Genomic DNA, 65,169 nt, shown 5'->3' with positions numbered 1-65,169 from the left:
ATATCATTTAAATCTTTTGAAAGAATAACTTTCACAATTCCACTTTCAAATCATTTCACCATTCACCATAGACACAAAGAAACACACACACACTGGGAGATCCTATAACCGACATAAACTATGTGAGCTACATGGAGTCCAACGTACAACCCACGTTGGGGAGCTATCGATATAAAATCCATACAAACTAGTGATCATTACATAAATCAGCCTCAGGCTCACTCCTACGGGGGCACGTAGTTCTAGGGAAGTAAGGTCGCTTTATCCCTCCTACTCGGTACTAAAGATTTCTTTCGAACTTAGCTCAGATCATTTCAAAGACAATCCACAACAAAACAATTTCAGTAATATATAAATATACATCGGGAGCCATCATGCTTCCCATCTATCAAAATCAACCACGTTGTGGATTTCTTTCACACTCGAGTTCAAAACAACTCCATTAAGACCAAAAGGTCAAATCATTCAAAATATCTCAAATATTCAACATCAACGTGCTTATAACACACACTTTCTTACAAAAACACAATTTTCAATGGGGATTCACGACCCAAATATTAAAATCATGATAAATATCATTCAAGATTCATGCTTTATATCTCCACACATGTAAATTCATCTTTCAAAATCATAAACATCTAGATTTCATAATAATCATCATAAGATATGGGTTCATGCTTCAAATTCATAAAAGTCAAATAAAAATCATGCCTTTTTAAAGAAAATTACTTTTGGGCAAAAGAATGAAAGAGAGGTCTTGTTGAAAACCTCCACATACCTTGAATGATGAACTTTAGATCGATACTCATTTTTGAGATGTTAATCATGCTTTTGAATGATGGTTCTTGAAGTTCTTGAACTAGGAACTTGGAATCTTGAATAAATTTGCAGAATTAATGGTGAACTTTGGAGGTTCTTGAAGTTGGATGTAGGAGCTTAGGGTTTTCTTTTTGAAGGAATTTGATGAAATATAACATATAATGCCTCTAATAGGCTTTAATATAGGGTTTGGATGAATTTTGGGTGAGGGAGAATGACCAAAATGCCCCTAAAAATTAAATAATTCTCGAATCTGTCCTTTAGTAGACTGTTTTGATAGTCTGAAGTAGATCAACCATAACATTTTACTTTGATATCCACATTGGATGAAACCAATTTCATTAGAAAGAGGATTCTCATATCTTTTCGTTGATATATAGTATCTCACCCAGATCATTGTGTACGAGGAGTTATGATCATTTGAAGTTGACCCAAAAATTTGCTTTTGATAGGCTGAAGTAGATCGGCCATAACTTTTTGTTCCGATAGACAAATTGGATGAAACTAGTTTTATTAGAAAGAGGACTTGCAGAGCTTTTCGTTGATATACAGTAGATCACCCAGATCATTATGTATAAGGAGTTATGTTCATTTAAAGTTGGAGCAAAAATATGCCAGGCCTCAGTACTTTTTTTCCTGCACGTTTTACTGTTCACTACTATTCACGATTCGATCGGAATGTCCATAACTCGTCGCTCTGGTGTCCATTTTGGATGACCCACATATCGTTGGAAATATTATTCGATACTCTACGCAATGGTGGGTCATAATCTAAGACATTCTGTATGAAAAATTTATAATTCATTCTAGAAGATAGAACCAACACGTTTACGCACAAAATTTCAACGAAAAATTTCCCGGGATATTACATATAAATGGTACGATAAATAATTTTGACACTACCTAATACATCTAATTAAACACAGGATAAATAATCATAAACTTTATTACTGAATTATTATAATTATACCTTACACCAAACGACTCTTTAATAAATATAATACTAAAATAACGATCTTAAAAAATAACATTGAATTTTGTAATAAATTTATAAAAAGTATTAATTTGCTTATAAAGTTAATAAACTTAAATAAAATACTATAAATATCCATGTTAAAAAAATATTCATTGCAGATAATATAAAAAGATATTACATAAATATAAAATTAAAATTACAAGGACAAAATGGACATTGCATGGGACAAAGGGGGGAGTTTGATTATTGTTGATAGTTCGGGGGAGGTTGATTTTTAAGACAAATTTCGGAAGAAAACAATTTTCACCCATTAGAAATATTATAAAATATATTAATATAGAACTATAGTCTATTTTTTTGAGATAATACATCAAAACACCCCTAAACTTGTAGCCAAAACTTACTTTAGACCCTAAACTTATATGGCAATTATTTACTCCCCTTAACAACTTTGAACTGAATTTATTTCACCCCTCTAAATCTTATCCAAAGTCAAGACTAAGTAGTGTTGGACACGCGCGTTTTTGATTCGTCCACGTCATTTAATGAATCCATTTACTAAAACCCGACCCTTCCCTTACTAAAACCCGACCCAACCCTAATAAAGCCAACCCAATCATTAAAAACCGACCCAACCCTAACAAATACCCCTAATTTCCTCACTTAACGACATTTCTCTCACTTCAGCTGCCAAAAATCGCAAATTTAGGTTAATTTTCAACTCCATTTCACCCAAAATCATATGATCTACAACTTGATTAGGGTTCTAATAGGTTCATTTTAGGGCTTTTCGTAAATTATTTAAGTTGTTTAAGTTGTTGTATTTGGATTTAGGGTTTTTCTATGTTGTAAAAATTGATTTTGTTGTAAAGATCGTACTTTTTTTTATTTTTTTTTCAGATCACCTATGAATTTTGCATATATTATATTGAGGTTTCATCATGGAGGAACGTTATAGCAAAAGCCTCGTATAAAGTACCATGGAGGTATTGTTACAGATTGTTTGGTGTCGATATTGACAGGTTTTCATACTATGAGTTTGTTGGGTATGTTAAAGAAATTGGTTTTAATGTTGAATTGTGCATTGTCTATATGAGACCTCCTAAACGTAATTACCTAGTAAAAGTGACTTGTGATAGGGATATTTTAGGTATTGTACCTCAACTTAAAAATGGAGATATTGTTCAACTATATATGTCACATTTAGTAGATGAATCCCACATGGTCCCTAAAGCACCTTCTATTGAATATATTTCCCATGTGGGTAGGGAATCTTCTACTTCTTTTGAAAAAGAGTCTAATCAAGACTGTGGGGTAAGTGAAAAATTAGGGTTTGAAGATGGCTTTGTAGAGGCTGCAACACCTCAAGAGCCTTTTGTGAGTGAAAATTTAAATAGTGATGCTGCTGTTACTAGTGTTGGAGAGTGTATGTATTTGGTTTTGTTGGTTTTAATGGTGAGGAGTTAGGTGGTGTAGAGAAAAATTTGGGTAGTGGTGTTGCTACAACTGTTATGTAGAACTTGAGTAGTGCACCCTCTGCTAGTACTGTTGAAAAGAGTAGTGGTAGTGGTGTTGCTGCTACTGTTGAACAGAACTTCAATAGTGATGGTGGTGGGGTTGCTGCTAGTGGAGAGCATATTTGGGTAGTGATTATTGTACTGCTCCTCATGATGAGCAAAACTTGGGTTGAACTAGCTTTGTTACTGCATCAGATGTGCCAATAATTCTATCTGATTGGGTAAGTGAATCTGATGATACTGTAAATTAAGATTATGAAGACTTTTTTTATGAAGGTAAAGATGAATATGGTAGTGATGTTCATGATGAAGTTAGAGTTTTGAGGGAAGCAAAGAGAGCTGCCAAAAAGAAGAGATCTGAAGAAAAAAAGGAAGTAAAAGAAGCCTAGAACTGAAAGGGTTAGTTTAGGTAAAAAAGGAGTTGACTTAGAATATGATGAGTTTTTATCCAACAAAAAAACTACTTTAGAGGGAAAAATAGCCGGAGATGAGCCATATTTTGATTCTGATGTAGATGTTAGCTTTGAAATAGATAGTGATGATGGCAATGATAGAGATGATGAAGTAGAACAATCTGGAAAAAGAGAAAGAAAAAAAATAAGAACAAAAAGAAATCATAAGAGAATTGTCTTTGATCCTACTTGTAAAAAAATAGTTTGGACGCTTGGTCTTTGTTTTGAAAATGTTCAGGAATTTAGAAAAGCCATTACTATGTATGCTGTGCAAGAACATGTAGAATTAGACAAGTATGTGAATGAACCAAAAAGGGTGAGAGTAAAATGTATTGATGGTTGTCCATGGTGGTTGTTTGAAAACCATGATTCTAGAACTGGAGATTTTCAGGTGAAGAAGTATAATCCAGTCCACATATGTAATGCCACAACTAAAAACAAACTTGTGAATTCAAAGTACTTGGTAGAGAGATACAGAGACAGGATTATATCTGATCCTGGTATTAGAGTTTTTCAGTTTCAAAACTTGGTAAAAAAAAAATTGGAGGTATATATTGGGAGGACAGTGGTAAGAAAAGCTAGGAATATTGTGTTGCAGCAGATCATGGGTGACCATGTACAGGAGTTTAAAAGGATTCTGGATTACAAAGATGAGCTTTTAAAGACCAATCCAGGTAGCACATGTGTGGTGAAGCTTAGTGAAGAAACCTTTGAAGAGGGAAAAAAATAATTTATATTATTTTATATATGCTTTGATGCTTTGAAGAAAGCATTCAAAGCTGGTGCTAGGAGATGTGTTGGATTTGATCGTTGCTTTTTGAAAGGTGTTTGTAAAGGACAACTACTTGTGGCTATTTGTAAAGATGGGAATAATCAGATGCTACCATTAGCCTAGGCAGTGGTTGAAATTGAAAACACATTCAATTGGAGATGGTTTATAAGACTTGTGAAAAATGATCTTGAGCTGGGAGATGGGTCTGAAGTAACTACTATAACTGATATGCAGAAGGTAAAGCATTTGTTATTAATTATCTTTATTTTTTTCTTTTAACTATATTTTCTTTTTCTTTATTTATTATTTCTTGAAGGGTCTTGACAATGCAATTACAGAATTGCTGCCAAATGCAGAACAAAGAATGTGTGCAACACATATTCTAGCTAACTAGTCCAAAGTTTGGAAGGGTATTGAAAGGAGATTGTTTTTGGAATTGTGCCAAATCCACATATGAGCAAGAATTGAGAAGAAATTTGGATCATATGGAGCTTTGAGGTGATAAAATTTGTGAAGATCTTTTGTGGTATAACATAGAAAGGTGGTCCAAAGTGTACTTCAAGTATCATTGTTGTTGTGACAGTGTTGACAACAACGTGGCTGAAAGTTTTAATTCATGGATATTGGGGCCCAGACACAAGAATATCATCACAATGCTTGAAGAAATAAGGGTCAAGGTGATGAGAAGAATATAACAACTGAGAGAGTTTGTTGATACTTGGTTAACGATATTTCTCCAATGGCACTAAAAGTATTACAAGAAAACACAACAAAATTAATGAAGTGTACCCTTGAGTGGAATGGTGAGTTTGGTTTTGAAGTTAAGGATAGCTGTGATAATACTTTTATAGTGAATTTGAGAGATAAAAGTTGTACTTATAGGTCTTGGATGTTGAAAGGTATACCTTGTTGTCATGCTGTAGCTGCACTACATTATAGGAGATTGGATCCAATTCATTATGTTGCACATTGGTATACCAAGGAAACCTACCTCAAAACTTATAGTTACTACATCCAACCTGTTGCTAATATACAAATGTGGTCAAAATCAACTAACCTTTCTGTTTTACCTCCAATAATAAAAAAACTGCCAGGCAGACCTGGCAAATCTAGAAAAAAGGAGCAAAGTGAAAAAAAGACTGGAAAGTTGTCTAAACATGGTGTTGAGATGAGCTGCAGCATATGTCATGCCAAGGGTCATAATAAGAAGGGTTGTTCTTTGGCTACAAGTTCAACAAAATCCAGTGTAGGTTCCTCTGCAGCAGCAGACACAAAAAAAGGAAGAGGAAGACCAAAAGGGTCTACAAAGGTAACAATTGACTTGTCATTTACTACTACTTCATTTGTCAGTTATTTTCTTATATTTTTTGTTATATATTGTAAGTTGTTACTGCTGGTAGAGGAAGGGGAGCTGCTGCTGCTAATGTTGGTAGAGGAAGGGGAACTGCTATGGCTGATGCTGGTAGAGGAAGGGGAACTGATGTTACTGCTGCTGGTAGAGGGAAGGGAGTTGATGTTGTTGTTGCTGGTAGATGAAGGGAAGTTGTTGCTGCTGGTAGAGGGAAAAGAGTTGATGTTGTTGCTGCTGGTAGAGGAAGGGGAGTTGTTGCTGCTGGTAGAGGGAAGGGAGTTGATGTTATTGTCGCTGGTAGAGGAAGATGAGTTGTTGCTGGTAGAGGAAGGGTAGTTGTTGTTGTTGGTAGAGGAAAGGGATTTGCTACTATTGCTACTATAGATGGTGTTGAAAGAGAAAGAGGACTTGATGCCGATGTTACTGTAGGTAGTATTGGTAGAGGAAGATGAGTTACACCTACTGCTAGTGTTGGAAGAGGTAAAGGGGCACCTTTTAAAAGACCTAGGATGGTTGGAATGGGAATGTTTCAAACAGAAAGTGGTTATAAAATTCTCAATGTAAGTTAAATTTGATGAAATTTTTCTAGTTTAAAGTCTATCTTTTAAAAGGCTTAAAATAAATTTGTTCTACTTTATTTTTATAGCCTGGAATGCCTATGAACTCCTCCATAGTGACTGGACATCTTGGACATCACAAACCCAAATCCGGTGTGAAATGGAAAGGAAAGAAAGCTATGACACATTAAGATCTCGAAGTAATGAGAGCACAGAAAAGGATAAGGACAAGGTCAAATGCTGCTGAAGTGAATCATCTAAGCCAAACAAGTTCATCAACCTTTTAGTAGAAGCAGTCTAATTTTTGTTTTAGTGTATTGATGTTGTTAACTGAAACAATAGTGACTTCCACTTAGGCAATTTCTATTTTGATTAGCGACTTCAATTATACAGCTGTGACTGCACTAATTTTATGTGTAATTGCAAGATGTAAATGTGACTGCACTTCTGGCTATATATTTTTGTTAGAAATATGAGCAACACTTCTGGCTATATATTTTTGTTAGAAATATGAGCAGCTGTGACTGCATTATGTTGAAAAATGTTTGTTTGAAGCATTTATGATCCTGTGTTTGCACAATTCTCATTTGACTATAAGCAGTTGTGGTTAATGATAGTTTTTGCAGTCTTGCTTAACTAGTTGTGACTATAAGTAGTTGCGGTTAACTTCATTACAAAAGAAGTTGCACCATTACAAAAAAAATAAATGCTTATAATACAATCAATTCAACTACTTTTCTTCATATATATCAAGACAACCAACAGCTGAATACATTACAAAAGAAGCTTAAAAGAAGCTGCACTACAAAATACAACAACCAAGTGCTCAAGAGACAGTCACCAGCCAAAGTAGATTACAAAATAAGCTTAAAGAAGCAGCACCAATCACAAAATAAACTAGATATCTTCTAACAAGAACAACCATCTTAAGGTAACCTCATTGAACCTTTCTTTATATGTATCGTTCAAAGCCAATAGCTTATAGCTATTAGTAGTGGAGAACAACAAAACACAACAAATTTAGCAATTCTTCTCCCTTTCTTTGATCTTCTCAACCTCTTCTTCCAACTTCTCCAATTTCATATCAACGCAATTATCATCTTTGGATTCTTTAGGCTTGTCTACTTCATGAGAAGTTTCCTCAACAAATTTATTCAAGTCAACTTTTTCAACTTCATTAATTGATGCATGATTGTCAATATATTGACAAGACTTAACTAAATTCTCAAGCTCACCTAATTTCTCTATTAGTTTTGGAATCACATATTTGGACCTCGGATCAATATCTTCTCTATCCCTCCAACACCAAAAGTTGCAAGATCTTGGACCCTTCAATGGTGAAAAATAAAGAATAAATTAGTCTTTAATCAAGTCTATCGGAATACTAAAAGCAAAAAGATTGATATCTACCCCATATAAGGACATGCCCAAAATCTTTTGCCGGGATTCCTCGAAGTCCAAGATGTCTTCATATGCAACAAAAATCCATGATTACAACGAACTTCTTTGTACAAAACATTATCATTTTCTTCCATACAAAGTTTAGTCAAATTAACCAACCTCATTGCATGCCAGAAAAATAGATTACGGTTCTTCAAGAGCACTTACATTTGAAATGGAAGAGAAACCAAACTCAAAATTATGCTTAAATTTCGGAGAGGAAGCAGATTTTGAAAAATTGAGCAAGAAGAAAAGTAAATTAGGGTTTTTGAGGATGATATTGGGTTGGGTGATTTGGGATTTATACCCGTTAAGAAAATTTAAAAGAATATTTTTGTTTAAAAAAAATGTAAAAGGCAAAGACAAGACTTCGACGCGCCCAACAACACGCGATCTCACTTTGGCTTCTAAGGGGTGAAATAAATTCAGTTCAAAATTGCTAAGGGGGATAAATAATTGCCATACAAGTTTAGGGTCTAAAGTAAGTTTTGACTACAAGTTTAAGGGTGTTTCAATGTATTATCTTTTTTTTTTTAGCTTTGTTTGTTTAAACCCGCATCCACCCCGACCCGCCTGTTGCAACATTCCTACATGTAGTAGAACAGTTGGGGAACATAAATGTATTTGAGACACATATACATACATCACTCCACAGACAGAGGTCTAGGCATCCTAATAGCTGAAAACTACCATACATGATTTTAGAGAGCATCTTCAATCTCTCATCTTCACTTTCCCAATATGTGCTTCCAACGAGCTCTCTATCCACACATGTTAGTGACAGAGTGATATACAATTCCTTGGCTTCCGTGTAGTGCCTCAACTCATTGAAAAATAGAGGTGTGCAGAAACCGAACCAATCGATAAATCGAACCGCTAAAAATGTTATTGGGTTATTGATATTGGGTTAATGGTTTTTTATAGATTTTATAAAAAATTTTATTGGGTAAACGGTTCGATTTTGGTTTTAGCTTATTGGATTATCGATTAAACCGATAACCCAATAAGGATACACTAAGTTATTGTTTTACTCCTATGTTATACATATAAATATTTATATTACTAATATATATATATACACACACATACACATACACATACACATACACACACACTACTTATTTAAAATAGTATTAACTTATTCATGGCAATAAAGGCACAATACAAAGCTCAAGTGATGTCGCATTGGAAAGCTTGAAGCATTTAGTAGCTTCCAACAATTATGATTCAATTTTTTTCCGAACTAACATTCAATTCAAGTTTGAAGATTCTTGTAAACTAAAAACGTATTGCGTATGATTTTGACGGCAACTAAAATTTTATTTTTTTTATTTTAGTTGTTACTATTTTTATTTTATGAGTATTTTCTTATTGGTTAAACCAAAAACCAAACCATTAAGCACCAAAAATTGATAAACTGAAAACCGATAAGAAAATATCTTATTGGTTGGTTATTGGTTTTGCATATTTAAAAATCAAAAACTGATAAACCTAACCAATAACACATAAAATCAAACCGAACCGACCAATGCACACCCTTGGTGAAAAAAGTAGGACTTGCAAGGTAGATAAACAATTTTACTTGGATCATTACCAAGTAGTTGCTTCAAAACATTCCTTTATACAAAATAGAGTCCTACTTGCGTCCTTGCAAAAGATGAAGACAGAATTCATTAGTTCATCTGCACTATTACAAGTTTCAATGTTTCATCATACACAAAAAAAAAAAAAAAAAACAGCAAACAAGACTTCAGGTTTTATGGACCCAAACATCTCTGATTTCTCTCCCTCCTCAAATTCCACACAATATGGTAAGGGATGGTGTTTCAGATCTTCTTAATGGCTTTTTCTATCTTCCTTGAATACTAGCAGAGAGATGCAAACTTAAGGGTATTTAGCATCCAAAAGAAGTTCAAAGACTGAAGGTATTTTGAAGAGACTTAATGGAACAGTAACTGCAATAGCAGTACTCAACTTACAGAGAAAACAGAGAACCAGAGGAAATTTAGGAAGAAGATGAAATCATCTTTAAAGTATATTGTATTGAATTAATTAATTACAAGTCATGTTTAAGAGTCTATATATAGACTGATGCAAGCTGTAACTAACTAACTAATTAATTTGATTTACTCAACTGATTAGGATACACTCAGTAACTAACTTAACTAAGTAGACTGTTAGTTAAACTTTGAAAGATAACTAGTTGCTTTCTTACTTCTTCATGTCTTAAACATCCCCCCCCCCCCCCCCCCCCAAGCTAGGAGGAATGAAGATATTCAAGACACCTAGCTTGGATAAAAGAAATTCATGTTGTATCCTCCTAAGTCCTTTGGTGAAAATATCTGCAGGCTGATGTTGATTAGGCAAGTAATTAATTTCAATCAATCCTTGTTGTAGTTTCTCCTGATGAAATGGCAGTCTATTTCTATATGCTTGGTTCTTTCATGATACACTGGATTAGCAACAAGTTGAATAGCAGCTTTGCTATCACTAAATAGTTTGATAGGAAGCTTGAACTCTGCATCTAGCTCTTTTAGTAGCCCCACTAACCAAACCAGTTCTGTAGCTGCAGTAGCCAGACTTCTGTCTCAGCTTCAGCTGAGCTTCTTGACACAGTTGACTTCTTCTTAGCTTTCCATGAGATTAATGAATTTCCCATCTTAACTGCATATCTGGTTACTGATTTTCTGGTAAGAGGGCAGGTTGCCCAATCTGCATCACAGTATACAGTGATAGTGTTATCTATATTGCTTGATAGTAGTATCCCTTGTCCTGGATTCTTCTTGATGTATTTTACTATCCTTAAAGCAGCATCCATGTGAGATTTTTTGGGTTGCTGAAGAAATTGGCTCAAAGTCTGTACACTGAAGGTGATGTCTGGTCTTGTCATGTTCAAAAACAACAATTTTCCAATCAGTTTTTGATATACATGCTGATCTACAAGAGGGTCTTCAACTTCTTTTCTTAGTTCATCATCATATTGTTTGGAAGTTAACTTGATATTCACATCTATAGGTGTACCAGTTGGTTTATATGCAGAAAAACCAACTTCAGAAACCAGTTCAAGAGCATATTTCCTTTGATGCATTGTAATCCGAGCTTTAGACCTTTCAAATTCTATGCCTAAGAAAAATTTCAGTTCTTCTAAATCTTTCATCTTGAAAGCTTGTTGTAATGACATCTTTGTTTCTTCTACAAGTCCCAAACTGTTGCCTGTGATTAGCATATCATCAACATAACCAAAACCATGATTGTCCCTTCATATGTTTTCTTTATAAACAAGGAGTAATCATGTTTGCTTTGCTTGAATTGTAACTTCAATAGAGCCTCAGTTAACTTGTGATTCCACTGCCTTGGAGCCTGTTTTAAACCATATAAGGATTTTGTCAGTCTACATACTCTCTTCTTCCCCTGACTGGAAAATCCTTGTGGAAGGGACATGTAAATCTCATCATGCAAATCTCCTTGTAAAAAAGGCATTGTACAGATTCATTTGATGAACATGCTAATGTCTAGAAATAGCAAGAGCTAAAACAGTCCTTACAGTGACCATTTTGACCACTGTTGAAAAAGTTTCTTTATAATCTATCCTCTCCTTTTGACTGTAGCCTTTGGCTACCAATCTTGCCTTAAATCTTTCCACTTCACTTGTAGATTTGTACTTAATCTTGTAAATCCACCTGCATCCTATAGCATTTTTCTCTACAGGTAATTCTGATAACTCCCAAGATTTATTGAATCTCAACTTGCATAGCCTCAATCCATCTAGGATCTTTGATGGCTTCTGCATATGTTGTTGGTTCAACTAGGATAGATGTAGCAGCAGTAAAGTCTTGATAAAGAGTAGTCAAATGATCATAAGAGATACAGTTAGAGATCGGATACTTTACTTCTTTGTTGATATTAAGGAAGACAAAATCTTTAAACCACACAGGTGGATGAGTCTCTCTTGTTGACCTTCTAGTAGGTATGACAGTAGTAGGATACACTAATGGTTCAACATGAGTTGAATTATCATGTTCTAAATCCTCAGGCATTACCTCATTGTGTACTTAAGGTGATACTAGATGATCAAGAGCTGGTGTATTGTTCACATCTGGAGTATATCTTGTAGGCAAACTTGCTATGTCAAAGAGACTATTTGAGTTGTCCAGCATATCTATGAATAGAGCTTTAGACTGTTGAGTCTTAGCTTGAGAGAAAGGAAAAATAGATTCTTTGAATATAATATCTCTGCTAACAAAAAATGAACGAGAAGTTAAATCATACAAGATGTAACCTTTGTGAATTTCTGAATATCTCATATGAACTGATTCCCTTGATCTAAGAGCTAATTTATCAGATTTTGTTACATTGTTAGCAAAACAAAGAAAGCCTAATACCCTCAAGTGCTTAATAAGAGGAGCTTTACCATATAGTCTCTCATAAGGAGATTGATCATTAATGACTTTACTAGGCATTCTATTAATTAAATAGATGGCAACCAAGACACAATGACCCTAGAACTGTAAAGGTATGTGACCTTGAAACCTCAAGGCTCTAGTAACTTCCAACACATGTCTATATTTCCTCTCAGCTATCCCATCCCATTTTGCTGAGGGGTATAAGGATATGATCTCTGATGTACTATTCCCATTTCTTTAAAAAATTTATCACAAATAACATTAACAAATTCTGTACCATTATCTGACCTAACTATTTTTACTGATTTGTCAAACTGTGTCCTCACATACTTCACAAAATGTTGCAGAGATATACACACATCTGACTTATTTTTTAGTAAAAACAACCAAGCCATTCTAGTAAAGTCATCGGCAATAATGAGAAAGTATTTATTACCATCAAAAGTAGTTGTTTTATAGAGCCCCCATACATCAATATGCAGTAAATCAAAACTAGCACTAGTCTTGATACTACTCAAAGGAAAAGTCAACCTAGTTTGTTTAGCATAAGGACATATAGTAAATTCATCTACTGCCTTAATACTAGTAGAAATATTAGTAGACAACAATCTATCTAGGACTCTAGAAGACATATGACCAGTCCTTTTATGCCATAGGCCTATAACTGCATGCTTCATAGTTTTATGAGTTTCAGAATTTCCTGTTGCTGTACAAGATGTGCTCTGTAACTCATTCTTAGTCAGTTTATTGAGTAGGAAGTATAATCCAACATCTTCTTTACCAATTTCCCTCACCTTCCCACTGTAGAGTTCCTGGAAAACACAAAATTAAGAGGAAAATGTGACTGAGCACCCTAACTCTTTAGTCACTTTACTCACAGACATAAGGTATATTTGAATTCTGGAACATGAAAGACATTAGTAATAATACTTTTTGGTAAAATAGTGGATGAACCTATATGAGATAAACTAGTTAAATCACCAGTAGGTAACTAAACTTTCTTAGGATACTCAGGTTTGACAATAGTATCTTGTGTGAGGCCAATCTGTGACACCATATGGTTCGTTGAACCTGTATCAATTATCCAAATATCACTATTTTCAGCAACAAGTAATGATTTACCTGCTGTGTTAGCTGTATTGGCATGATTAGTGGCATTTGCATTGATTCCACCATAGTTTTGATTCAACAATGCAAGATTTGCTCATACTGGCTCTTAGTGAATGTACAACCCTGAAGTTGTCTAGCACAGTCATCAAGTTCTTTTCCTTTGCCAAGAACTGGTACATTAGTATTAACACCATAGCTGAACCTTCCTTGTGCATGCTCAGACATATCATTTTCAGTTATGTTCTAATTATTCATCACATTACAGGTAGCACCGGTACCTCCACCATAAGCCTTTTTATTGGACTTGAAAATAGATGGATACCCCACCAATTTATAAAATTGATCTCTAGTATGTCCCTTGCACTTACAAAATTCACAAGTGACATTAAAATTTTTCTTGAACTTGTTAGCATTACCTCCATGAGAATTAGAACCCCCATAGTTTATAGTGTTTCCCGCATTCTGATTTCTACCATTGAAACTACTATTTCTTGAGTACATAACCATGGGATCCATACCATTTGCTATTATTGTGTTCAGTCCAATACTACCACTACTAGATGCTACAGATTTTTGGTATTCATCACTGACTATCATAGCATAAGACTGATTCACACTAGGGACTGGATCCATGAGTAATATTTGACTTCTTGCTTGATTATAGTTTTCATTCAGTCCCATGAGAAACTGATATAACTTTTGCCTGTTCAAATAAGCCACAAATCCTCCAGACCTATCACAATTACAACCAGGAGAAGGAACTAATGCCTCAAACTCATCCCAGAGAGTCTTGAGTTTGGTGTAGTACTCAGACACAGTAGATGTACCTTGCTGTAGAGTTACAATTTCTTTATGTAGGCTGAAATTTCTTGATCCATCTACCCTATCAAACGTTTCTCTTAAATCTTCCCAAATACTATAAGCAGAAGAAGCAAACACTACCCTTCTAAAAAGGTTCTTAGAAGTTGAATTTAACAATCAAGAAAGCACAATTGCATTTACCCTCTCCCATTATCCCCATAGTTCTTCATTAACACTTTCCTTGGTACAAGAACCATCAACTAGACCAATCTTATTGCGACCAAGTAAGGCTAGTAAGGCTAACCTTATGGATCTACTCCATAAAGCATAATTTTCAATCCCAAGCAATTGAAATGATATTAAATTCACACCACTAATATCAGTAGCGCTAAAAAACAATGGTTGATTATAGTCAATATCATGACTTGGATTATCCGTGGAGTGGAATTACTCGAGTTTCCCCCATTATGAGTAGATGGTCCACTTAGTCCTCACAAAAGATCTGTATTTGTATGTTCACTTCTAGTTCCCATTTGTGAGAATATATTGTGAAACTTCAGAACTGATTTACCCTTTGGTCTTGAAGAAAAAAAAAACTTTCTGCAGAAGCTTTCTTTATGATCAACTTCAATATAAAAACATTCGATCTACTCAGACTTTGATCGTTGCTCTGATACCATGAAGGTATTTTGAAGAGACTTAATGGAACAGTAACTACAATAGCAGTACTCAACTTACAGAGAAAACAGAGAACCAGAGGAACTTTAGGAAGAAGATGAAATCATCTTTAAAGTATATTGTATTGAATTAATTAATTACAAGTCATGTTTAAGAGTTTATAAATAGACTGATACAAGCTATAACTAACTAACTAATTAGTTAGATTTACTCAACTGATTAGGATACACTCAGTAACTAACTTAACTGACTAAGTAGACTGTTAGCTGAACTTTTAAGGATAACTAATTGCTTTCTTACTTCTTCATGTCTTAACAAAGACATATTCCACCTTTCCTTAGCCACTGAACAGTGTAAGTGCAAATGATTGCTAGCTAGTGTACGTACAAATGATTGGTATCTTTCATTTCTTGAACACAAAAATGATACTTGTTGCACAATGTAGATCCTCTCTCTCCCTAGTTTTCTCCTGTAAGGCATGAATCATGAAGAACAACCAACCAAAAGAATGAACTCAAAAGGGTACTTAACATTTTGTCCATTATTAGAGACTACTTGGACTCATTTGGCCATAGATATTGCAAGTAGTTTTTGGGAAATTTTTTCACAAAATTTGTTTGGCCATAAATTTGTCAAGTTTTGGCAAAAAAAAAAAACCATGATCACAAAATCTAGAAAAAAGTGGTTTTGGGCCAAAATCTAGTTTTTGGATTCTTTTAAAATTTTAAAAATTACCCCAAACCTTCATATTTTATTTTTAAAAAAGCCCATCAATTATGACTTCAACTATAATTCCGTCTATCCAACCCCTCATTAAACACATTCTTATTAAAGAGATTTGCAGAATACAGGAAGATTTTAAAGAATAGCTAGTTACAACTGTTGTTATTATTTATTTTTTTGCATCGATGGATCTTCGTAACTAATTGTAATTTGACATACGTTTAATAGCTGTTAATTGTATTAGTAGTAATTCTATTAAAATATCGTGTTATGATTTGAATAATGTATTATCTAGTTCATTATAAAAATGATAATTTTCCGTCAAACTTATGGGTATTTTTTTTTCAGAACTTATGAGTATGAATCATGTTTCATGTTTTTTTTTTAAAAAAAAAATAGTGAAATATGTTTCCCAAAAACTATGCCCAAACACATGTTGAAACTTCGCCCAAAAATAGTTGAAAATTTATGGCCAAACGCTAGTTTTGTGTCTCCTGACCTCCTCATGTAGTGGTACCCGGGCTTTCACTATGATATACTCTACCATTCCAGCATCCTTAACAAGATTGATTTTCATTCCCCAATCCAAGCAATGCAGTTTGAGTTTAAGATCTCATCCTCCATTCTTCCTACATAGCTATAATAATGCAAACGTGAAGAAAATGCCTCCCTTACAAGAGTATGCCCCAGCTATGTGTCAGTCTAGGATTTTATCTACCATCTCTGAAATTAGAACAGACCTTAATTTGGTTATAAAAGAAAAAAAACAGGCCGTAATTTAAATTCTACAGAATATAGGTGAAGCCTAAACTATAGGAGGGAACAACAGCCTTTGTGCACCAATGTTCATCTATATACCATAATTTGCATTAACAACCTTCCCCACAAAGTTTCATCTTCTTGATTATATCTCCATGATCATTTCCTTAGCAAACATCTACAGAGAACTCCCACATTTCACTCAAACCCCTTAGTTCCTTATCAGTATTAACACAACCTTTTGTGTTGTAGTTGTCTTCCCATGAAATGTTGTTTCTTCTTTTGTCCAAATATTTCATCAATTTATCAGGCACAAGAAACAAAGACGTAAAGTAGGGTGGAATCTTGTCGAATCAACTGTTTAAGAGTTAATATTCCCAACATTGACAATATTTTTTCTTTCAAGTTGGTAACATTTTCAAACTTTTCCTACACTTGCAAACATCAACAGAATTATGCTCACCTCCTAAAGGGAGCCCCGAATACATTGAATTCTCCTACTTTTGCACCCAGATAAATTTGCAAGTGTAACTTACCATCCATACTACTAATAGGATACATCACACGTTGCTTAGGTTTACATTAAAACCTGATACAACTTTAAAAGCCAATAGACCACCTTAAGAAACATCATGTGTTTTTCCTTGTTTCACACATTAACAGTGCATCCTTGGCATAGAAACTATGTGAGTTTTTATGTTATTGTCTTTTTACTTTCCGAAAAGACTGATTTTAAGTTATTGTCCTCTGGATCTACCTTAAATTCACTAAAACATCATTTCTCCATTGCCTAGTCCAACATTCTACCAAGACATTTCAGTAACAGGAATAGAAAGAAGATTTGCCTGCCTCCGGGACAAGAAAAATCAGCACAACTCATATTTACTAATGTAGAAAACTTAACCGAGAAACGCAATAGTTTACCCAACTCCTTGATTTCTATCAAAATCCATCACTTCACAAACAAAACTGACCACTTCACATGGCCATATTCTTATCTACATCTAATTTACAACGGATACCTATTTTTCCTTGTCTCCTTCTTCAGTCCGACATCTCATTAACAACTACGTTGCTCCTATTATTTGGTCTCCGTTCCCATAAGCGTATTGAGGATTGAACTACTTTAGCAGATATTAACTTCAATATCGCAGCTACCTTTATCAGTGTGTTATCCATAAAAATACTCCCAAAAACTTTTTGAGTTGAACTATATATATATATATTTTTTTTTTTTGGGGGGGGGGGAGAAGAATATCCCTACCCTGTTCTGCTTATATTTAACTAGCTCAACTACACCATAAGGGCTATCCCTACCCTGTTCTGCTTATATTTAACTAGCTCAACTACACCATAAGGGCAAATATCTACTATCACTTTTAGTCCCAGATGGCAAGCTGTACTTTTTCAGGAACAAATACACATTGGGATAGTTGCTGGAAGTCTCAGCCTGATGTCGTTGAAGATAATTTATTTGTTGATCGTATAAATAGAAGTAAGAGCATTTTCGAAAAACAACTAGCATATGTCTATAATAACTTGATTTATATAAGTTGAAAAGGTCACTCCAGAAGAGAAGATAGAACCATGTTCGAAAACATAGAAAGCTTAGAGGTATGAGGTATTACAACAAAAGTGGCAGTAATGACAAAAGAATAATGAAGTCCGAAATGCTGAGCTCTATGGATTAACAGCGAACAATAAGGCACTAACTTCAAGGACAGTCTATTTTTTAAAAATGCCAGCTCTTTTATATTCCAAACAAATCAGTAAAATACCTATGATATGTCTCGATATTAGGAAGCAAGGTGAATCAGAATGGTAAATCACAAGAAATGACACTAGCTCATGAATATCATGGACACAACTAACTTGGAGGCAACAACTTCAATATTCTCAGCATGTTCATTCACCTTGGCTTTTGAAACCCTATTTTGGGAAACAACATGAAAATTGAGCACATCAGGAAGAAAGCATCTAGTGAAAAAAAAAGACCCATTAAGAACATACACCCTCAAACAAAGTGCTTGAAGCATTAAATCAATCTAAATTAGCTTTTTTAAAAAAAGAAAAACCCTCATGACTAGTTAATAAAAGTTCAAAATGTTCTCCTCATAAATTAAAGAAAAAAATAGAGTTATTAGCTGAAGTTCTAGTCTAAACACAGGAGAACAATAAATTCATTTTATGTCATCCCTGGTCATTGCATAGATAACAAAAGTACTTAAAAAGAAGAAAATAACTACTTCCACACACCAACAAATGGTCAGACAGAGGTTACTAATACCAGCATCATGACTTCCTCCGTAGAAGGAGACTAAATAGACTAGCCATACTCTCAGGATGAGAATTTTTCATTATAGGAAGGATATTAGTCCATCTTGAACTATTGGAGAACTATCCCATCTTGTATTTGGTGGACTGGTTGGAAGGAGAGAAATGCTAGAAGTTTTGAAGACAAAAGTAGAACACTTCAAAAGATTACGACAGACTGTATTTTGCTGTTGTGTTTTTGGTGCACAAAGAACTCCCTGTAGAGGCCGAAGATATCCTAGAAGTTTAAGAAGCTTGCTAGGATGGGGAGCCTTTTCTTTTTTTATTTTTCTATTTTCTTTTATCTAGATGCTAACTTTGTAAAGGGGTTTTATGCACTACCTAAGTGCTGGTTTATAATTCAAATGTTACCTTCTAAAAAAAAAAGGGTGGAATATTGTCGAATCAACTGTTTAAGAGTTAATCTTCCCCACATTGACAATATTTTTTCATTCAAGTTGCTAACATTTTCAAGCTTTTCCTACACTTGCAAACATCAACGGAATTATGCTCACCTCCTAAAGAAAACCCCGAATACATTGAATTCTCCTACTTTTGCACCCAGATAAATTTGCAAGTGTAAGCTTACCATCCATACTACTAATAGGATACATCACACATTGCTTAGGTTTACATTAAAACCTGATACAACTTTAAAAGCCAATAGACCACCTTAAGAAACATCATATGTTTTTCCTTGTTTCACACATTAACAATGCATCATTGGCATAGAAACTGTGTGAGTTTTTATGTTGTTGTCTTTTCACTTTCCGAAAAGACAGATTTTAAGTTATTGTCCTCTGGACCTACCTTAAATTCACTAAAACATCATTTCTCCATTGCCCAGTCCAACATTCTACCAAGACATCTCAGTAATAGGAATAGGAAGATCTGCCTGCCTCCGGGACAAGAAAAATCAGCACAACTCATATTTACTGATGTAGAAAACTTAACTGCGAAAAGCAATATTTTATCCAACTCCTCGATTTCTATCAAAATCCATCGCTTTAAACAAAACTGACCACTTCACATAGTCATATTCTTTCTCTATATCTAATTACGATGGATACCTGTTTTTCCTTGTCTCCTTCAGTCCAACATCTCATTAACTAGTGGCGGAGCCAATATCTCAACTAAGGGGGTTCAAAATCGAAAAATGTGAACAAAAGAACTATTCGAAGGGGCTTCAACGTCTACTATATATACATAAAAAATAATTTTAAGCTTATATAAATAGTATAATTTTTCGCCGAAGGGGGTTCCCCTCACTTACAGCTAGCTCCGCCACTGTCATTAACAACTAAGTTGCTCCTACTATCTGGTCTCCATTCCCAAAAGCGTATTTAGGATGAACTACTTTAGCAAATATTAACTTCAACATTGCAGCTACCTCTATTAGTGTGTTATCCATAAAAATACTCCCAAAGCCTTTTTGAGTTAAACTTTTTTTGGGGGAGAGAAGAATATTCCTACACTGTTCTACTTATATTTAACTAGCTCAACTACACCATAAAAGCAAATATCTACTATTACTTTTTGTCCTAGATGGCAAGCTGTACCTTTTAAGGAATAGATACACATTGGGATAGCCTTTGGTGGAACAGAAGTCAAGTTTTGAAAACTGTCTATAAATATTAATACAGAAAAGTACAGATAGAGCACCTGTGCTTCTCAATATGTGTTCGTGCAGTATCATCCCGTTTGACTGCCGCTGATATGATTGATCAGAATCAACGGTATCTAGAGATCTCTCGTCACTGTGTGAATGGACCCTGTTTCGCTCAAAGAACAATGTTCAAGAGAGATAATGATAAAATGGCATATTGTAATGGCTATAAATGACAAGAGACCCATGCAGGTACCCAAATCTTCATCTCAATCCTTCAGAAGTAGAATTCACACTTTCTTCAGCTTTAGGAGTTCCACTGCTGGAAGTCTCAGCCACAGGTTCCTCGGGTGTGTGCACATCGGGCTGGATGAGGTTGAAGATAATTTATTTGTTAATCATATAAACAGAAGCAAGAACATTTTTGAAAAACAACGAGCATATGTCTATAATAACTTGATTTATATAAGTTGAAAGGTCACTCCAGAAGAGAAGATTGAACCACGTTAGAACACATAGAAAGCACAGAGGTATGAGTTATGACAACAAAAGTGACAGTAATGACAAAAGAATAATGAAGTCCGACATGCTGAGCTCTATGGACTAACAGTGAACAATAGGGCACAAAACTTCAAGGACAGTCTATTGTTTAACAATGCCAGTTCTCATATTCCAAACAAATCAGTAAAATACCTTAAGATATGTTTCGGTATAAGAAAGCAAGGTGAATCAGAATGGTAAATCACAAGAAATGACACTAGCTCATGCATATCATGGACACAACTAACATGAAGGCAACGACTTCAATATTCTCAGCATATTCATTCACCTTGGCTTTTGAAACCCTATTTTGGGAAACAACGTGAAAATTGAGCACCTCAGGAAGAAAGCATCTAGTAAAGAAAAAGAGACCCATCAAGAACATACACCCTCAAGCGAAGTGCTTGAAGCATTAAATCAATCTAAATTAGCTTCTTTAATAAAGGAAAAAAACTCATGACTAGTTAATAAAAGTTTAAAATGTTCTCCTCAATTCCTCATACAGTAAGAAAAAATTAGAGTTGTTAGCTGAAGTTCTAGTCTAAGCACAGGAGAACAATAAATTCCTTTTATACCATCCCTGGTCATTGCACAGATAACAAAAGTACTTAAAAAGCAGAAAATAACTACTTCCACACACCAACAAATGGTCAGACAGATATTACTAATACCAGCATCATGACTTCCTCCATAGAAGGAAACAAAATAGACTAGCCATACTCTCAGGATGAGAATTTTTCATTTTAGGAAGGATATTAGTCCACTTTTTGAAAAGGTTAATTTTTATTTTTTTAAAAGGGTCCACTGTAGAAAAGATATTAAGTAAAATATGTTCAATTTGGACGAGGGCAGGCAGAGTTGAGATCAACCGAGGGTGACATTCCTTTTAATCGATCATGATGAGGGATTTCCACATTATTACTTAGGTAGAGTGAGATGTTTAGGAAGCACACATTTAAACTTGAACAATAACTCCAACTAAACAAACAGAAGGCAGGACTTACAAGAAACAGTCACAGATGGTAAGGAAGCCAAAAGTCTGGAAACTTTTGTAGCAGCATGTCATTTTCTCCAAATTATCTAACTGGAAAAGAACAATGCATACAGACCTTGGTAATCCATCAGGATTTCTCTCTTCAGTCAACTGCTCCAGTAGTTCCCGCAAAGTGGCAACATACTGTGAAAGATGTAACAAAAGAAAATAGTAAATGCATTATGCCCATTGTGCAGTTCCCTATATAAACAACTGCCTATGCCATGATTTTCTTAAAAACTTTTAATAGAAACAACCTATGCCGCAATTTGCACCTGTGTGCACAGTCACTTATCAACTTTCACTAATAACAACTACGTCAGAGAACATACAATGGAAAATTAAACGATCAGCTTCGTAAAAATTGAAATAATTGGGGCTCCACGAGAGCATCAAATACCCAGTTGATGCATGTTCTTTCAGAAGATTAGGGAAGACAAGGAGGAATTACTACGACTCTCTATCTCTCATCCTACATCTGATTAAAAAAAATCAGAAGGTAGACAAGCCATTCTAAGCCCCAATCGCCCTAGGTATGGTGATTTTGCATTACGAGTGATCTTAACCACCATGATGGGATCAGAAAAGTCTTTTGATCCAAAATATATTTTGATAGGTAATGGGTTGAATGCATGAAAGTGGGCTGCAACATTGTATACAAAATTTGTATTGCAAAGCCCAAAAAGATGTGTCCTTAGAGAACCCAAATACTCTATATGCACTAAAAGTCCCAATATTAACCTGTAGAAAACTATCATTCCATTACACTTTTACTAAATAATAAACTAAAACAGGAGGATATATTTCACTAGGGATAGAGTTGACCATTGGCGTCTCTGTCCATCAAAGGCACAATGGTTCACTTGAAGCTGCACAAATATTAAAACCTTCCAAAATACAAAGAAATCGTTTCCTTCAATGCTCATGTCCAAACAGATTATATGAACTTTCATTAAATAGCACAATTTATAAGTCCTTCAAAACTTCTGGCAAAATAGTAAGCAAGAGGAAGAGAAAACAAAAAAGATATCGAAAAGCATATAGCAATCAAATCATTGTTAGTCAAAGAAACCTATTAGGCTCAGTTACTCAGGCCGAGTGTTTCAAAGTTAGCTTCTCAAAGCATATCACGAAAGTCAAAGAAATAAGCATCTTAATAGCCAGGAAATCAAGACTACTAGATGTCTTGTTCTGTGTAGCTATAACATGTGATTTAGGTCTAACACAACTTCTCAAAATCAGATAACCAGATATACCAACACTCAACAGATCAAAAAATGAAATGAAATTCGAAAACCAATATTAGAGTGTAGGCATGTTACAGTAACAAAAAGTCAGCCTTTAAGGACTAGAATCATCTGTTCAATAATATAAATCTTAATTTATTCTTTTTTGAGATAGATAATATCTTAATTTATATCTATAAAAAACACAATCGTATCAATGAGCTGAAAAATTCATCACGTTCACGACACGTCTAACATTAATGCAACAAAAAGCACGCAAGCTGCAGGGAAAAAAGAAAGAAAATAAGAAAATGCAACAATCATTTCACCAGTGTGTTAATCGCATTAACTCGCTTGCGTGCTTATCTTGAAAATATTAGTGTGTTAGCGTCTAACATTAAGAAAATATTAGTGTATTAGCGTCTAATATTAGTGTGTTAATGCTTATCTTAATCGCATTAAGAAAGTATTAGTGTGTTAGCGTCTAACATTAACTCGCTTATCTTGGTTGTTGATTCGTAGGGTTAATCGCATGATGATGGCCTCCCAACCTCTAACTGTTTACCTAATTTAGACATTACAACTACGTCGTTGAGCGGAGATGTAATAATCCAATTAAGTTCTTAAAGCTTTCATCCTAAATGTGAATCAAGTAAGGCTTCTAGGTACATCCCTGTCCTAAATGCTAATTTTAATTCCTTATTTCATAAAAGAATAAGAACCCTACTGTAATACTCCGTATTTTTCCTAGCTCAGTTTAGCTCCTAGTGTGTGAAGGGTTAACTTTAAAAATGGATAACTCTTGATTTATGTGGAATTTTCCAGTTCTAGACTCACCAGTGTGTAGATAATTGAATTAACTTTTCAACGATAACAATTTCGCCTTAATTTGATACTCGGTTGAGAAGTTATGACAATTTTAGTGAAAAACAGTAGAGCACCACGATAGCACCGCATCGCGGTGAGGTGCAGAGTCGCAATTGTTCGATTTTCAGTGAAGCACCGCGATTAGCCCGCATCATGGTGAAGCCTAAATTCCCGTTCGTCCCTTTACAGTAGCTTACCACGATTTGCAGGTATCGCGCTAGAAATCTCAATGGGATAGACTTCGTGTCGCGGTGGAGTGTAAAATGACGCTCATCCTTTTCCAGTGACGCAACGCGATTACATCCTTTTCCAGTGACGCAACGCGATTACATCACGTCATGCTAGAGGCCAAAATGATACTCGTCCTTTTCTAGTAAGCCACCGCGATAAAAACCGCATCGCGGTGGGGCCCAAAATCGGGATTCTAGTTCCGAGTTAATTTTTCCAAAAGGCAACCTAGTCTTTTCCCAAGCCCCAAATCGTGAAAAACACTAGATTAAACTTATTCTAAGCATTACACGCTCATTTTTCACAAAATTTCTCTCCAAGAAACCCTAGAGTTTCAAATTTCAATTCTCAAGAAATCCAAATTCCACCATTTTTTTCCAAGATAACCCAAAATTCAAGATTCCCAATCTAAGGTATTCAAGAAATCATCTTCAAAAGCACAAATAGGAATTCAAGTTCAAGCTTCTTTATCAATTTCTTCAATTAAGGTATGTGGGATTTTCAACAAGGATAATCCTTTCATCCTTGTGCCCAAAATTAGTTTTAAAGCTGAATTTTATATGAAATTATATGAATTTCATTCTAGGGTTTATACCCACTCTTTACTATTTAAAGATTATGAGATTACAATTGAATTAGATATTGAATTGCATGTCTACTTTCATATTTTTATGTGTTTGACATTATTTTCCAGATTTAGAATTGAATTATCAAGATTTTCATTATTTAGCATGAACTTTATGATGATTTGACATGAAATAGCTGCATGGGTTATCAACCCTAGTTTGAATGTTGTTATTTCAAGAAGATTATGCTTTTAAGCATCCCATGATTTGTTATATTCAGATTTTGAATAAAGAGTTGATCTTTTGATCTCAGCTTAGATATGGAATCCACTTTACAGATTTAACTACAGTTTACAGAAAATAAATTCACAAGAGGTTTTTATTATAAACCCTTATACTAGTTTTAAAAGTGGATTTCCTACAAAATGAGCATACAGATTAAAGGGAGTAGTATTTAGCACCGAGTTGGGTATGTTTACATGCCCAAAACTACGAGCCAACATAGGTATAGATTATCAGATTATTTCTATTTCTATATGGATGACAGATGTGATCACTTAGATTAGGTTATACTCCTTTGAAAGAGTATGACACCTCTCCCCAATGTGAGGTTTTTCCATAAAGGAAATAGACGCTGGACTCCATGTTAGCTCACATGGTTTATATCAGTTAGAAGAACCTACCTACAGCCTACAGAAAAGAGTAAGGAATAACACAAATGCTTTTACAAACTAAGTGCAATGGCTCACGACTTTATTTTGATACTATTTTAGATAAATCACCAGTTACTAGATTTCAGTTTTCAGTTTACAGATACAGAGGTGAGTCCTTTTACACTTGTAAACAGATTTCAAATACAAATTTAGAACTAGGTGTGGTGGCTCACAACATTCAGATAGTATGTTTTATCATTCATGACTTATGATTACAGTTTTTAATTACTCAAGCCTAAGTGATCCATTATTACTTATCATGTATTATTTATGAGAAAAATGATATAGTTCCTTATTGTTTTACTTAAGCATTTACCCCCATATACTCAGTATATTCCAGAAGTACTGATCCACTTATATGTCTATGTGCTACATTATCTCATAATGTAGGTTCAGGTGCTCAGTTTCAGCAGCGTGAGTGATTTCAAGCATCTCCATCTACATCCCGATAGTTGGTGAGTCCTCATAGTTCTGGGACCCGATCATTCAAATTTTTTAGTTTATTACGATAGTTGATTCAGTATTTTTCAGTCAGTTCGAGTCAGTTGGGGACTTGTCCCAGTGGCTCTCTAGTTATTAGTAGTAGAGGTTTGTCAGACTGCTAGATATAATTCAGATTTTCAGTATTGATTATTCAGACTTTTACGTCAAGTATTTTCAGATATCATGTTCAAATAATTTTAGCTTAGGTTAGATAGAATTACGCAGTTTAGCATTGATTATATATTTCTATATTTCTTTATTATGAGCTTCAGATTTAGTAGAAGGCTTATAGGGTTAGCTTAAGGCTACTGTAGTCTTGAGCACCGTGTGACATCTTGGGATCCATTTTTGTGGTATTACAAACTTGGTATCAGAGCCTAAGGTTATAAGAGTCTTAGGAATTTAAACAAGCCGCGTTACGTAGAGTCTTTATCATGGGTGTGAATCTCGCCATATTTATGAGCAAGAGGCTACGGGACGTTTTAGGAAATCATCTCTTTCTTTTATGTTCTGTCATGCTTACAGTGTATCTATCTTCTTTTGAATCATGCTCTTACGTGATAATTGAATATGCCTCCTCGCCGAGCTAATGCGTGCAGAAATGATAACTAGCCACCCCAGCCCGCTGAATCTCTGAATTAGAATGTATCCTATGCTGAATTTTGGGCTACCTTTCGGGCTGCCTTTTAGGTGTTAGCCCAAGCTGCGACTGCCAATGTTTAGGGCAACCATCAGGCGGCAGTCCCACTTCAGCAGAATGGGGATTTAACAACAGCCAGAATTCTTGACTTCATGAGAATAAATCTGCCTGAGTTCTTTAGGTTAAAAGCAGGTGAGGACCCACAACTTTACTTAGATGAGATAAGGAAGATCACCCAGATTGTGCATGTTACTGAGGAAGAGAGTGTAGATTTGGAATCCTATAGGCTGAAGGATGTGGCGTATGATTGGGTAGTTATGTATAAGAATGGTAGAGGTGAGATTGCAACTCCTATAAGTTGGCAGGCGTTTCAAAATGCATTTCTAGATAGGTTCTTTCAACATGAGATTAGAGAGGATAAGGTAGAGGAGTTTGTAAACCTAAGACAGGGCTCGATGATAGTAAAAGAGTACTGCCTTAAGTTCAATCAGTTATTTAAGCATGCTCCTGACACGATGGTTGACCCTAGGGCGAGTATGAGTAAGTTTATTACTGGAGTATCTGGTTTGGTAGTCAAGGAGTGTAGGACTGCCATGCTTATTAGGGACATGGATATTGCTAGGTTGATAGTTCATGCCCAGTAGATTGAGGCAGAAAAGTTGAAGGAAAGAGAGAGAAAATAAGAAGGCTAGAACCAGGCAGTTTAATTATGGCCAGACAAAGTTGTGAGGGGGAAACCGTTCATAATTTCAGAATCGTTCATCTTTGCCAGCGCCATTTTTAGCCTATGCTCCCGCCCCTAGAGCTAGACAGGAGCAGTGGGGTAAGACTTCTATGTCCAGATCTCATAGTAGTGTGAGTGGAAAATCTAGTTATCCTTCATGTGCTAAGTATGGTAAGAATCATCTTGGTGAGTATTTATTGGGATAGAAAGGTTATTATGGTTGTTGTAAGTTGGGACATGGAATCTAAGAGTGTCCTCATGCTAGGAAGGGATAAAGGGATATTCGTGCCCAGACTCAGGCTACTAGCGCACCAGCTCCTCTAGTTCGCCCAGTCCCTCCTCAGGGCGCATCATCCAGTACTGGTAGCGGGTTGATATCCGAATTATTTTATGTTAATGAACAATCAATATTTGGTGAAACTCCTATTTGGAATGATGATTCTTTATCTTTATTTCTTTGTATCGCTGAAATTTTTGGTAATTGCCTTAATCTACAGACACTTGACATGTACGTGTTTGTGGAATACTCCCCTATTGTTGAAGAACTCATGAATAGTGAGTTTGATCTTCGAGTACGTCAAAATTCTTCAAGTTCGAATGTTGAGTCTTCAAGAATGACAATGAAACAACAATTTGATGATGGATTTGAAACACATTAGTGACTTAACATAGGTTAGGCTTAACAAGTTGGTATGATAACAATAACATTTGACAAATTAGTAAGCCAAAAAGATGATTAATAATATTAATACTACATACTTGTTTGTTAAGTATTGAAATAATTATATAAAAGGGTGATTAAAATATACCTTAAAGTGCAAATTTTTTATGAAATAGACTTTGGACAAGAACAAGAACAAAACCAAGTAATGTGAATGAAGCGAGTGAAACGGGTAAACAAACAAATAATGTGACTAAGAAATGAATGAAATGGGTGTTTTATAAAAGAAATTTAATGAGGTAAGGGACAAATTTCTTTCTACCTTGCACTATCGTTAAAATAAATTCTTCACTAAATACTTCCTCCGTCTATAAATACTTGTTTACTTTTGACTTGACATATGCCTTAAGAGTTAAGAAACAATAAATAGATGAATGATTTTACTATTGTGCTCTTTGATTATAATAAATTTTTTGCTTTGATAAATGAAATGAGTGATGTACTATCTTTAATACCAAGGGTAAAATCGATAAAATGAATAAATTATCCATTGATTTCTTATATATTTGTTCACTTTTGACTTGACATATGTCTTAAGAAACAATAAATAGATGGGTGATTTTACGATATCACCCTTTGAATATAATAAATTTTTTACTTTGAAAAATGCAACAATTGATGTATTATATTTAATACCAAGGGTAAAATAGGTAAAAATGAAAAAAAAAATTATCCATTGATTTCATAAATTGGACAAATATTGTTGAACATCCAAAATAGAAAAATGAATAAATAAATATGGACAGAGAAAGTACAATAGTATCATTAAATTGTCAAACTCCAACTTTTTTCAATCAATAATAAGGTAAATGGATCTATTTTTACCTTGTAAGGTAAAATTACAATTTTACCTTGCACTTTACCATATAATCAAATGGCATTAACTTTTTATGGACAAGGTAAACACCTATATTTACCTTGTCCGTTTTGGTATTTTTCCATTTTAACATGCCCTTTTATAATTTTGAATGAAAAGACTTTCCCTTTAAGCTCCACACTCATAGGAACACCATTCCCGCGCAGGCTGAAGACTATTTCTACTCCTGCGTAGCAGTCAGCATAATGCCAACTCTATTTGCTGTGCTTCCTACTACTGCTTCTGCGTCTTCTAGCTTATTATCTCTACGGAATGCTACTAGGATATATCCCTAATAGTCAGGTTGCTGATATTTTATGTCCTTTCAACCAAAAGAAAAAAGGTAATCTTAGTCTACATTTTCTACAAGTTAATCATTATTCTAACAATTATTGCTCATGAAAATTAAGCCTTTAGGAGCCAGTTCAAGCCTAATTATGACATTTAGTACGGTATTTTTAGCATTTAAAGGTTGGGAAAGAATAGCTGATAATTTTGAATGGAATTGTAAAAACATATCCGATGGACAGCCAGAAGTGAGATGAGAATGTGCTTTCTTCTACCGGTACTGTAGGAATGATTCATCTGAATTGGTTACTTCGAAATGTCTTACTACAGCTTTTAGGTACTCGCTCATTTTTCCTGTCCTGTCTGTCTAAAGGAAAGAGTTGGACAGTGTTTCGAGATGATATTTAAGACCAATCAATTCAAGGATTATCAAATGCAAATTTAATCACACAACATGCAAATGAAACCACAAATACGTGCAAAGTCATCAACACAAGAAATAATGCTGCCAATTCAACTCTGATTATCATAGCAGCACACGACCAACTTCACACTGAGACATGTTTTATATCGAACCATTTCAACAGTGACACAACCATCGGAGTATCTAAATTCACGATCTTGCTATATCCTCCACCAACATCCCTATAGAATAAACTACAAGACTATGCTCCTAACTAATCACTGCTGCCCTTCGCCTGACTCAGGTTTTGAAGCTTCCTTGATTTCATCCCCAGCATCATCCTGGAACCAGAATAGTTTACAACAAAAACGCATTCAACATCAACATGTCAGCAGTTAAAACAAGTGTAGTATTCTAGAATTTAGCAATCAGGCACTAGCTAATCCATTGACATACACAAGATAATAATTTTTTTCTAGTGCATGGGACGTACGTGCGTGTGTGCGCGCGCGCGTGTGTGTGTGTGAGAGGGAGAGAGAGAGAGAGAGACGCGCGCGCGCGCGTGTGTGTGAGAGGGAGAGAGAGAGAGAGAGAGACCGCATTGTCTGAAGTCCAAAGGGTAAGATTGTCTCGGAGAAGTTGCATGATCAATGTACTGTCCTTGTAAGATTCCTCACCCAGTGTATCCAACTCTGAGATAGCTTCATCAAACGCCTGCAATTGCAATCAAACATCATCGCTTATAAATATCTCCGGTAATAATAAGAGCATATTTTTGTCTTTACCTTTTTTTTAAGATATGTATATATAAATTAAAAAGAAAATTCAGTACAAGAGAACTGTTCTGCGCTCTTAGCAAGATTCTAGAAATTCTAGGATTATTAATTATTAGTCTTTACTTTTCTATTCTTGCAGCTTTAGCAAGGACGGAAAACTGTGGCTATCTCTTGCCCCTAAGAATGCTTTTTAGTTTGATCTTCTTCTTGGATAACGCTATTGAACTACTGAGAAACTAAGAAAAAGAAGAGTACTTCATTACAAGCTAGTGCTTTCCAATGTTGTGGTCACACGGAAAGCTAAGGCTGACACTCAAAAGCCAATATGTTGCAAATTTACCACTACAATAGGGAATAAATTTGATTGAATTAGTTAGATTATGCCAAGCGTTGTTCAAGCAAATGATGCTATGCTATAGCAAGCAAAACTAGGAAGAGTAAACTATGGGCAGTGGTTCCTCAAGCTGTGATATGGAAAATTCGGAGAAGAAATAGGAGACCCTCCAGAATTAAGTTCTCATACCACAACTTGTGGGACTCATATTTTTGTATTGTAATTCTTGGAGCACTAATTGTACAGATTTGTATAAGTGATGTTTTTTTCCTGGATAACCACTATTTCTATATAGCCCTATGGTCATGTGTACGTCTTGCATAAAGGCATCTCTCTCTGTCTTGCTCTCTATGGTATGGTAGAGAGTACTGGCCAAAAAATAAGAAACGGGGTGCATGGAAAAATATGCTAGTATTAGTCTATCACTTTGGTTGACTTAATTGCACACATGGTTAATAGAAATGCCTTAAATGATATATGATGAAGAGTTGTCGTCATTGTGTGAGCAGTGGAGGTGATATAGAGAAATTCATTATCACACCAGTTTTCAAGGATTTGCCTTGTGTTAATTAATGAAGCTACTGAGAGGGAGTCAATCAAATGCTTGAACTTGGAGGAGCACGGTCGAGAGTAAGAATATTAGTACAAATAAAATGAGGCAGAATATACTCACTGCGAGTTTGACTCCCATGATGAAGTTAGAGCAAGATTAGATGAAATTATGGGTCTAAATATAGGTAAATTCAGGAATCTAGGCCTACTGTCTCACTAGAATATGAAAATGAAATACATAAAAGTTAAAATATGATGGGTAAGATGGAGGAGTATTATGGTAATGCCATAGGAAATGCCTAAACTAGCGAAAGGCAAGATTTGTAGAGTGACTGACACTAACAATGTTATATGAGAACAAATGTTGGTTTACAAGATAAGTACTATAAAAATGCAAATGCTAGGAAAGATGTGCAACCATACAGGATTAGAAATGATAAACTTAGACCGAGTGTACAAGTAGCACATTTACGACATAAGACGAGAAGTTGACTGGGATGGTTTGGTAATAGCCTCACCATATCCAAGGTTCCATAGGTGTAGGATAACTGAAGGGGTTAAAGACAATAACGTAGATCTAAAATCATAAGTTAAGATTTGTCTCGAAAGAACTACAATCATTCGGCATCAATGCAGATATTGGAAAACAGAACCCAGTGGAAGAAAAAGATTCATAACAATGACCACCAGCTAGTTACAGCTGTAAATAAGACGTTATGTAGGTACAATCACGCCCAATTTGGTTTTATTAGTTCTTTTAGAAATTTGTATGTCCATACAAAAGCAAAGAAATCCTAGCATTAGAGAACCCCCTAATTGGTCCCTTTTTAAAATAAGGAGAATCCCTAATTGGTTATAAGAAAAAACTTACTGAGTATTCATGAAAGATTATAAGAGAATCAAAATAAATATTGAAGGTTAATATAGCCAATCCCAACTAATTAGGGTTGAAACATAGTAACGGTGGCTGTTATAATATAAAACAAATTCTGCCTAAGTTTACAAAGTTAAGTAACAAACATTCCAAAATATTCAACCAAGAGGAGAAAAAAAGGAAGGGTAGATAATTCTATCATCAAAGTTAGATTCTAATTCTCAGCCTACCACTCTAATCACGCGGCCAATCAAATGGTTGTGTTCGGGCACAAACAAAAGCAATTAGGCTGCATTAAATATAGGTTTAGAATTATGAATTCCCACATAATTCCTATTTATAAACTACATAAATGAAATTACTCTCTTTCTATAGACTAGTCCATGCAATTTTCTTGTCTCATCAGTCATCGAGTAACAGAAAAATATGTATCACCACATTAAAGGTACAAAGATAGCTAATTCTAATGGAAACACAGCAATGTAACACGGAATGATCAGACAAACCATCACCCTATGTTTAAAAAGGATGTCCACAACTAACTGCACCTAATTAAAGAATTTATTGCTAAAGATTTTTCTGCTAGGATATACACAAGGATAAAATCATGAACAAGCTTCAATTGAAATTTTTGCAAAGAAAACTGAACAGGAAATCAGGGAAAGAACACAACAGGAATAGGCTCCCCTTCCAGTTTGAAACAACAACAACAACAAACCCAGTGTGTTCCCACAAAGCGGGGACTGGGGAGGGTAAAATGTACGCAGTCCATACCGCTATCTCCAAAGAAGTAGAGAGGTTGTTTCCAATAGACCCCCGGCTCAAGATAGAGAGTAGTAAACAAGAGCGTAATGAAACATAAAGCATGATGAATGGCATAACATAAAAAGGGATAAGACACAATAAAATAGAAATCAAAGCAATACGAGATAAGATAAATAAGCGCAATATGAAATAAGAGATAAGAAATAGGACATCAAGAATACGACCCCCACCTAGTAGTAACATACACTCACAAACCAGAGACACCCGCCACACCCAGACCCTCTTGACTAGGGGCTCCTACCTGGCTCCTACCTATGGACACAGTCCTAGGATTACTAACCCCGCTATCCCTTCCAGTTTGAAAAAAGGAGAATAATTGCACAACACGAATAGACAAAGCACTTCACTCCAATCTTCAGTCACGAAAAAGCATGTACTGCTGCTAGCTACTATCAGAAAAATGGCACGCATAAATCAATCATTCAAATATAAAAGAATATTTCTATCGCTCGAACATCATACACCAAGCTTCGTCATCATTATGAGACATCAAAGCTAAAGGCGATTCCCGATCGAAACGTACATGCAAGCTTAAAGTAGTACAAGCATGTTTTCCTTCTTTTATAAAGATATTGGTATAATACAGATAAACACATTTTCCATAGTCAAGAATGACAAATCAACTATAAGAACTGGGAAGATAGTCCAAGTTAGCTTACTAGAGAGAGAGTAATTCAAGTCAAAGAACCAACAAAAGCAGAGAATATTACCTGTTTCGCAAGGTTACAAGCACGATCAGGCGAGTTGAGTATTTCATAATAGAACACTGAAAAGTTAAGGGCAAGTCCCAGCCTGATTGGGTGAGTAGGAGCCAGTTCAGCCAAAGCAATATCCTACAACAGAACGCATTAAAGAAAATCAGAATCATTGATTACAAGGAGAAAAACTGACAGTGCTCACCATAGATCACCTACCTGAGCAGACTTGTATGCCAATAAAGTGTTCTCAGCGGCTTCTTTCCTCTCTGCCCCAGTTTTAAACTCAGCCAGGTACCTATGGTAATCACCTTTCATCTTCAAGTAAAAAACTTTGGACTCAGCTGTTGAGGCCGATGGAATTAAATTGGACTCAAGGAGGCTCAAAATTCCATCACAGATCTTGCTAAGTTCAGCCTCAATTTTGCCTCTGTATTCTTTAATAGTGTTGACATGGTCTTCATTACCGCGGCTCTCCTCCTTTTGCTCAATTGAAGAGATTATCCTCCATGAGGCTCTTCTTGCACCAATCACATTTTTGTAGGCCACAGAAATAAGATTCCTTTCCTCAACAGTCAGCTCCTCAACATCTACTGTCTTTGCAACCTTCTCCATAAACTCAATCATTTCCTCGTATCGCTCAGCCTGCTCAGCCAGCTTGGCCAAGTACACATTTTCTTCACGCGAAGATTCAGCCATTTTTGTTGTATATGAACTAACACCTGATTCAACAAAATAAAGGTAATTCAACATCACAAGCCGGATGCCACAAAACATGCATTCATAAACAGTTAAACTGCAACTTCAGGATCTATCACCATTCTCCACTATTAATTTCAAGTGAACTGAAATATTGGCAGTGTGGTTCAACACCCCGTGAACTATATTTGAGACAGTTAATTCCTATGAGCTTTGCTCAGGTTTCCCATATTAATAAGGGGGTAATTATTAAGAAACTCATTTTCTCAAACCATAGAATAATGGCTAACCATTCTGCTACTATTCCAAATATAGATAGGTTTTCACTTCTCAACTAAAATTAAAAGAGGTGGTCGACTTAACTAGATCTGAGCCTTTAAATTATAAAGTGCACACATGTTCTTTATTTAAGCCTACACTGGAAGAAACTGATGAGTAACAAATGTTACGCGAAAGAGACCAATCTAATGAATATCATAGGAAACTGCAAAAGGCCCTTCAGAGTGGGTGTGATGTGTACTGTTGGATATTAAAAGAATCTTCATTGAGAGGAGTAACTCCTCAGATACTGGTTAAGGGAGTGTTTGTGCAAAGTCATACCACCTCCAAGGGTTAAGGGGAAACCACTACTTATTCTTTAAGAAAATCACAGATATTTAAAAAAGAATACTTCAAACACACACAATTCACATTTTTTATTCAGGACATAAAATGCTATTTCATTTTTTCTAAATGCAGAAACAGGCCATGAGTATTTAGTAAAGACTGATATGAAGGTGTTACCTCATGAGTATTTTCAAGTGAAATATTAGTCTCTACTCACCAATCTTCACAAACTTATTTTTCCAAATTAAGTTCATGTCAAACACACAACATCAACTTTCACAAAATCTCCCACAATTTTAATTTTAAATACTCTTCTCTTTCCTTTTTTTTTTTTTGTTACTTAAACTAACGCTTAACCAGTAACCGATCTACGGATACTTTATCTTTGTCTTCAGTGTGTTTTTGTTCTTCATTGAAATAGCACTTCAAATAAATGGTGTGAAATCACAAAGATATAAAATCGATTAGGTTCTGTTTCATTTCTCCACTTTCCTCGCTTACTATATGAAATCTCTATACCTAGGGTCGTTTGGTACACCGGATAGGATAATTACGAATATGACTATTTTATCCCACCCTCCATATGGGATAGTAATAATGGTGGGATAAAATAGTCCCGGGCTTTGTTAATACCTCATATATCAAACTTGGGATAAAGTCAATCCCAAATTTTATCTCGGGGTTATTTTCCTCATCCAGTGTACCAAAAGACCACTAAAAATCAGAGTAAAACTTAGAAAAAACTAACAATAACAATAAGCACGAAGGCCTTTACCCTTGTTATACAGTGATAAGTAATTAATTATGAACGGACTAAATGACTAGATTCTCCGGCAACGCTAGCTAAGCTAAGAGTATTTGTTCCCTTCGAATAAATGTATTAATGAAATGGATCAAAATAAATTCAGATTTAAAGGAATCAGTTGGTCAAAGTTTTCAGATCTGCAGTTACGAAGAACGGAGCATCGAAGCAAAAAAGGAAAGATCGACTATAAATCATCAATAATAAAATGGATTTGTGAAAAGGAGCGGAAAGTACCTGGTTGATGTAGCTAGCGGATTGGGGGGTTATCTGATTCTCTTGCAATCACGGAAGAAGAAAGCAAACGAGAATTGTGAATTGTGTTTCCTTATATAAAATTAGATGAATTAGATGATGTAAGACCTAGTAGCGTGCAAAAGGGTTGTTTGGCCCTAGTGGCGAGACAGGTTTTCAAATGCAGTTTTAAGCCAAAAAAAAATAAAAAATTGGTGAGGGATGATATCAATTAGGCTTTTTCGCCATGTTTCATTATAAAAGAATTTTTGTAATATATTTAGATAGTTGAGATTTTTTTGTAATATTGAAAACATAAATTGTGTATTTATGTAATTTTTAGTTATAAAAAGGAAAAAGGACATAGCATAACCATTTTTTTTAAAAATGGTCCATAATTGAAAAGGTGGACATGCTATAGTCAATCGGTTAAAGTAATTCCCTTTTTTAGCCATTTGATCCAATTGGGCACGTGCAGTCTCTATACTCAATTGATACACTTTTATACCACATTGATACACTTTTATACTATATTGATACACTTTTTAAAAAAGAGAAAGGAAATTTTATGCAAACAGAAGCAGTCTCTATACCCAATTAATATTTTTTATAACATATTAATACACTTTTATACTACATTAATACACTTGCAGTGTCCATATACTCAATCAATACTCTCTTATACTAGATTGATACATTTTTAGAATGCATGTAGAAACTATATAAAGTCGTATAAAATATGTATCTAGATAATAATTGTAGTTAAAAATTGTATAGAATATGTATAAAAATGCTATAATTATTATATAGAATATGTATATGTATAGAAACTGTATCATTATTATATAACTATATATCTTTAACAATTGTATTATATCAAAAGTACATGATATTGTATTTTATTGTATAAATAAGTAAAACTAAACAAAAAAAATAGTATGTTATTTTAATAATGTTATATCACTTAAAAAAGATTGTCATGTAAATGGTTTAGAATAAAACTTATAAATCTACCTAAAAGTTCAGTTGAATTGTCCAACGTCTACTTTGACTTTTGAAAGTGAAATGGATTAAACTTTGCATTATTTAAAAAGAAAAGGAGCCAAAAAAATATGGACCCATTAAAGATGAAACTATGTTGAAGTAGAGCTGCTAGCATATCTGCTAGCGTTATCAAGTAGATTTGGTTGAAATGGTTAGTTAGCTCATACTATGTTAGAAAGAATAAGTTGCAGAAGTGTGTTTTGAGATCGTTCGGCTCAGTACACAAGACTGAAAGGGCCAAATTGTGATGCTTAATGCCTATTTACTGGGTTTTTAAATTTAGGTGCTAGTTTTGTGGAATTATTTTAGTTTTAGGTGTTATTTTTGTCCTTTACCCTTATAAAAATTACTTCAAACTAGATAATGAAGGACCGTTTTACGGGCTCAATATTACAGTTTTATATGTATTTATCAGCATTAATTAGTTAATAAAAAAAATTAAATTAATGTTTTTAAATAAATACGATAGAAAATGATAATAGAGATCATACTTTAAAAAAACTATATATTTTTATTTTTCTAAAATCAAATAATAGCTTACAATTTATTTAAATTGCCCTAGTTAAAATTAAAATATAATATGCTTTAATGCTTATTTTAACATCAGGTCAAACACATTTTTTTAATTAAATAACTAATTTTAATATTTTTATTTTCCAATTTTATTTGAAAAGTATGCAAGAGGAAAAATTAAAATTATAAGTGTCAGTACATGAACATTTTTTTATAATATCTTACGAGCAATATTTTCTTAAAGTATAGTTTGTTTACCTTATATGCCATATAATTAAAAAAAAATAGCGTATTTATATTATGGAGATAAGAGATTGTTTTCATACATATAAATACATTATATATTCATTTTCATAATAAATGAAATAAAAAATACTAAAGATACATTATTGATAGTTGAAAATTATCTATAAAAATAGAGCGCAAATCAAATTAATACTGATGGAGTTAAAATTTTATTAGAGAGATTTTAAAAAAAAAGTTATTTAATGTTAGTTTAAAGAAATTTTACATGCAAGTTAATTTATCTATTATATGGTACTCTCTTCATTTCTTTTTATTTACTCTATTTGAATTAGACACACACTTTAATAAATCTCTTACTCCTATAAAATTAAAAGTAATTTTACTAACATACTCCTGATTAAAGTTTATACCTCTTTCCAAATCAGTAATTATCAGATTTATTGAACAAAGGCATAATCGGGAGATTTTGTTCAAACTATTTTTGATAAATTAAAGGAGCAAATATTAGGAATATAAGCACAACACAAATGGAGCAAATAAAAAGAAATGGATGGAGTATTATATATCCTATTTTTAAGATCAAAAATCTTATTTTTTATGAAAGCTTACATATAAATATATTTATATAATATAGCAAAAGTTTCTTACACTGACCATTTAATGTACTTCAATTTCTTTTCAAAAATTTATCTCTTAAATATCTATTTTGCGAGTTGACATGCACGTCAATTGTGATTACACCTACAATCCATAAGTGAATACAAAAATCATGCGTTCAAAAGCCTTATATGAATATTGTAATTCTTTTTCATTTCTAGTAAAATATTTATAGATTAATTTAATGATATTTTGTAAAATTATTTGATAATGAACAAAAAAATTATATTTAAATAGGTTAATAACTTTAAATTTTAACCCGCCAAGTTCATCCGTGGTAGTATTTTTTGGGTAGAAATCCAATATATTAGAGGCTTGAAGTATTAAAAATTTCGACGGAGTTAGAATTTTCACTTAGAAAGTTTAAAATATAAGAAAATAAATATATGAAGAAAAAATTCAATATTTACCACATAAAAATAAAAAATAGTATGGTGCTATATAAATAATTTAACATTTCGTAAAAGGAGATTCAGATAATAAATTTAAATTTATTTAAAATATCACTTCATAAATAATGTGTTTGAATAAGTTGGGACTTGAAAGTAAAAATGTTGTTAGCCACATGGTCCCATTGAAAAAATGTAAACACATAAGCTAGAAAAAAAATGGCTAATGAAATTCTTTGTTGATATGATTATTGACTAATGATTGTAACATTTAGATGTGAAATGACATTTATGCTATTTAGGAATATAAGCCAACACAAATAAAGCAAATAAAAAGGAATAAATGGAGGATTATATATCTTATTTTTAAAATTACAAATCTCATTTTTTATGAAAGCTTACATATAAATATATTTATATAATATAGTAAAAGTTCTTTACACGGACCATTTAATGTACTTTAATCTCTTTTAAAAAAATTATCTTTTAAATGTCTGTTTTGCGAGTTAACATGGACGTCAATTGTGATTATACCTACAACACGTAAGTGAATACAAAAATTGTGTGTTCGAAGCCTTATATGAATATCACATATGTAATTATTTTTTATTTCTTCTAAATATTTATAGACTGACTTAATGATATTTTTTGTAAAATTATTTGATAATGAACAAAAATATATATTTAAATAGCTTAACAACTTTAAATTTTAACCCACTAAGTTCATGCGTGGTAGTATTTTTTTGGCAAAAAACTAAAATATTAAAATCTTGGAGTATCAAAAATTTCGACGGAGTCAGAATTTTCACTCAAAAAGTTTAAAATATAAGAAAATAAATATATGAAGTAAAAATAATCAACATTTACCACATAAATATAAAAAAATAATTTTAGTTCTATATAAACAATTTAATATTTTGTGAAATAAAATTCAAATTATAAATTAAAGTTTATTTAAAACATTACTTCGTAAATAATGTGGTTGAATAAGTTGGAACTTGAAAGTAAAATTATTGTTAGCCATATAGTGGGTCCATTGAAAAAAATGTACGCAAAAAAGCTAGATAAAAATGGCCAATGAAATTCTTTGTTGATATGATTATTGACTAATGATTGTATTATTTGATAAGGAACAAAAAAAATTATATTTAAATAGGTTAACAACATCAAATTTTAACCCATCAAGTTCATGCGTGTTAGTATTTTTTGGAAAAATAACTAAAATATTAGAAGCTTGGAGCATTGAAAATTTCGATCGAGTCAGAATTTTTAGTCAGAAAGTTTAAAATATAAGAAAATAAATAAATATATATATATATATATATATATATAAAATCAACATTTACTCCATAAAAATAAAAAAAATTTTGTTCTATATAAACAATTTAATATTCTGCCAAAGGAGATTCAGATTATAAATTTAAATTTATTTAAATTATTACTTCACAAATAATGTGGTTGACTAAGTTGAGACTTGAAAGTAAAAATGTTGTTAGCCACATGTCACGATCCAAATGGCCATGAGTGACACCTACATTAACCTTCCTGTGGGAGAACTATCCAAGTCAAACCATTACCCAATCACTTAGTCAATATTAAAATAATATTTTCATAAAACCATCTTAACAATAATAATCTGGGATTAATCATCAGTAGCGCGGAAACCAAACAATCTACTAACTGAAATTCCCAAGACCCGAAAGTCATCGTACAATAACTACTAACAAAGATCATATCTAAAGAGATATCCCAAAATAAAGTAAATAAAGAATGTTGAATTGCCCGAAAGATGGACAAGAACAAATAAGATGACCCATGAAAGCTTGGAGACGGAGTGTTCACTCTTGGATCAAGATCTGCTATCAAACTCTAGAGGTGAGATCATGTATGAGCCTCTAGAACAATTTTTGCACTCAACAAAAGAAGAGTACATGATAGTATCAGTACAAATCACTATGTACTGGTAGGTATTATAAGCCAACTCAACTTAATAACATGTACACAACATAAATTAAATAACAAGTAGACAAGCATCATCACATAACAAATTCTCAATGAATCAACAATACAACAATAACCATGAAGAGTATCAACCATACTGTAAACATCCACAAAATCAACAAAAATATGTACACACATGCTATGAGACTTATTTTTGCCCAAATAGTCATGACCTGCAGGAAACAATCTATGTTCATGTACAGTACCGGTGTGGTACCCGATCCAACATAAATATAAACGTACCGACGTGGTACCCGATCCAACATAAATATAAACGTACCGACGTGGTACCCGATCCAACATAAATATAAACGTACTGGTGTGGTACCCGATCCATCATAAATATAAACGTACCGGCGTGGTACCCGATCCAACATAAATACAAACGTACTTGCGTGGTACCCGATCCAACATAAATATAAACAAGTATTATCAATATCAATTTACACAACCTCACAGCATACAACATAATGTACCAAGTTTTCAAGTACACTTAAAGTCATAAGACAATTCCATCAAGTAAATTTTCAATAAATATTTATACACGAGTCAACAATCCAAACATCAACAATTTCAAGCATGTCCGAATACCAATCCACAAGTATCCAATTTAGGAGCATACACACAATTAAGTTGAGTCTAAACTCCAATTAAATCGTAACCTATCTCAACCAAAGAATTCATATGTCACTAGTCCATAAATGCCTTGCCCTTCCTCAAAGTTTCGAAACATTCAAAATCTGTTCCACCATAATATATACTCTCCGTAAAAATACGAATCAAATAATACTTGTTCCATAAATTCTTACTCTAAAAACTTAGGCCGTTAACCTAATTTATTCATGATCATATAACATAAAACATAAGACTATTAAAATAACAAGAAAGACAGTACATTGATTGTCTTTGCTTTACCTCAAAACTGGTGCCAATTTAATATAGTCCAGGCAGAAGCCTTAATTTTTAAATCTACTTTCACTGCCAATCATTGGCATAATCATTAGAAATTTTCATTCAAATAAAGACCAATTACTAACCTTAGCAGCAAGTGATTTCCATTTTTAAATCTACTTTCACTGCCAATCATTGGCATAATCATTAGAAATTTTCATTCAAATAAACACCAATTACTAACCTTAGCAGCAAGTGATTTCCATTACTGTTGCACGCTGTTTCTTATTTTTTTCTTTCTTTCGCGCCTCTTTCTTTTACTTTCCTCTCTGTTCTAATAAATTGAACTTATAAATTTTTTTATCTGATAATTTGTTACCCTAATCTCATATATGACCAAAAATAAAAGAGTAGTGGATATGACCCACTACTAATTTTAATAAAATAATATATTTTCATTAACCATCAATTTAATTAGTTAGTTAAAGTATTCAAAAATTTTAATATATTTTCAGAATTTGTTCGGAACTCTATAGAAATAAATTAAATATGTAAATTGACTAAACAGTACGTTACGGGCCTATTGAAAATATTAACATACCGAATCGAGGTTTTCTTGACTAAAGGTTGGCTATTATCACGTTTAACTTTTTCAAACTCAATAATCCCATTAATGACTTAAATTACGTTCGAATACTCAAGAATATCGATACTACTCACCACCATAAGTCATAAATTATGTATTCAAACTATGGAGAGTGCTAAAATAAGAAAGATGAGAAAATTTTACAAACGACCGGGAGCGTCGTTACATCAGATACCAATTAAACAACCGTCCGTCCTCAAACGGCAAAGAAAAGACAAGAAGGGAAAATAAGGAATTACCTAAATCAACAAAAGATGTGGATTCTTGCTACGCATGTCTGCTTTGGTTTCCTAAGTGGCCTTCTCAATAGGATAATTTTTTCACTGGATCTTCACAGACGCAATCTCCTTAATCCTCAACTTACGGATAATCAAATACCTAGACGAGCCTATGTGTACCCCCACCTGCCTTGACCCGAAAGGTTCAATTAGCATACAATAACACAAGACATATTCTTCACCCATATATATGCAACCGTTCTATACCGGCTGATAAATATAGTTGCATACTTGTGATAGGCAATGCGCATGCGGGAATGAATGTAAAGTACACAATCAATATCACAATTCATCATAATTGTCCTCATTAGAATCATCATCATCGTAATCAACCTCCAGCCTTGTCGGATATCAACACATCATCAATAGTATCCTCCGATCTTGCTGGGTATCAACATATCATAAGTATATCCTCCTGCCTCATCGGGTATCAACATCATCAAAACAGTATCCTCCATCCTTGCCGGGCATTAATATCATCACAATAGTCGAATAACATACACTAGAATACTCATAAAAATAGTCATATCACCATAAAATATCTATCCAGTCAATATTTCTCAACTACTCGTTATTAGCTAACCAACATTATTATAATAGGATCACTAGTTCGCTAGTCATCACATAACCTCTAGTTATTAGCCTAAACATTATCCTTCATATAATCCTTATTCACGGGATAGCAACTAACGACTATTTATTTAATAGTCAACATTTAACATTTAGTCAAGGTTTATCCCTAGACCAAAACTGCCATTTATCCATCATTCATTATTATCTACTAATCATCCTATATTCGCTAATCATTACTAGACAACACATTACTACTTGTCACTTAACCATTTTTTATTAACTGATATTATTTATTATCTAACCATCGTTTACCAACTAATCCTTGATTCACTATTCGTTAGTTAACTATTTAGCAACTATTCAAAGTTATTAACTAGCCACCTCTTATTACAAACATCTCTTATTATCTAGCCTCATTAACACACAACTCCTCATTTATCGACTAATAGATATCACGAACTTAGTCATCAATACCAACTGATCTTCACCTATACAAGATCTGACCTCACCATAAGTCACGCATTAACCATTGTTAGCTACCGTAATTCAACTAAGCAAGAATTATTAACTAATATATTAGATTCCTATCCATGACCAATATTGATACAAGTCAAATGGACACCTTATCTTTTGATGGCATCTTTGGAGGTCAACACCTAAAGGCTCAAGACTTGGCCACCCTAAGAGCACAAGGATATGCAAGGAAGACCCGTTTTGAGCATGATTTAAAGCAATCTCGTGTTTGGAAGGTTGCTTAGATGTAATAAGGGTATTTTGGATATTACACATGGTGTATTTACACACCACGGCTGCCCCTCCCATTAAGGACAAAGTGGTTTTTTTGTCTTCTTTCATAATACACTATAAATAGGTAATTTTAGGTCTTCTCTTTTAGTTTATAAAAGATGAACGATTGAAATATTAAAAAATCCTTTCTCTTTAGAGTAGAACGCTTAGTCTTAGTTTGGACTTGGAAAAGCTAGTATTGATCTTTGCTTAGAAACGGTGGATCTTAAGGTGAGTTGATTCCCTTGGCGGTCACCGTAGGAGTGTGGTTTTAATTATTACATTCATTAGAGTTTTTTGAGTTTAATACATTCTTTAGTTCTTAATCTTGTAATAATCTTGGTCTCACCATCTATTCCTTACTTTTGTTGTTGACATTTTGTGTAGTGGACTGTTTTGGGTCCTTTTATTGAATCTGAAACTTGTGTTATTGTTACTCATCTTGTTCCTCACGTTTTGTCGCTAGTTTTGGTATTATATACACCATTTTATCTTGTATTCTTCTTGTTGATGGTGAATCCGAGAGTGGTCTCCATCTTGGTCCTCGAATCCTTAAGATTGTGGACTATTTTGAAGTGTGTTTTGTGCCTTCCGTTGTCTTTCTTGTATCATTTGGTATCAAAGAATGGCTTGATATTGTTCCTACAAGATCAAATTTTGGTCTATCTCACTTGAAAATTTTAAAAAAAAAGTTGAAATTTAAAAATTCCAGAAAAATAGCAATTTGTCCATTTTGTGTTCTTAGCCGAAAATTGTGTTCTTGTGGTGTTCTTGGCCGATATTTTCTCTTGATTCTAGGTATATGGGTCTTTTATTTGTCTTGTGTATTTGTGGTGTTAGTTTTATTCTTCACTAACACTTTGAGTCAATCTAGATTTGAGCTTTAAGGATTGATGTTAATGTGAACAAGTAAGGCCGTATTGTAGACATTGTTGTTGAGAAACTTAACTTGGCCGTGTGTGTGGTTGTTGTTTTTGAAAAGAGTATTGTTGTTGTTCTTGAAGTTCTTCACAACCTTCATCTCTTGTAAAACTAAAAACAGAAATGCAACACTAAAGAGACTTAGCCGTTGGTGGTGGTTTTGTAGTCTTGGCCGTGTGAAAACATTGTTGTCATGGAGTTGGCCGTGTGGTTGTATTCTGGATCTTGGTAATTATTTTTTATTGTTCTTGGTGATTGTTGAATTGTTCTTGATGTTCTTCCCAATCTGCATACCTTGTTAAAATAAAGTAAATGCTAGATCTATAAAGGTGAAGGGAAAAAGGTAAAGAATTATAAGTCTTGAAAGACTCCCAATCACCAAAATACAAACATCACATCTCAACTACTTTCCATGAAACAAGGGTCTATGTTTTAAGGAAAGGTACTACAAAAGTCAAGTCTTGAAATTTGATACTTGAAAAAAGGCTCCAAGACTTATTCTTCCCTCCTTAAAACAAATTCCATCAATCCAAATTAAAAATGGGTTAAGACTTGGATTTTGGAAAATAAATTGTAGAAATTGCAACCAATACGTGGCTGCCACATCATCATTTTACCGTTCACACAACTTTAATTAAGCTCAAATTTTAGATTCTTAGTTTTATTTTATTGTTTCATTAGTTTCATGTCTTGATTCTAGAATTAATTAACAACTAGTAATAACCTACTTAGTTGTAGATTAATTGTTGAGTCCCTTTCTTAGTGTCTTCATTATTTGTATGCTTTTCTCATTTTTAACTCATAGTAACTTCTTTGTTTTAAGTTCGTAAGTAACTTTTATTTTTGTGTCTTGAGTCAATCAAACAAGAATCCATTTTGGCTGATAAGTAGAATTAACATCCTATTGACTACCGGAGTATAAGCAACTTTCGATATTTGCCGCTCCAATTGTGAGAATCACAAAAGTGAGTGTATACGAGTTTTGGTGAGGAGCTTTTACTATTAATCTTGTTTGTTCATTGTGTAGGTACAAAGGTGATATAAGAGGAACATGTCTTCGATAGCCGAGGATTATTGTAACTACAACTGGGAGCCTTGATTGTAGTGAGGGTTTCTATGGCTATGAAATTGAGAGAGATTGTAGAATCTATGAAAATAGCCATGATCAAAACTTAGGCAGATTTGAAAGCTATTGTTTGAGGGAGAAAATGAGGTAAATAAAGTGCCTAGTGCTTATGGTAACTTTGGACATGGTGTAGGACATCGTGATGGATCTTATGATAATATTGGGGCATGTGAGGAGTCTTACACTTCTCACTCCAAACCTAGATTTGGTGTTAGGTATAACCCTTTTATTCGCAAAGCTTATGAGAGCTATGATGAGAGTGCACGTGCGGAGTGTGAAGATTCATATTCTCCACCTTGTAGTACTTTTTATCAAGGTCGATATAGTGTGAATGGTTATACTAGCTCTAGTGGAGGTTGTCCAACGAGAAGAAAAGGGTGTGCATCTCCAAAACTGAGGGGTACTTGTGTGCATTATAATATTGATACGAGAAGGAGTATACACTCCGAAAAGGTGACCATTTGTGGGATACCGGGCTGCCTTATTGTGTTGAATGATAGGTACTGTAGAAACTACATCCTTCCATCCATGGTCAACTACTTAGTGTTGTTTCGAGAGCCTTTACTTATTCCATACTCATTGGACGAGTTCAAGGTTACCGAGAGGGTAAAAGTTATCTTCTCCCAATATGAATACCATGAGGAGGTGTGGTGAGATATTCTTTCCTTAGCCTATGGACATGTATACTTAGGTGTCGATTGATTTGCATGACCTCAAGTTCCTAACGTGCAAAATTGGCCTAATGTTATGAGAGACCAATAGGGGAATCACCTCATGACTTACTTGCTGCCCAAGCTGCAAAGAGAAATGCCTACCTACTCCAATTTAAATTATTATGAGAGATAAAAGATTAAGAGGAGTAAGGGAGTGCAAGGTGGTAATCTGAGAGTGGAAAAAAGAGAGGCTATACGGAGCGAAGTGAGGGGATTACCACCAAACTGTGCTAACATTGGTTGTCCTTCTATTTCCAAGGACATTTGTATAGGTACCAACATGGCAAGCGAAGGCGAATGATGCTGAAAGAAAGTTGCTGCCCAAGCTTGTGGAGGACCTTCACACCATGACAAAGAAGAATCTACTCAAGGACTTCAAGGCAAAATAGCTAACTCTTACACTTTTGTGCATGTGAATGATAATTGTGTGGCTAGTAGCCCATTGAGTGTGAGCTGTAGCTTGCCTATATGTGAGTCTATTATTTCTTTGCCACTTGATAATGATGTACATATTGTGAGTGTGGATACACTAATTGATCCTATTGATGATCGAATCGACTCTTCTTGTAAGATCGATTTATGTCCACCTAGTGTTGAAACCATTGTGTTGAATGAAAGTACATTATCTTGTAAAATTTGTGTTGATCAACTTATATGTGAAAATTGCCCACCACTTGAGGATGTGTATAATGTGATTAATAAACTTCAAGTGTGTGATGATGTTGAAAATATTGATCAAAGGAATAGGAGTGAACCCGTAAGCTTGCCCTTTGATTCTAATATTTGCTTATATCATAGGGATAATCATGTGCTTAATGCATATTTAAATCTTGATAATGAACTTTTAGAGAGTGAACTTACTTGTTCCAGATCTTCCCGTGGGATAGATCATGCTCTTTTTAGGTATAATGTCTTGTTTGAAGATGATATAAACACTCCTAATGAACCTAGTGGTGAAAATGATAGTACAGCTTGCCTTGGAAGCTATAGCCGATATTCTAACCCACTATGGTGTGACAACATTCTTCCTAAGATGGAAAAATCTCTTTTGGAAAGATGAGAGTACTCTTAAGGGTAAGGAATGTGTAGTCTTTCTTAAAAACCCGAGGGAACTGTGTCATTGACTCCTTGGGGTAAGGTTTCTAAATGTGTATCCTTGCTTGACACACTTGTGCTTACATTGCATGAATACCAACTTGAGGATGCCAAGTTGCCTATTTGTTTTGAGAAGAGAATGGATATGTGCTTAAATTCCTTTTCTCCACCTGTGTATACCTTTGCACTTGGTTTTTTCCTATACGACCTCTTTGCCTATGATAACATCCATGCTAGTTTTGGACTTATAATATGTAGGGGTAAGAAACTTGTTGGTTGGTCCACTTGTTCGAATGACTATGCTATATGTGTTATGGTACTACTTTCAATGAGGTCACTTGAAGAGGTAATAAAACAATTGTGCTTTATGGTCCCTAAGTTACGAGAAACATTACCTTTGGGACTTTGGGATACCATTAAGTCCTTTGTAGTCTCTTTATCTCTTGATACTTGTCATAACCATGCCCTTTGTAATGTTTTTGCAAAGCTTTTTATGACTAACACAACGAATTCATGGTTATATTTCAAGTATGTCCCGTCTTGGCATGATGATATTTATTATTATGCTAACTCCAACCCTCATGCCATGATGAAGTTGTGCTCGTTTGTTCTTTCTTTTATTTTGCAAGGTATGGATTCGAGGTCGAATCCTTTTCAAGGAGGGTAGGATGATACAAGTCAAATGGACACCATAGATTTTGATGGCATCTTTGGAGGCCAACACCTAAAGGCTCAAGACTTGGTCACCCCGATAGCACAAGGATGTGCAAGGAAGACCCGTTTTGAGCATGATTTAAAGTAATCCCATGTGTGGAAGGTTGCTTAGATGTAATAAGAGTATTTTGGACATTACACATGGTGTATTTACACACCATGGCTGCCCCTCTCATTAAGGGAAAGTGGTCTTTTTGTCTTCTTTTGTAATACACTATAAATAGGTGATTTTAAGTCTTCTCTTTTAGTTTATAAAAGATGTAAGATTGAAACATTAAAAAATCCTCTCTCTTGAGAGTAGAACAATTAGTCTTAGTTAGGGCTTGGAAAAGCTAGTATTAATCTTTGCTTGGAAACGGTGGATCTTGAGGTGAGTTGATTCCCTTGGCGGTCACCGTAAGAGTGTGGTTTTGATTATTACATTCATTAGGGTTTTTTGAGTTTAATACACTCTTTAGTTCTTAATCTTGTAATAATCGTGGTCTCACTATCTATCCTTTACTTTTGTTGTTGTCATCTTGTGTAATGGACTGTTTTGGGCCCTTTATTGAATCCGAAACTTGTGTTATTGTTATTCATCTTGTTCCTCACATTTTGTAGCTGTTTTTGATGTTAGATACACCATTGTATCTTGTATTCTTCTTATTGATAGCGAATCCGAGAGTGGTCTCCATCTTGGTCTTCGGATCCTTAAGATTGTGGACTGATTTGGAGTGTCTTTTGTGCTTTCCGTTGTCTTTCTTGTATCAAGTATCCAATCAATAAAGTCGTAAGCAATATACCGCATCTTCCTTCATTCCATACTGGAGAGATGTGTATACAACATATACATATTCATAAACTATAATTGTATCCTTTACACTGGTAAACACTCCTCGGATATTCAATCATTATCATAACACAGCCCTTGACCCATTAATTTATCCGGAATAGTCATAACATCATAATCATGGCCTCAGGCCCATATACAAATCCGGAACTCATATCGATAATCATATTTATAAGTCGTAGTATATCTTTAATCGTCTCACATATAAGAGGTATCTCACACATTGGAGGCATAGTATAGATAGACATATAATCGTCTATAGAATATTTTATATCAATAGATCATACATGACTACGAGGAAAATCACCTCTTAGGCCAATTTGCATATCTAAGAGGAAATAACATCTCTATGGGACAATCATCAAGTCTAAGAGAAAATAGCATTTCTATAGGCCACATAACGTATCTAGGAGCAATATCATCTCTAAATGCCCAATACCACTTCCACAGGAAGTATCAAACTATAACTCAAAACCCACAATCCAAAAACATCAATGCAAGTTACCAAGTTATGAAGTAACCTTATTCTAAGTTTTACTAGCCTCATTTATGTCTAACATCCGCAACTAATTCCACAAGACTTAACACAAGTCTAGGCCTAAGTGGGCAAGACGATCCCACTTCTAATCCTCAATTTCCATAAATGGGCACACTATGCCCCAAACCAGGCTAAGGTATCTAGTTCATCTTCTAGATGTCAAGTAAGCCATATTTAAGCCTAAGATAACAACTTCGACTAGAAACAAGGGTACTTAAGTAAACTCTACCCAACTTACGGTTTCAAGATTACAACACTAGCCCAATAAGGCTAAATGTACAAATCATGCTTCAAATACTAAAACCACATCTCAAACATAGGTTCATATCATAACCACACTACAACTAATCTAAACTAGAGAGGGAAAATAATAGGATTAAAAAGGGGTATAAACATGTCATTTTACGGGTCTCACAGAATTAGAGCCTACAACACATTATCCTCGACAACATTGTTAATATCCATCTAATCATCATACCTTAACCACTCAACAAGAAATATCCACCAAGTATCACTGAAGAAAAGATCAATCATTCCATTTTATAATTCATTTATTCTCCCATTCAGGATCATCCTTAATTATTTTATGAATGTAACTAAGCCATTTGATTTTGCATTGCCACTATCATGAAAATTACTATTCTCTAAAAATGTCATATATCAACCAACTTTGTGGGACATGTAAATGTATAATTCAGCCACAAGGTCAAGTCAATAATAATTCATCTTCTCAAAATTGTTCCTAATGCATAAATCCACAGCTACAACTTATGTCCTGACAATCACTAACTCAATATTTTTCAACGACAAACACTTCATGGTCAAGCCAAATCTCTCTTATATCACTAACACCAATTTAAGATATACGAAGTCATTCTTATTTCTACCTAACAATATTTTTATTACGAGCTTTACTTAACTATTAATCACCTCAAGAGTGGTCCCCACACCACTAGCACATAAGCAAGGCCAAACAAAATAAATCTATTATAGGTCATTGACAGTCTCATCACCAATATCACATTCCAGACAAGTCATCGATCAAATTTTGTGGGTATCAACAACCTCTACTAATTTTTGTCACTTTTATTTAAAACTCATTATTTTGCCAAGCATTAAGAATTCGTTCACATAAGGAACTCAAAGATAATGTCACTTAGCTAGTCATCACAAGGAACCCATTATAGTTTCAATAATAGAACTGCACAAAAATTCTAAATACAGTCTCAATGGACGGACCACACAAGGATCCCTAAATAATATTAAATAATCGAACTACACAAGGGTCCCTCCACAATATCATTAACAAAAACCTCTCATTACGGAAAACACATATCACCTTAGTCTTTTATTCATGTCACTTTTTCACCATCTTTTCTTGACATGACATTCTCATATCATCCTCTCAATTCTCATACCATCAATTTCATCAGTATAATAGTACCAAAATAAGTAAGCACCATAGAATTTCTAGTTTCACAATAACAAGAAATCAAATAATCCCATCATATTTATCAACAAAAACAACTTAGTCAATTTTCATCACTTAACAAAAATAATTCACAACAATGACAAAAATCTAGCAACACAAGTTTAGTCAAATATCAAACACAAGCAATCAATAAGTTCACAACTTTCACAAGTCTTTACCTATTAATAATAACTTTTAGACCTTATTAACAGATACCAATTGAAATCTCCTAAATTTTTATTCAAAATTATTAAGATATCAATTGGATTCAATCTAGTAGTCCAAGATTAGGACGACACGATGGAGAGAAAGAAAAGAAAATGACGTCTACATACCTCATAGCCTTACGAAGATTGGGTGTGGGGCCCTACCCACCAATCTACGGAACTCTACTTGACATTGTTCTTATTAACAGATACCAATTGAAATCGCCAGATACCAATTGAATTCAAGTAATAGCATGTAAGAAAGAAGAATTTGAATTTTTCTAGTGTCCTATAGTCACTCGAAGAAAAGTACAGACGTCTCCGTACCGTTCTGCAAGACTCTACTAGACATGTTCTTGTACGACAAGATTGACGAACCGAGGGCTTTGATACCAACTTTGTCATGACCCAAATAGCCATGAGTAGCACCCATACTAACCTTTCTGTGGGAGAACCATCCAAATTAAACCATTACCCAATCACTTAATCAATATTAAAAGGATATTTTCATAAAACGATCTTAACAATAATAATTTGGGATTAATCATCAATAAAGCGGTAACCAAACAATCTACTAACTGAAATTCCCAAGACCCAAAAGTCTTCGTATAAGAACTACTAACAAAGACCATGTCTAAATAGATATCCCAAAATAAAGTAAATAAAGAATATTTTATTGCTCGAAAGATGGACAATAACAAATAAGATGACCCATGGAAGCCTGGAGACGGAGTGCTCACCCTTGGATCAAGATCTGTTATCAAACTCTAGAGGTGAGGTCATGTATGAGCCTCTAAAATGATTTCTGCACTCAACAAAAGAAAAGTACAGGGTAGTATCAGTATAAACCACTATGTATTGGTAGGTATCATAGGACAACTCAACTTAATAACATGTACACAACATAAATCAAATAACAAGTAGACAGGCATCATCACATAACAAATTTTCAATGAATCAACAGCACAACAATAACAGGTCAAACAGTGCTCACATATAAGCAACATAACCATCAAGAGTATCAACCATATTGTAAACATCCACAAAATCAACACAAATATGTGCACACATGCTATGGGACTTATTTTTGCCCAAATAGTCATGACCTGTAGGGAACAATCTATGTTCATATACCGTACCAGTGTGGTACCTAATCCAACATAAATATAAATGTCCTGGCGTGGTACTCGATCCAACATAAATATAAATGTACCAGCGTGGTACCCTATCCAACATAAATATAAACGTATCGGCGTGGTACCCGATCCAAGATAAATATAAACGCACCAATGTGGTACCCGATCCAACATAAACATAAACGCTCTGGCGTGGTACCCAATCCAACATAAATATAAACAAGTATTATCAATATTAATTTACACAACCTCACAGCATACAACACAATGTACCATGTTTTCAAGTACACTTAAAGTCATAAGACAGTTCTATCAAGTAAATTTTCAATAAACATTAATACACGAATCAACAATCCAAACATTAATAATTTCAAGCATGTTCGAATACCAATCCACAAGTATCCAATTTAGGAGCATACACACAATTTAGTTGAGTCTCAACTCCATTAAATCGTAAACTACTTCAACCGAAGAATTCAAATGTCACTAGTCCAAAATGCCTTGCCCTTCCTCAAAGTTTTGAAACATTCAAAATCTGTTCCAACATAATATATACTCTCCATAAAAATATGAATCTAATAATACTCGTTCAATAAATTCTTACTCTAAAAACTTAGGCCGTTAATCTAATTTATTCATGATCATATAACATAAAATATAAGACCATTAAAATAACGAGAAAGACAGTACGTTGATTGTATTTGCTTTATCTCAAAACTGGTGCCAATTTAATATAGTGCAGGCAGAAACCTTAATTTTTAAATCTACTTTCACTACCAATCATTGACATAATCATTAGAAATTTCCATTCAAATAAGCACCAACAGGAAGTGATTTCCATTACTGTTGCACGCTGTTTTTTTATTTTTTTCTTTCTTCCGCGCCTCTTTCCTTTACTTTCCTCTCTGTTCTAATAATTGAACTTATAAATTTTTTTATCTGATAATTTATTATCCTAATCTCATATATGACTAAAAATAAAAGAGTAGTGGATATAGCCCACTACTAATTTTAATAAAATAATATATTTTCATTAACCATCAATTTAATTAATTATTTAATGTATTCAAAATTTCTAATACATTTTCAAAATTTGTTCGGAACTCTATAAAAATAAATTAAATATATAAATTGACTAAAAAGTACATTCCGGGCCTATTGAAAATATTAACATACCAAATCGAGGTTGTCTTGACTAAAGGTTGACTATTATCGAGTTTAAATTTTTCAAACTCAATAACCCCGTTAATGACTTAAATTACATTCGAATACTCAAGAATATCGATACTAATCATCACCGTAAGTCATAAATTATGTATTCAAACTACGGAGAGTGCTAAAATAAGGAAGATGAGAAGATTTCACAAACGACGGGAGAGTCGTTACACCACATAATGGGTCATTAAAAAAATGTCGACACATAAGCTAGAAGAAAAAAGGCTAATGAAATTCTTTGTTAATATGATTATTAACTAATTATTGTACCGTTTCGATGTAAAATGACATTTATGCCCTTGATTGTCCTCCAACTCTCATTTCTATATAATATAAAAATAAAAATGAAATAATAAAAAGTTCAATAGAAATTGTATGACCTTGATTCCTGGACCGTACTTTCAAAATAATAAAGAAAAAATTATTTTTTGGAAAATAATAGAAGGGCCCACATTTCTAGATGTACTATTTTTTATTTTCTTTTCTACTCTCTCAATTCATGGACACATGTCTGTTAGAATTTTATGAAAATTTACTGGTTTGTTTGGAAATTCAGTACTCTCTATATGTAATGTACAACATTTTAAAGTTGAATCTTTTGATAATTGACGACATTGCCCTTGGTCGTCCTAAATTTGGCTCTTCTATATAATAATAATAAATTATACATTAATTTGTTATTATTATTATTATATTAATTATATTAAATTTCAAACCATGAAATTAATTATAATTTTTTTTTGCATCTTCTCTCTCTATATTTTAGGATAGATCACTGCTTCCCCCTACACATGCGCGAAGCATTACGCGCGAAATGCTTCGCAAAATTCATACAAAATTAAGGCCATGCATCAGTCGATTTTTTCAACTCACCGACTTTGAATTACAATCGTATTCTCATCCACTTCATCAACAAACAACTTTCAACTTCTACTTGTAACCTCCATTATCTTTATTCATAAATTTTAGTTTAAGATTAGTATGTTTTTATATTTTTTTAAAGTTTTTTACTTCAAAAATTAAAGACAATCGTTTGTCAATTCATAATTTTAATAATTTTAATCATATTAATGGATCAGGACCATCATAAAGTATTGGTCTTACTCAATTAGATGATAACACTCCAAATTCAGTTGTAATTGATTTTGTTATGACATTAATTTTTATGTAAATAGATCAAAATACTGCAACGACCCTTCAATAATGAACAAGTTATGAAAGGTTGCTGGTAGCAATAGTAAAAAGCCTGTTTTTGTTGCTTCAATGAGGAAAAAAATACTTACATCTCATGACCCTCTTTATAAAGTATAATGCTATAAATATGTCGGATCTATATGTTAGAGATACATAAAATCAATGTATCGTGTTAAAAAAGTCAACTGATACATTAATCTAATTTTACTAAATGTATGTTTCAATTTCATATACATCAATATGATTACTGCACTTAGATACATAAATACAACTTTCCACCAATACCATAATAATATGTATCAGACACTTCTATGTGTTAGAGGTACATACAGCTGATATATAAGACTAATAAAACAACAAACTATATTTATTTTGCTTTTACTAATACATAAATCTAATTTAACTGAATATGTTTCATTTTCTAATACATAGCTTGTTATGATTTTTGTACAGTAGATACATTTAAATGTATTATGTCCAAAACATGTTAAGTTATGTGTCTTAAGAATATGTTGTTGTTAATGTGTAATACCCTGATCGTTCCTTAAGCCTAAATTCGTCTTTCGAGTGAATATGGGTGACTTCCAAAGTGATTTATGTTCAAACCATGTTGTATTTCCCTAATTTCTAATTTTTGTCATGTGGAGAATTGAATAAGCTTTTCATTGATACCAAATTCTCCCAAATCCGACACTCGGGTGAGGAGTTAGAGCTATTTTAGTGAGACAGTGTGCCAACTGGCACTTCAATGCATCGCAAACCCAGCCTAAATGGCAATTGTTATTTTTTAGTGAGCCTTCGTGATTTCACCGCATCGCGCCAAGGCTTAATTTCAGGATTGTCAAATTCTAGTGCACCAACGCGATTCCTGCGTCTCGGTGCCCTTCCAAGTCACGACCAAGGTGGCAAAAGTGACTTCACTGCGTCGCGCCACTGTGCAATTTCCCAATTGTCAAAATCCAGTGAAGGTTCGCGATTGTGGTGCGTCGCGCTAGGACAAAAAATCAGGCTCCAGTTTTAGAATTTGCTCAAGGGTATTTTGATCTTTTCACCCGTCCTTACCCACTATATATACAAATAGAGGAGAAAATCCTCATTTTCCTCTTCCATTCCATCCAAAAGAAAAAAAAAGCCAAGGTTTCTCTCCAAAATTCCATCCAACTCTTGTCTAAACATCTCCAAATTGAGCTGTAGTTTTCACAAATTAGTTCAAGATTCAAAACTTCCAAGTCAAGAACATCAAGAACCCTAACTCAAGAAGTGGGAAAAGAAGTTCCAATCAAGTTTCTTCATCTCGAAATCATAATCAAGGTATTTGGGGCTTGAATAAGAATATCATTTCATTCTTTGCCCAAATAATTGATTTTTACTATTGGAATTTCATGATTTGTGCAAAGTGGGTTTATACCCAAATTACTTTATGATTGAGTTATTAGAATTGAGCTATTCAAGATTGATAGACATGGCTAATTCATTATTTTATTTCCTAAATTGAAAACTTATACTATGAATTGTATATTGTATATAGCTACTATGAACTAGAATTGATAATTTTCAAGTGATAAATGATAACAGTCATGATTTTAAGCTTTTCCATGAGAAGTTGATTATTGAATATATGTATATATATTGTGATGTTTTCTTGAAATTTTGACATTTGATATGAGTTAATAAGCAAGTTCACTTGATGTTGAGAAAGATTGTTTTGAGTTGAATCAAGTTAGGAATTCACAAATTATTTATGATTTTGGTCTTTATGGTAGACCCTGAGTTGATTAAGGTGGATTTTCTAACGCGTTCTGAGCTTGAGTCTGGGAGTAGTATTTAGCACCGAGCGGGAAGTGTGGGTTCAGTGTATCCTACTTTCTCAGAACTACGTGCCACCGTAGGACAAATATTAAGGGCCAAAGGCCAAGACAGTGATCACTAAAGTTAAGGTTCTACTCCGATGGCAAGGATAGAACAGCTCTCCCCAACGTGTGCAAGACGTTGGACTCCATGTAGGCTCACATAATTTATGTCGGTTATAAGAATCTCTCTAGTCCATAATAGTCTAAGTTTCTTGAGTTACCAAGTAACTCTAAGTCATGAGTCAAAGAGTTTGAGCTGAGTCCAATAATTTATGAGATTCATGAAGCATGTGTTATTATTGATGATTTATGGAAATTACGTTTCAGGAAATTCAAGCGAAGAGAGTCATTATTGTCAGCATGCATGATTTTATATTACATTTATGATATTATTTAAAAATGTTGCATACACCCCCACATACTCAGTACATTTCCAAGTAGTGATTTTCATACTCTTCTGTGTTTTATATTTCCTTGTGATGTAGGTTCAGGTGCTCAGCCTCAGCAGCGACAGTGATCTTCGAGTACCTTTATCTACATTTCTGCAGTTGGTGAGTCCTTATGGTTCGAGGACCTATGTCCCTGATTTTGTCTTGTTAATAGATGGTTGTTTCCTTTCAGATCAGTACGAGTCAGTTGGGGGATCTATCCCAATGGCTCCTCAGTCTTATGTAGTAGAGGCTTTGTTAGACTAGAGTACCAGAATGTGCAGAACTTCTGTATTTTGATTGTACAGGACAGTATCTCTTCATATTTCAGTGTGTTCATGGCATGATTATTCTTTCTTACTCTAGCTTGATTTTCGTCGTAGTGAGTTCTGAAAGTGATGACAGGATTAGAGGGTTAGCTTGAGGCCACGTGTGGTCTTAAGCACCATGTGACGTCTCGGGATAGGTTCTCGAGTCGTTACATAATACTAACTACCGCTTGCAATGTATCTGTATGCACGGTATGAACTATGTTGTCGGATATATTCCACCTCATCGTCTTAGGTTTGAAAGTTCTTGTAATTGTAATATTCTAGATGATTTTAAAGAGCTTTTGAATGAAAAAATAATGAAGCTATTCCGCCCAATCTACTTTGGTGTATATCTCAACATGTCCAATTATAATTTTCAAGGCCAAATAATCAAATGTCTTTTATTTGTGAGATGAAGCAGGATAATTCCTATGAATTTCAGGTTTATGTCAAGGCTTAGATTTATCATATTTGATTCTGTTGTCATTACCGACTTGAAATGCATCGATAATACTGAAGATTTCAAGTATCTCAAATCAGAGCCCTCTAGGTTGATGGAGAAATATTTTTCAAAATCAACAACAGGCATTTTCAAACTCACTTTGGTTCAACGATTTAAAATGAAAAATTTCGAGAATAATCAATATGCTTTGTACAAGATTATCTTATATTTCATCCATACCTTTTGTGTTGGTATAACAACACGAGGCAGCGGTTACCTTAGCAGACTTTAAAATGGTAGAATGGATATTAAGAACATTTTCACGGGGAAAACTTGCATTCGTCAAGTTGATGGACTCATTGAGACAAGATTTTCTTACAGAAAAATAACTATATCATTTAGAAGGCATGCCACATTTGCTGAACGGAGGACTGAACATATTTTAATTTAAATTGAAAAAACTGAAAAATCAAATCAAAATTAAATTTTGATTATGATTTTTTGATCTATTTTGATTTTAAATTCTAAGGATTTGATTAATCGATTTGATTTTGGGATTTTCAAAAAATAATTAGATTAAATTGAAAAATCAAAATATTCTATATAGTATATTAATTTTTTATTATACTTAAATTATATACAAACCCAGCTCAAATCTGAAACTCCAACCCAACAATAGGCCCAAGTTCAAGAAATCCAATACCCGTCATTATGTATAACCCCAACTATCACCAACCATAATTCACTTCACAATTCACACCAACACCATCTTTAATTCTCCATCTCTATGTTTGCAGCGGCCTTTCAAGTCTATCTAAGTTCTCACAGTCATAGAATCACATCTCAGTTCTCACTATCATTGTCCGTTAAGCTCAACCGACCTTGAGGTCTCAGCCTCAAGTCCCCAACAACTCAAACAAACTTGAGCTCTCAGCCTCAAACTCTCTCCCTCAGTCCTCAAGGCCTTAAGAGGCAAGCCCTCAACTGACCAAAAAGGCAAAAATCAGTCTTTCCCTCGGGCCTCAATGACCAAAAAGGCAAAAATCAATTTCACCCTCAAGCGAAAATCAGTCTAGTCATAGTCTTCACAGTCGTTGATTCATTTTTGTTTCGATACGATATTGTCTTACTTTGTAAGATGTCTGTCGATGTTGATCCATTTTTTAATTCTTCATTTAAATTGATGGTCTAAGGTTAAATCTTGAGAACTAATGAAGAAAATATTTCACTTTAAAAGACTAGAAGTAGGATAAATGAAGGTGGGACGTCAAACAAAAATATTTCAACTTTATCTCCAAATGAAGTTGAAGCTACCGTTGAAGTTGAAGCTTTAAAGAAAAAAAAGTCATGAAACCTAGGGCAATATGTTGAGTGATTTAACAAGATCATTAACGAAAAATTAAAGTTAATAAGCAAAATGTATGTATTGTCAAAAACTTTATGTAGTCGTTATAAGCGTTAATGGTACTTTGTCGATGAATAATCATATGCTTAGGTTATGTCCTTATCATCCTAATATTGTTGTTGATGATGGTCAACCAAAGTTAGCTTATCCATCGTCTTCTGCGGGTGAAAAGAAAAGAGTGTTGGGCACTTGAACATTTGATCAAGCACGAAGTAGGAAAGCTTTAACCCAAATGATCGTTGTTGATGAGTTGCCGTTTAATTTTATTGAAAAGAAAGATTCTAAAAATTTCATGAAAGGTCCTTCTCGTAGAACCTTGATAAGAGATTGTTATTAGTTCTATAATGACGAAAAATAAGTTTTTTAAAAAAGTTTTCAAAGGAGCACGTCCAAAAATTTATCTTATGACAGATACTAGGATGTCTATACAAAAATTAGCTACATGTGTCTAACAACACACTCTATAGATACAAATTGAAAATTACATAAAAGAGTTATAAATTTCAGTCCGATTTCTAATCATAATGGTGTTGATATAACTGCTTCCATTAATAACTGTTTGCTTGAATAACATTCAAATGAAGGAGACGATGTAGCCAAGCAGATGGATGATCGTTGGTGTCAAAATGTTTGCACTTGGTTAGCTGTACCCAAATCAATCCATAACTAAGTTTGCTTGGATTAGGGTTCGAGTGTTTGATACATGAATTTAGAGGTTGAATTCTTCACATTTTAAATTTTAAAATTCGAAAATATGGATCTAGGTATGAACACGAATGCTGAAATTCGATTTAATTAAATAATTCAAATATCTAAAAAAAGAGTTATAGAATATAAAATATAAATTATCATGTGAAAAATTTGAGTAGAAACTATTGATCAAGAAGATAATCTTGGAAGGAGATAAAAGAAAAAAGAGTGCCATAGAATTTTCTATATAAAAGGTATTTCATTTTCTTTTAATCATCCAAAATCAGTTACTCATTTTCATTGAATCTGTTTTCTCTTGATTTTGGTCAAAGTATTCAAAATTAGTTAATCAGATTGGGTACGAACTCCACACCCACACTCATGTCTTGTCGACACAAATACAACATCAATAGTGAAGAGTTCGAGCAACATAGGTCTATAAAGATATGATTGTTGGACATACGAGAAAAATATAAACAGTTATTTTAGCTTCATTTGAGTTATAAAGACCACACGTAGAAACTGAAATACAACCAACATGATGGGAGTAGTATAGATTGATTAAATGAATAATTAGTTTGTCTTGATTTTACTTCAAGTAGGTCTAATTCTTTAAAAAAAAGTGATTGAAGCATTTGATTACAAAATATTGTGATATGCTAGAATTTTTTTGTTATAATCGAAAAAATCACGCTTTAAATTTAATCATAATCGTTTTATCAATCCAAATCGGTCCATTCTATTCATAATTTAGAATTTATTTGGATTAGAAATGACAAAATTAAACTCAAACCACTTAATCTGTCTAATCATTTACGTTTGGGCGGGTTATTGACTCGCCCATTTATTAGCTCAACCTATAATGTCAGATGGGTGAGCTAACATTGGAGATAATATATCGGTTTTTTTTATATATATATATATATCTTCAAAATAAGTTTTTATTCTTTTGTTGTTGGATTAAATTAGATTTAGTAAAATTGAAGATTCTTTTATTTTTAAGATGTTTTTTTTCATTAATTTTAAATATTTGTATTTGGTTGTTCGTTTAAATTAGATTTAGTAAAATTGAAGATTCTTTTATTTTTAAGATGTTTTTTTTTCCATAATTTTAAATATTTATATTTGTCTTCGTAAATAAATTATTATTGATTTATTTTCTAATATATTTGTGTAGATGAAGAAAAATTTATGTGAAGCGTGTGAACGAGACTTCGTACCGATTACGAGTGGATATAAGATATGTTTTTTCTATTCTAAATTTTATTTATTATTCATATTAGTTTTATTTCTTTTCTTAGAGATGGATGCTACGAATAATTTGAATCGCTCAATTTATGTTTTGGTTTCGTCATCAAGACTCTAAAATATATTTTTTAAAGTATAATATTAAATAATTGATATTTCAAGGTATCATTTAAAAAAAAATATGTTCATATATTTGTTTCATAAACTATAATTATTAGTCTTGGATGAGAAGATTCATGACATGAAAATGTGTTTTGATGTGATTTTACTTGCCTTGGCGTGAGTGGTATGAAGAGATAGAAATAGAAGATCTTTTGAAGAGTTAACTTTTCTCTATCAAGAAATTAGTTTTAAGTAATGGTAAATGGACCCGATTCATAATAGCAGGATTTTTGAAGGCAAATTAAGTATATTGTCCGACATAAAGAATAATAATTTATTCATTTATATATACCTATTATTATCATCGTACACACGTGCGAAGCACGTACACTTGACTACTATATATAATTTTTAATCTTATAATACATTGACACGATATTTTGATATCTTGAGCAAATATTTTCAAGGAATAATGACATAAATAACACTCCGGATAAAATTATTGACATGAAAATAGCCATTGAATTTTAATTTTATTTCTAGTCATTTGCTAGCAGATTTATATATATATATATATATATATATATATATATATATATATTTATACGCATGTTGTACATAATTACATATATATTTTATACAACAATGATATAAATTCTATGCACATCATATTAAAAATGCATATTCTATATAATAATGATATAATTTTTATTCATCAATTCGTTGCTTCATCTTTTTTTTACGAACTGATTAGCATGGTATATAGATTGTATCCATATGGTATATGAATTATATCTGAACTACTTGACCCAAAATACCCCAAATTATGAAAGTTAAATAACATAAATCCCACTAGTTTGCTCCTTAATTACCCGCCCCCCATCTCTTTCATTTTTTTTAATAAATTTTTTCTCTCCCGAATTTTAATTATTCATATACATAATTAAACGTTGATATACATAAGTATCTTATGTATCAGAACTAACTTCCTTAACGATATTTAAGGAAATAAATTAGGTCTAATAATTATCCAAGATTGAACCTTATTAATGTGTGATTAATGAATTTCTTAAAATCAGTAACAACTTTGAATTTCAGAATTTGAAACACCAAATCAATGTAGTCAATCAGACAACATCAGATTTTGTATTTTCAATTAAAAATTTTGCTATTTTCGCGAATCACGAATATGGAAGCTGCTACTGAGTAACGTTGTTCGTTTCCTTTCGTCAAGTAGGTAAAGTAGGCATACGAACCACTTTGCCTTTATTAATTTAATATGTAACAAAATTTAAACAAAATTTTTTAATACTGATAAACACAGATGAGCAATGACTAGCATTCTTACATATACATAAGTGTGCTATGTATATACGTTGAAATAACACAGTTCACAGGTCTAACAGAGTTGTATACATAACTATGATATGTATATGTTATGTCAATATAGATGCGCAATTGCTTATGTATTCCATATCCATTTTATGTATATGGATAAAATAAAACAACTCAGCGATTTATATGACATACATATACATAACTCCGGTATGTATATGGGTTTGAAATAAAAGAGCTCAATGGTGTCTAGGTCAAACATATGAATAACAAAGCTATGTATATAGTTTAAAAATAAAATAACTCAGCAATTTGTATGGCATGCATATACATATTTATTATGCAAATAGTTTTAAAATAAACCAGCCCAACAGTGCCTATATATATTATGTATATGGTGTGACATAAAAACTCTCAGCAATGTCAAATGTCATACATATACATACGTATGCTATGTATCAGAATACCGAAAACTATAAGCAAAATACGAGGCCGACAGGTAAGATAACTGTAAGCCAAAGCAGTATAACCAGTGAATTGTTCATTGTGAAAAGCAATGAATCAGATTTCGAGGCCGACCGCCCGATTTGCAAGGAAAGTAACGGGTATACAGGTGATGCCAAACATTGTCGATGTCAGCACGTGCAAGGCACATGGTAACGAAGGTCTTGCCGCCGATAGTAGATTAGATTTGGTGTCGGAGTTGGATATTTTTTAGGAGTTTAAGGAACAGAGGACTCTTTTCAGTGATCCACAAACGCCGCCCAACCGCCATTAAACAGGAAGGAAAGAAAAATTAAAAAAAAGATGGCTCGCCGCCGCCGATAATATGGCAAGCATGGCGTCGTTGACTTTATGGGTGGAGAATTTAGAAGGAAGAATAGGGATGGGAAAGAATCTGGCGAAGGATTTTGGTCGAAAGTTTGAAAATTAGGGTTTTTTAGCAGAGAGGTTAAAGTTCTTTGCAGCCTCTTTTGTAAATTCAAAATTTGAATTTGAACAATTGAGGTTCTTGACTTTTGGCACTTTTTGTGGAGCATTAAGTGTAGGAATTGAGATATTGAGTTATGTATATGAAGTTTGGAGAGAGAAATTGTAAAAAATAATTTTTGATAATTACTTTTGGGATTTTGTATTTTTTGTAATAATAAAAATTTAGATTGTAGTTTTAGGTAATTCTTTCAATTTTGAAATGACCATAATATGAAATTTGTTTGGGCCGACTGACTATGAATGTCCAATTGTCCAAATATGAATCAATTATTTCGAAAAAGGTCAGCGCATGTTTTTTTTCCTATCCTATTTTCAAAGTGCCAAAAGCAGTTTTGAATATATCAGGCAAAAGCTACCTATCTTGAATAGTTGATGTTGAAATTCAGATTGATGCAATGAATCTAATATACTCTATTAATATAAGAATCAAACATCAAATTAAAACCATGCGAAAATTAATATATTTTTACATCATCATCTTGCCCTTATACTTTAAAAGAAGTTCAAAATCTTTCTTTTTCTGCTAATTCTATTTATTTTAATTTAAAAAAAAAAACATAGTTAATTCGTCGTACTAATCCTTCTTCTTCTATCACCATCCAAAATCACAAACATCTCTGCCATATGTACTATCATCATCAACATAAAAGTAATAATTAATGGTCAGCTGTTACAAAAGGACCCAAGAGTGAAGTATTTGTAACAATATAAATATCTGAGATTGAAAGTGAACTACAATTAACTGGGATAAAAACTGTCTGAAACGCACAACTATATTTGTCTTGTATTTTCCTAATAATTGTTCCTTTTAGGAATTTTGTCCATGCGAATGATGACCTATCCTTTGACACTAGAGTCACCATTGTGCTTTTCTCACTATGAAAATGGATAAATTACACAAATCTCATACTTAAGAGCTCATATTATCTAATATTTCTTACTTTTTAAAAAGGTCAAATCTATCGATAGGACCTTAAACCTGTTCCAAAAATTCACTTGTTCCCCTAAACTAAGGCTTGTACCTATCAGATCCCTAAACCCTCTTGAATTTTGTTCTAATTGGACATTTTTTTCCCAATCAGCTAATGGCTCGAGTGTGTATTGCACACACATACTGACGTGGCAAAAACGATAAATTAGAAGATGACACATGGCATTGTGGATCCAATATATTAAAAAATAATTATAAAATTATTTAAAAATAAAAAACTGATTATTAAA

General features: G+C 33.5%; 3 protein-coding genes across 3 annotated transcripts; 1 reads left to right on the top strand and 2 right to left on the bottom strand.

Moving 5' to 3' along the window:
• Nucleotides 1-2,004: 2,004 nt before the first annotated feature.
• Nucleotides 2,005-4,494, top strand: LOC124896197. Its single transcript, XM_047407721.1, has 4 exons — nt 2,005-2,061; nt 2,696-3,250; nt 3,313-3,438; nt 4,003-4,494. Exons 1-4 carry the CDS (start codon nt 2,005-2,007, stop codon nt 4,492-4,494), a joined length of 1,230 nt encoding a protein of 409 aa, XP_047263677.1.
• Nucleotides 4,495-7,480: 2,986 nt separating this feature from the next.
• LOC107858585 lies at nt 7,481-23,399 on the bottom strand (the record flags this gene model as incomplete). The annotated part of the gene is given in 4 exon segments (XM_047406510.1): nt 7,481-7,773; nt 7,855-7,910; nt 20,334-20,643; nt 21,927-23,399. Coding segments are annotated over 3 exon segments (383 nt in total), but the record flags the coding sequence as incomplete, so codon positions are not given.
• Nucleotides 23,400-29,588: 6,189 nt separating this feature from the next.
• LOC107858586 (14-3-3 protein 4) lies at nt 29,589-36,240 on the bottom strand. Its single transcript, XM_016703316.2, has 5 exons — nt 35,966-36,240; nt 33,841-34,343; nt 33,637-33,759; nt 30,163-30,279; nt 29,589-29,906 (listed from the first exon to the last, which is right to left on the bottom strand). Exons 2-5 carry the CDS (start codon nt 34,318-34,320, stop codon nt 29,844-29,846), a joined length of 783 nt encoding a protein of 260 aa, XP_016558802.1. The 5' UTR covers nt 34,321-34,343; nt 35,966-36,240; the 3' UTR covers nt 29,589-29,843.
• Nucleotides 36,241-65,169: the final 28,929 nt, after the last annotated feature.

The sequence above is a fragment of the Capsicum annuum genome, chromosome 2, assembly GCF_002878395.1.
Source record: "Capsicum annuum cultivar UCD-10X-F1 chromosome 2, UCD10Xv1.1, whole genome shotgun sequence".
Classification (NCBI taxonomy): Eukaryota; Viridiplantae; Streptophyta; class Magnoliopsida; order Solanales; family Solanaceae; genus Capsicum; species Capsicum annuum.
The sequence above is the reverse complement of the archived record's forward strand: the minus strand, read 5'-3'. Positions and strand labels throughout refer to the sequence as shown.

What these genes read in the sequence shown, in the direction of transcription:
- LOC124896197 (XM_047407721.1), top strand. Translation starts at nt 2,005, where the DNA reads ATGGACATTGCATGGGACAAAGGGGGGAGTTTGATTATTGTTGATAGT. An exon ending in TTGTTGATAGTTCGGGGGAG is followed by an intron (nt 2,062 to 2,695) that starts GTTGATTTTTAA and finishes TTTTTTTTTCAG; the next exon opens with ATCACCTATGAATTTTGCAT. An exon ending in TGGTTTTGTTGGTTTTAATG is followed by an intron (nt 3,251 to 3,312) that starts GTGAGGAGTTAG and finishes ACTGTTATGTAG; the next exon opens with AACTTGAGTAGTGCACCCTC.
- LOC107858586 (XM_016703316.2), bottom strand. Translation starts at nt 34,320, where the DNA reads ATGGCTGAATCTTCGCGTGAAGAAAATGTGTACTTGGCCAAGCTGGCT. An exon ending in TGGCATACAAGTCTGCTCAG is followed by an intron (nt 33,760 to 33,840) that starts GTAGGTGATCTA and finishes GTTCTGTTGTAG; the next exon opens with GATATTGCTTTGGCTGAACT. An exon ending in TTTGGACTTCAGACAATGCG is followed by an intron (nt 29,907 to 30,162) that starts GTCTCTCTCTCT and finishes TTCTGGTTCCAG; the next exon opens with GATGATGCTGGGGATGAAAT.